This window comes from Vigna angularis, chromosome 6 (genome assembly GCF_016808095.1).
Source record: "Vigna angularis cultivar LongXiaoDou No.4 chromosome 6, ASM1680809v1, whole genome shotgun sequence".
In the NCBI taxonomy this organism is placed as follows: Eukaryota; Viridiplantae; Streptophyta; class Magnoliopsida; order Fabales; family Fabaceae; genus Vigna; species Vigna angularis.
The window spans coordinates 16,732,637-16,793,052 of record NC_068975.1 but is presented as its reverse complement, the minus strand read 5'-3'; the positions used below and the strand labels follow the sequence as shown (position 1 = coordinate 16,793,052).

Sequence of the window (60,416 nt, the reverse complement as noted above, 5' to 3'; positions counted from 1 at the left end):
TAATTGAAAAGTCATTAAGATCCATGACAACTTACCATAAATAAGTAAATTAAGTTAATTATCCAATTTTTGTAATTTAATAACTAAAATTCCATTTTTTTAATTTTTCCTATTTTTCTGTGTACGTTCAAAAGTCTAATCTCATACAGTGTAAGAATTAAGGTTACTTAAGTTCTATTTAGGAATAATATACTGAAATTATGTTCGATAAAGACGTTGTGATATATATATATATATATATAGAATGGATTTCGTTTTCATTTTCTCTTATGATTGGGACATATGCATGCAATTTCAGCACTTTGTTTGGTTCCTTCATGAAGAAAATGAAAGTAGAAGAAGTAGAAGTGTGGAGAAGACAAAGACAACCACTGATTAAACAAAAGTTATTAATATTCGATTTAGGAGTTATTTCAATTTGACAGATAAATGCCCGAAACTAACGACAACAATATTGAACGTAAACATATATTAAAGTTACATTTTATGTTATTAATGCCAAAGATAACAAGACTAGCCATGTATGTGTGCATGCAAACTTTTCAAGGAAATCCACCTCCGCCACCAGCTCCTCCGCCAAATCCACTTCCGGCGCCACCGCCAAGTCCACTCCCAAGTCCACCGCCAGCACCGCCGCCACCTCCAAACCCTCCTCCACCACCTCCTCCGAGGCCGCCACCAGCACCAGCACCACCTCCAAATCCAGACCCTCCTCCAAATCCAGCTCCTCCACCGGCTCCGCCGCCACCGCCAAATCCTCCACCACCACCGCCCCCGAACCCTCCTCCGGCTCCACCACCAGCACCAGCACCACCACCAGCACCAAACCCTCCTCCGGAGCCACCACCTAACCCTCCTCCTCCACCACCACCAAAACCACCTCCACCTCCTCCTCCTAGACCTCCTCCAAAGCCCGGACGGTGAAAGAAGTTCTTCTCATCCCTAAAACCACCCTTCTCACTCCCAAGCTTCCTTGCATCAATGGTGCAAACAAGCGCACCAAGAAGAGCAAAAAGAAGAACCCTAGAAACCATCTTGTGCTGGCCAAACGAAGCAATCACTTGCAAACAAGATGGGTATTGGTGAGGACTACGAGTGAAGGAAGTAGGGTTTATATAGCAATGCCCCTAAGCCAAAGGCTACTTCAAAACAATTTTATCATCCAAATCATCATCATAATCATTATTATTACATACCATTATCATTATCATGCGGAAAACAATAACTTTCTATGTAGTTTAGTTAGTTTTATGAATGTTTTTTCTTTTGATATATTGAAAATGGAGATGAATTATTGCAGAAGATGCTTTAAATTGGATCATCTTCTTAACCATGCAAACGCGTTGTTGTTCATAAATGCTTGCAACTGGCAGTGTTTGAAAAAAGGAGAAAAAAGCTGAACCACTGAGGCATCTCAAGGGACCCACTGGTTTGTGAGAGAAGGACATTCACGTTGCTCAGAGTCTTCTTTTCATCTGTTTCTGCATGGGCCTCCCTGCAACATCCACCTTTTCAATTTCAACATTCATTCTTTATCCATTCAATACAACTCTTTCACCTCAAATTCTATGAATTATATATTATAGCTTTCTAGTATAACTTCGATTATAATATAAATTTTTAGGGTTTCAAAGTCTCAACTAGAAAATGTGGTTGAGATTATATGAGGTCATGGATTGACCTTTTTTACCCCCAAAGAGAGGGTAGAGTGGCTTTTACTTTTTGAGAAACCTTAAAAGGAAATTACAGTTTGAGGAAAAAATATTATTGAGATGACATTTTGGGGAATGTTGGAATGTCTCTTTAGATTTTCAATTTCACTTTTTTCTTGTTTAGATCGTACCTTTGTGAAAAATGGTGATTCAGGATTTATCACAGTTTTGGCTCTTGAGAGAAAAAATGATTGTAAAGTTGAAGAAACTTATGAAAATAATTTGTTGTAAAAAAAAAAAAACTATTGGTGTAACATGTTGTTTTTTTATATGTGAAAAATATTTATGTACACCCAAAAGGTTCATATATCGAGATTTTGAAACTGGATCTTGTAAAATCCTGAAAATGACACCTGGAAGGGAGAGATAGATGTCTCAATCAAAAGAGATTTAACATTTTATAGAATTTTCTAAACCACAGTTCATCTCATTTTTTCATAAATCTACATCTCTCTAAAACTCAAACATCTACCTTTTCTCCTCCTTCTCTCTAGAAATTATTCATCTCCTTTCATCTTTTTCTCAAACAGCCACCATATAAGCAATTTGGGAGTCAAGATCTTTAATCTCCACCGATCAGAGTTTGGTTTAGAGTTGGTAAGTCTTGTTTTCTTAAATTATTGTTAGATTTTGTAACTTTTAAACACATGCAAGCCAAGTTTCTAGTTGCATGTGTTCATCAGTGTTCTTTTCCCAATTCTGATCACATTTTTGGTCTTTTGGGTGGTCTTTTCTCACCAATTGGTGAACTGTAGGCGTTTATAGGAATTTCTGGTGGTGATCGAGTCTGTAGTTGTTGAAGCTGTTCGGTCTGATTAAGAGGTAAGGGAAGCTAGATAATTGATGTATGAAGATGTTGTTTGATAAATATGCATGTGTATGAAATTGATTAGGATAAAGCTGTATGAATGTAAAATTGGATGAATTGGGTGTTCGGTACTGTTGGTGTGGAATAATTGATGTTGTATTTATGATGATTGTGTATCTGTATGATTATGGAACAGTGGTCGAGTGAAATTGGTAGGGTTTGGTGTCGATCTTAATTCTGTAGCTTTTCTGCAAAATTATGTAGTTGCTGAAGGTCTTTAATTGACCGTTCGGCTTTTATCTGGTGTTTGGTCTTAACTGAGTTCTGCTATTGTGGATTCTCAGTTAATGACCGTTCCGTTTAGTATTGATTTTCAATGAATTGTAGCATTTGGTCTAGACATAGCTTTTGTTTATAAACAACGTTCGGTCTGTCATAAGCTATAACTGTTATTGACCGCTCGGTCTTGAACTGTCTTGGTAGTGCTCGGTCAAATGCCAACACTCGGTTTCAGTAGTGCTCGGTGATGCACTAAGCACTCGGTCTCATCATATTACCAAAATTATGTAATTGAAATTGAAACTAAGAGTGTTCGGTCTAAGCTCGTAGTATTCGATTTAAGCTCTTAGATTTTGTTTATAAGCTTTAGTATTTGATTATGTCCAATTATAGATGTTCTATAATATTCAGTCAATTCTTTGGATTCGGTCTAGTAAATACAGTTCGGTTATGGTCTTTGAATAATGAGAAAATGTTTTGTCTCACAATAAGTATTTGGTTCAACTAAAGTATTTAGCCTAGTTATAACGTTCGGCCTAAGCCTATAGTGATTAGTCTAAGATAATAGTGTTCGGTATGGTCTACTAGTGGTCGACATTAATCAATAAGTGTTCGGTCTAATTCAATAGTACTCAGATCAAGCTAATAGTGTTCGGCTCATGCTTGAGTTTCACTCTTTCCATGATCGTTCGGTCATGTTCACCATAGGGAAACAATATCCCGTTCGGTCAGGTTCACCATAGGGAAACCATATCCCGTACGGTCAGGTTTGTAGATAGGAGGTGTTCTACCGTCAGGTTTTGTTCATAATAAGTGTTGATATTTTCCAAGTCAGTTATGCTCCATGGTGATGTTGTTTTAATGTTCGGTTTGAAGTTATTTAAAGGTGTTATGGATGAGGAAAGATGTTGTTAATGATGTATGGTATTTAAAATGTGATATGAATGGAATAGTATGAATATGAAGAAGCATGATGTGATTTGTATTATATGGATATGAACGAGTGTTCCAAGGAGGAATATCTCAGAAATGGTTATGAAATTGTAAAGTATGAATATGGTCAGACTAAGTTGTCGTTCATCCTGACATTCTAATGTTCACCGAGTCTCAAGTAGAGAATGGTGGCGCATGTAGTGAGAATAGCAAGAGGCCTGGTTGCGTATAGCTTGGGGTTCCAACTATCGGACTAAACTCATGTGTAGACTTGAGTTTCCAGCTACAGTGAGGGATGAAGGGCTAACCTTGTGTGGCGGCTTGGGTTTCCAGCTAGGGTAATTCTGATGATTTTCCATATTACCTTTCCACGAGTGCAAGAACGTCGTAGCTACATAGTTCATACAGTCCGGATAGTCAAAGTGAAAGTGGTCGGTTATAATATGTTGGCGTGATTTCTGTAGAAGTATGATTGTTTTATGTGTTTGTATGAAATGAATGTTTACATAGTTAATTAAATTACACTAGCTTACCCTTATTTTCCTGTCTTGTCATGTTGTCCATTCAGTCGTCCTTGTCTTTGCAATAATCACCATGTGGGTGTGAGCAGAAGGTGCATAAGTTTCTCTGGAGCAGGCGCTGGCATAAGATGATTGTCTCCGCTAAGAGTAAAACTGTTCGGTCTTGACTTTGTTTTGGTATTTAGTATAGGACCATTCGGTTAATACATTTCTTGTATAACCGATCGGTCTGCCCTTTTGGGTTCTCTCAGTGTAGGTTTCTGTAAAGTTTTTAATTTATGGTTATTTTAGGATAACTGTAAGTTAAACTTTATTTTCTGTAACTGTTCTATTTTTATTGTAAATGTAAGTACTCTTAAATATAGTTTGCAGCTATATTTTTGGGATGTTACATATCTGAATAAAAGTTTGTGTGAGATCGATCATGACTTTGTGTATATAATATTATTTTTCTCTTATTTGTCTTTTTTCTTTTAAAAAATGAGATTCTATATTAATTGAATAATGATGTATTCCATCTCATACCCACTAGTAAAAAATAGACTTTTTAACTCACCAAATAGGCTTCGGTCAAAGAAAAACCGAAATATATCCGAAAGCGGTGGCAATCTTGTATTTTAGACGAACTTATATGCCCCGGTTTGTGAAGAACCGAAGCATGTAGTGCATATTACCTCGGTTCAAAGCATAACTGATGCCTAATACAATGTAATAAAAGTCACGTGACCCTCTGCAAAACTACGTTTTGGCCTGACACGTGATCTAGTGCTTCGGTTCTAAACAGAACCGATGTTGAAATAGGTTTATGCCTCAGTTAATGCAGAACCGAGGCCTAAGATTCTGTCAAATCCTACCTTTTTTACCTGACCTGCACTGCACCCTACTGCTCATTTCTCATACTGCTCATTTCTTCTATTGCTCAAACCCTACTACTCACTTCTTCACCCAGTTCCTCCCACAACTAAACCACACCACTGCCAACCCCAAATCTGGTGGCGGAACTTGAAGAGGCAGACCGCGCAGTCGGCGGCGACGAAGGAAGAGCGACGTGTAACAGAGGAGAAAGTGAATAGCAACAACGTGTCGATGACTGAGGCAGCGACGACGGCGGTGGACGAGGAGTGGACAATCTCCAGTGAGATGCGGCGGCTGAAGGAGAATATCGGCGTGGCGGAGGCGGATGCGGAGGGCGCAACGGAGGAGGAGAAGCGGCGGAGGAACCAACGATTGAGGTGGCGGAGGCAGCGGCGATTGAGGTGGCGGAGGAGGAAGCGAACGGCGCGGGGACGAATGGCGCGAGGACGAACGACACGGGGGCGAACAGTGCAAGGAGGAACGACGCGGGGACGGGGATCTTGTGGCGGTTTTTTTCTTGTTTCAGAGTTTGGGTTTGTGTTGTTCTTTGAATGAAGAAGGTACTTCACTAGTGGTGGGATTTTTGGGTTTCAGGAATTTGGATGATGCTGAAACGTGAAATGTGGTTTCTGTGTGCAGGTAATGCTCTTTTGAAGTTCAGGGAAAGAATAGTGGGTGACCATTTTGGTGCTTTGTCAAATTGGGTGGATGATGATTCATCTTTTGACCCTTGTAATTGGTTTGGAGTTGAGTGCTCAGATGGGAAAGTTGTGGCCTTGTACGTGCTGATTTTTTTAACCCTTTTTCTCAGAAACTGCTTATTTGTAACCAATGTTGTTTTGAACAATAGTTTCCTCTGTTTTGAAATTTGACTTGAGTGATTTTGTGCTCAGAAATTTGAAGGATCTCTGCTTGCGAAACTTATCCACATAAATTCCAAAGATTCAATATGATTGGCTAAAGAAGAAAAAAAAGTAAAAAAAAGACCCTACTACCTCGGTTCAGGCTTCAACCGAGACAGTAGAGGGGGACAAACGACTCTGGTTCATCAGCAACCGAGGTATAATCTTACAATTTTATGCTTCGGTTCTAAACCGAGACATAAAGTCTACCACTTTTTACCTTGCCTGAATATGCCTTGGTTCAGGAACTGATACCTATTAGCGAAAATAACTGTTGTCGTTTCCCCTTACTACACTAGTGACCATTTATATAATCATTTTACAAATATTTACATAGTAAATATATTGTTATTTTATTAAATAGCAAAGATTCATATATAATTTAATATTTTATTATTAAAAAGAGGCCGCGATTTGCTTGTTTAGAAGAAATGTAAAAAAATAAAAACAAATGGTCGTTTAAATTTTTTGCTTGCACACTTAACTCTTTTTTTTCAAATACATATTTTAGAGCATCTTATTTTAAGAAATTTTTTTCTATTAAATTATAATTTATTTAATTAATTAATTAATTTTTTTTTCATTAAAATATCTCATTACAATTTGATTATTTATAAAATTTTGTATCTATGACACAAATCAGCACCTTAAATTTTAATACGTGTACTTTGAAAATATATAAAAACAGTTAAGTTAATCTAATAAAATTAATCATTCATTATTTTAATTAAATTATATATGTTATCAAATATGATATCACCCAATTGTCAAACTGCTAGTGTGACATGAATCTTTATTAAATTTTGTTTGGGAGTTATTTTAAACAATATTTTATTATTTAATTTAAAATATTTATTTATTCAAAACTCTCTATTTTTATATTTTAAAAGAATGAATACAATACTAGGCTATAAAAGTAAGTCAACTCTAAGAATGTTTTATTTTTCTAATTTGTTTTATAATTAATTTACAATTGAAATGTTTATCTATTTTAATCAAAATTAGTGTAAAAGTACTAGTTGAAATTAGAGTATATAGTTGGACGAATAAATAAATTAATTTTCAAAACTATTCAAACATTATTGAATAACATTTTTAAAAAAACAGTTAAATTATCAATTAAGTAGTAAATAATTAGTATAATTAACCAAACATGTATAATTAACCAAACATTTGTTTAAAAAAAGTTAAATTATTGTTGGTGGATTATTAGTAAACTCACTTTCAATCTAACACTCAAACATGTATAATTAACCAAGTTAGCTCACTGAGTTAAATCCATTTTAATACTTATGACAACAACTAATTAATGAAGACATATGGAAGCTTTTTTAGTATTAACACAATAAAACTAAAATATTTGTCTTCAACTGAAATCATTCTTATAATGTTATAAGTCATTAACAAATATCTTGGAATGATGCTTTCATATTATTTTAATTATGCAAATACTATCAGTATCTTAGATCATAGTTAACAATCAATTTTAAACACATAATATTCTAATTATGCTTAAGAATGTGATTTAGGCAAAGCTCTAATCCTTAAATCTATCGGTTATGGTTTTAAATTTTTTTTAGCTGGTTATTATTTCCCTTCAAATTAATAATACTAAGTAGAGAAATCATGTTAAAAATATGAGACAAAACTGGTTTTCGACTTCAAAAGCCTATTCAAAACTGGGTTGTTCAAAATTCGTTTGGTTTGGAAGCTATACCAGTTTGACTATTCCAATTTTAAATAATTAATTAAAGCAATTCAATGATTTTTAAGTCATAATTTTCATTTTATTTTTCTTACATATTTTAGACTATATTACACAAAAACCATTGAATAACAATCAAATTTAGAGATCAAAATAATTTTTCATTATATTAACTAATCACCTTTTATAAACTAAAATTTATTAATATATAAATAGTCTCTATTATTAATAAAAAAATAGAATAAGTTTCTGAATTAAAGTTTAAATTGATTTCTAATATTATATATCAAGGTTTTAACTATTTATGATTATTTATAAACTTTGATAAATAATATAATTTAGATTGTAATTATCAAATCAATTATAATTTTGTATTTGTAATAAAGATTATTTTAGATATTAATAATTTTTAATTTATAAAATAATGTTTAATTTAATCTATATTTCTTGTAGTGTGAGTGTGTGTGTGTGTGTGAAATTACTTATTTTTATCTTCTCATTTATTTTATTATGTGTTATTTATATTCATAGGATACAAAATTTTAAACTCTTGAAAGGGATGAAGTTAGTTTTAGATTAAGAGAAAAAGAAAAACACAATAGTCAAAGATAACTGCATTTTTATAAACACTGTAATTTTATTATTGTTTTATTTTGTGAGTGAACCTTTGGAATATATTTAGTTTGTTTATGAATTTTAATTTGTAACATTGTAATTCTATTTTGTATTTTGGACCTCGATTGAAGGCCTCTTTAGTGTAGGTCACAACTTCCTACACCTAAAGTAACTTGGCTAACAATACCTTTTTAGTACTTACTGGTTTGAATATATTTTTTTAAGTGCCTGAAAAAATATACTAAATCTATTATCTAATTCATCATAATAAAAAAGATAAACAGTTCAGAAAGACTTTGTCATTTTGACTACTCTTGTTAGAACTTTGTTAAAAATTAATTTACATTTTGTTCTAGTTTTATTTCTTCTGGGTTTTTGTGTTTATATGTTGATCCATGAAAAGTTAATCAAAGCTTAGTGTTGTATTATTGTGTTAAACTTAATCAAAGCTTAGTGTTGTATTATTGTGGATTCTGACTATTCTTTAACACTTTTGTAACCCTTTACCCAGTTTAAAAATTTGTATACAAGCAAATAAGGTTATAGATTCATAATTGTCTATTAGCTTTAGTAATCGTGTAGAAACATAAATTACTACTTTGTTTAACGTTATTAGTAAGATAAAAAAAAATTAATAGGATTGTTTGACATCAAAAAAAGTGATTGGAACTCTTATCTATTAAAAAACATAAAGAAATACTTTATCTGAAAAGGAAAAATGCATCTTTCAACCCAGGATTTAGAAAAAAAAATGTATCTTTTAACTCATAATTTAGAAAAATGTATCTGAGGAATTTATTCTTGTAATCCTAAAAAATCAACTCATTCCCTTTCATTCGGAATCTTCATTCTACGTTCCACATTAACCTTTCATTCCGAAAGAAAGAAAGTCTGAATTAAACTTCATTTTTAGCAGGCTTATATATTAGTATTCCGCAGTTCCTTCCTGCACCTCCATGAATTTTTGTCTTTCATATCAATTTTATATTTTAGAATATATAATGTAAAGTGTATTTTTTATTTTGTATTCTATGATGTATAATTTAAAATACAATTTTTTGAATTCCAGAAAACAGTCCTAAATAATCCAAAATACATTTTTTATTTTGCATCATAAAATGTATAGTTTACAATATAAAAAAAATTATATTTCAAATTGTAGAAATACAATAATTTAAATTTATGGGAGTGAAGGTTGAAATGGCCTTAATAGTTGAGACAAAAACCCAGAACAAAGAGTGTTTTTACTTTGGACAAAAATGAATTGAAGAAATTGAAGATGTTGAAGTAAAATTTCATTGTGTGGCAAAACAATTTATCATCCATCCAATTCAAAGGTAATGGCCATTTAATTTCTAGAATCAACTACAGTTATATTCAGTTCAGCAACTAACACAAACATCATTTGCAAGTGCAACAATGAATAAAACTTTCATTATTTTGACTGATCATCCTTGTACAAGCCCAACCCAACAAGCAAAGCTGAACAAGAAATTGACTGTGGGAATATAATTGGGGCATTTCATAATACATAAAAATTTGCTATTTACTAATCAAGACATGGAAAAAGAATAAATTAATTAATTTACAGTTATCCGGCAGGAGGAAAGGGGAGAGAAAAGAAGAAGAAAAGCTGAACTTGGTCTAAACAACTGTCCAATCACTTTCCAGAGAGAGAGGTTGTTCGACGGGGTATAGATTTCCAGGCTTAGGAGGCTTTTTTGAAAATAAAGATGACTTGCTGTTGTCAAAGAAACTTGAGAAAGAATGTCGAACCAGCTTTTTTTCATCGTTTACCTCTTCTTTCCATACACACTTGCTCAATGGTTTATCTTTGCCACCAAACATATGGCTAAGTTGCTTTAACCGGTGCTTTGGTTCACCAGTAGATATCCGGCGTTTTGGTACACTACCACTCATACCTAATTCTTCCATCACCTTTACTATCTTCAGTGCCTCATCTGGATTCACCATCATTTTCTCCACCATTTCATACATCTACAGAGGAACATAACTATTATTTTTTAGTTTCTTGGACTGAAGTTACTATTAAACAGTTGCCAATGAATATTATCAAAACCCCACTTTCAATATTTATCAGTCTACATTCCAAATAACTACTGTTTAATCCTCGGGTGAACAGGTCCGCGTTGAGTAAGACATTGAACCCAAACACTAAAGAGGCAAATTAAATATTCCCATTAGGTTAAAAGTAAAGGGTGTAAAGTCTTACAGAACTTTATCAGTCCGAAGTTTCACCTTTTTATAGTTAACGACTCCTTCAAATTGATGGGTGTAGCAATATTCGAGTTAACTCACCGGATACATTTTCATAATTCCCTTGTGGGGTAAATTTTCAGTACTCCCTATTGCGTCAGAAATTACCAGTACCACCTACTCTTGCATCTAATTTATCAGTTTAGAAATTTTCTTTATTTTTATTTTAAAATATAACACAGGGAAAAATTAACCATATGAAGTCAGCTGTAGTGGGAGAGAGGAGTATGTACTACAGAAAGACTACAAAAAATTCCCTTTTAAATATTAGAGACTCTCAAGGATATCAGGAGCTACAATGAAGCTTCATAAATTAGTCACTTTAGTGTATGAGTACCAACCTGAATAAGCTCATCGAGTTTCTCATTGAATCTGTTGCTTTGACAAGCGGTAACTATGTAGTCCTTGCAGTCATTTAACGATTTTGAAATATCAACATCACCAGATAGCATATTTTCAGCAATTGAAAATCCTGAACCGAGCTGTAGAGTTAAGACCAGAAAATTATTATCAGAAAGGCATGCCAATGTTGCAATCATTGATTAATAGTTTACTTTTTCACTACCATCTGCCCTTGATATCTAGTCAACGAAACACAAGCTGAACTGTATAATTTTTCTTTTAATCAATTAGCTGATATATACTACATTTTTTTTTAAATAATGTACAAGTTAAGAGCAATTAAATAATTATAACAAAAAGTTACGATAAAGATAAGAGCAAATGGTTTCATCTTTTCATGCACCTCAAATGGGACCATCCAAGTCCATAATAAGAAGCAACTATTTCTTACTTTAATCAGAAAAAAGGTTCTACTAAATGTTGGTCCATTTTTCATCATTTCTACATAACAAAAACAACTCACGTGGGATAAAAAGAAGCGAGAGTGAGAGAGAACTAACAATAGAAACAAACAGTTGTTCAAAAAGCTCCGAAGGCGGGATGTCCTCAAATGCATCTAGAATACCCTCCCTACAAATGAATAAAAATCACAATTGAGTGAGACGGCTTCACAAGGGGGGTATCCAGGTTATAAAAATGGTTTATTTAGACTTACACTGCCAAATCCTCATCGTAGAGAGGTGCCTGTTTAACAGCTGGAACTGGTTTAGACGTTTCCCATAATTCACGCCACAAATTACCTGCCATCAACGTGTAATGGAGAATTCAGCAAAGTTTCTATAGAACATACAAAAAGAAATAAAGAGGCCCAAAAAATGTCCATGTTTCTTACAAAACGGGTCATAATGCAACTGCGTTAACGGTCAGGATTCACTTATCTAGACCATCTTTTATCCAATATATACGATATTCAACATAAGCATTATAAACGCTATAAAGATTGAGAGACAGAAACGTGACAATCCATATAAATGTAATGACGGTATAAAATACTATACATCAAACAACTTTTTAAAATTATAAAACATGGCACAAACACTAACAGTTTTTGAACCTTGTAATCATGATAAGCATGAAGGCAAAAAGAAGTCCAAGAAGAGAAATTAGAAGTGAAGCAAAAAAATAAACAGGATTGCATAGCCTTAGAGAACTACTGATAGGATATAGGGTGATAGAATATAATGAGTTTAGGATAGCAGGAAGAGGAAATGAGAGGGCAGTTAGGAGGGAAGAGTTGTTTGATAGTTAGTTAGTTAGTGGGAAGGAGAAGAGAGACTTTATAAATAGGGTGTGTATTATGTACAAGGGGATTATTCATTTGGGTATAGACTGGAAATTTTTTCCAGTGGAGGGAGAGAGGCTTCCTTGGTGTGATTCTTTGTACATTGTTTCATTCATACATCAATAATATACACATTGTTTTGTGTCTTTTCGTGTGTGCTTGAGAGGAGGAGAGTGTTGATCGGCTTCTTGACTAAAAAAACCTAACAATTTGGTCTGACCTGCCAGATCCTTGGGAGAGGAGCGAGATGGAAGCAAGAATGAAGGCACTGGAAGGAAGGTGTGATACTGTGGAGAGGTGGGCCAGCGAACAGAAAAGGGTGCCAGCAGAATGGAGAAGAAATGTCCAAGAAATAAAAGAAATGCTGCAGAAATCCAAGAATCACATAAATGACTCAGAAATAAGTAAGAAATTTGTCAGGAAAGGAAAGAATGTGGGAGAAACAGGTAGGGATGTTGTGCAAGATAGTTTGCTAGACATCAAGAAAGCTAAGAAACTTTCAGATGAAGGAGAAAATTCAACCGATGGGGAGAAGAAAAGAGAAATGAATAACAGCACAGAAGACGGGGTTGTCCAATACTGTGGGGGGGGGATGTTGTTACCATCACATCAGGGAGTAGAGGGTCAAAAACTGTTGTTTTGAGTGTTGATTTCTTTGCAAGAATTAGATGGCAAGAGAGGAGAGAAGAAAATATATGTGAAGAAGAAGGCAATGACGAAAACTGTGATGGAGACGTTAGTGTGGCAGCAGCTGAGAAAGTTGCAGAAGTTACTGCTGTAAGGGTGGATAACGTGACAAATGTTGGTAGGAAAAATACATCAGGTGAAGACCATGATGGGAAGGTTGTGACTCTTGCTTCCCCAAGTAAAGTTGCAAAAGTTGTTGTTTTTAGTGGAGATAGAGTGGTAGGTTGTGGTGTGAATGTCAAAACAGTAATGAAAGGGGAAGAATTGTTGAGGCCTGGGGTTAAAACAGTGGTGTTAGAGAGCAATCCAGTTGAGTCTGTTTACAGAGCAAGAGAGGAACTTCTGCAAGACATCAAGAAAGGAAAGAAACACTCAGGTGGAGGAGAAAATTCAAGCAATTGGGAGCAAAAAGGAGAAAAAGATGCCATTGACAATAATGGAGCTAGGAAGGGTGAGGAAAAACCAGTTTTTTCGTAGGTGAAAAGAGAAGAGTTGACCACTTATGAAGGGATTGACACCCAAGGTCAAACAACAGGGGCAACAAATGCTTCTGAAGTTCAAAACACCAAAGGATCAACAAAAGCACACCCAAATAGCAAAGAAAATGTAGTCCAGGGGTTCAAGACCTGGCATCAAAAATCCAAGAACCTTTCTTGGAAAAATCTGGCCACAAATCTACTAAAGATAGTTGAATGGAACAGGAGAAGCATTCTATGTGAGAGTTGGGCAGCAGTAACACAGATGGGGAGTGTGGAAATTTTACATGAGAGTTTGCAAGTAGATGGAGCAGCTGCCGAAAGTGTTGTTACTATAAGAGCCGATGAAGTCAGAGATGAGATTTTGAGGATTTCACAAAAATTGGGCTAAAAGAATTCAGGAAGAGTGGAAGTCATTTGAGGAGGATTTGTCACAACCTAAGCCTCCAGACCTTAATTGGAGGGTATTAGCCAATGGGTTCCCTTCATATGATAACACGATGCCGAAGAGGAGCCATGAGATCAAGCTTCCCGGTTTCAACCTTGAGGACAAGGTTGTTCTGCAGCGGGGTGTAATGATAGATATAGGGTGATAGGATATAATGGGTTTAGGATAGAAGGAAGAGGAAATGAGAGGGCAGTTAGGAGGGAAGAGTTGTTTGACAGTTAGTTAGTGGGAAGGGGAAGAGAGACTTTATAAATAGGGTGTGTATTCTGTACAGGGGGATTATTCATTTTTTGTATTCATTTGGGTATAGACTGGAAATTTGTTCCAGTGGAGGGAGAGAGGCTTCCTTGGTATGATTCTTTGTACATTGTTTCATTCATACCTCAATAATATACACACTGTTTTGTGTCTTTTCGTGTGTTCTTGAGAGGAGGAGAGTGTTGATCGGCTTCTTGACTAAAGAAGCCTCTCTTTCATTTTTATGAGGAATAGTTCAACAGTGGCTTAATCAGACCTCAGCCCTATTCATAAATGCTGAACAGTATATTGTGATTACATATAACAATACATATGCTTCACTATAGATCCTGGGGTATGAGAGAGATTATTTTTTTCTTTATAGGATCTTCTAAATCACAAAAATTCCCTCACTAGTCTGTGCTTGAATAATTTCTACTATATACAGTTTGGATTTTATTCATTCCTTCCACACACCTCAGCAAACTACAACCTCAAAAGTGAATAAACATAAATGATTGGCATTTAAAATGTACCAAAAGTTTATCACAACTGGTTATGAGATACAAGGAATCAATTATTTTTGTTCCAAGCCAAATCAGATCCATATGGCCAGATAACATACATACTGACCACAAAAATGAGATGGATTATCAATGACCACGGGTAAGATGTTAGTACACCAACCTTCCTTTTGCATACGTAGACTTAGTTGACCTCTGGTAGACATTGACTCATCGCAATAAGAAGAGTCTCTATCCTCAGTTCCCTCACTTTCAGTCCAGTCAGGGGGAGAGTACCATCTCACAAAATCTTCCAAAATGCAACCAGGATTTGCAGCCTAAAACATTATCACAAACTGAACTGACTTAGAACACCATTACATTAGACGAATTTCAAGAATTAAAAACACCAGTAAGGAAAGTTCTCTTGAAGGGAAAGTCTGACCTTGAATGCCTGCATGTCAGAGAGGAGTTGAGAGCATCCAGCACCAACACTGACCATACAAGGTAAAGAAAATTATCAAGAAACGCCCACCCAATAGTAACTATAATAAGTCTAGAATCTATTAGATCATAGATGCATATATGCAGTAAAATGAAGATGACATTTCCATAATAAGAAGACACAGTCATCAACATATAGCAAAGATAAATTTAGTGAATATTTGTTGATCAACTAGTCCATTAGCTCAAGATCAAGAAAGAGGGGCAGGGGAGGAAGACCACAGTAAACATCTACACCACTAGTACACGTTAGGAAATTATTCATTCTGGGGAAATAAAAGCTCTCAGAAAGCTCACTACAAAAGCAATTATATCCAGATCGTTTACACACCTTCCTGTCCGGAGCACAAACTCCTCTGTCTCTTTGATCAAATCTTCTGTAAGCAAGGGTCCCTCCTAAAAGAAAATTGTCAAAATTATTTATGACACATCAAATACTGAAGCAAATTCAAATATGTAACACTACAGGAGAAATAGCTATCAAACCTGGGTCACAGGAGAGAATGCAGGCTCGCCTGTTTCAAGTAACATCAGATCTCCAGATGGGCAATCAGCCCCAAGTCGAAGAACAAGCTCTCCAGTCCTTAACCTTGCATGTAATAAAGGAATTGCAGGAATATTGTCCGTGTACTTTGCTGGTTCTAATGTATTTAAATTGGCTTCCGCCATCATAGAATTTAGTGATTCAGTAGCAATAATATTGCGCCTTTTCCGAGAAATGCAACAATTAATTACTTGAAATTTTTGATACAGAAGACAATATTTCAGATCTGGAATGTCATCTTGCGGGACTCCAGGTAAATATTTCCCTTTGGACCAATGTTTTCTCATCTGCATAAGTAAAAAATTCAATGCACACTCGTTTAGCTTGATATTAGGAAAGAACATAGCTTGCTGACATTACTCTGGGCACTTCAGTCCTGGTTACAAATTCTTGAATGGAAATTTAAGTAGGATTTCGTTCCATGGACAAGTAGTCGTAACATTATAAACTTAGGTAAATAACATGACGATAATTCATAAGTTTTGAAGGACTCTAAAAGTATCAAACAATAAAGCGTATGAGTAGTTTACAGCTTTTCTATCCTTTTTCTTTTTTAGTTCTTTTAAATTATTTGCAAAGGGAAATCGAGGAAGTATCAGTTGGAAGACGATTCATTAGACCAAACTCTAAAGTCGAAGATCAACAAGGGGAAAAAATCACCGGAAAAGCAAAAGAAAAAGGTGATCAATACAAAGAAAAACTACTTTTCTCTTTCTCAATATGGAATCATGTCAGCTCATGTATTTACTAATAATGGACAAAATCGTATCAAATTGAATAAAAATATTATACTGGTTAAGATAGTTCAATCCTCGACAACATCAGCCATCAAACAAACAGTAATTTGAGCAAATATCTTACAGATTATACAAACTAGAAACAATCTAGAGATTAAATGAAATCTAAGCTTCTAGGTCCTCAATAAAAGAAATTGCATAATATTAAAAATAGAAATTCTTATCGAGTTAGACTTACTTCAGCAACAACCCTGCACCAAAAAAGAGCCATTTCTTGGAGCGTCTTGAAGTTTCCAATTACTTCAGCTAGCTTAGCAACTAAGCTTTCAGGAGGAGCACCATGAATATCTCTTGACAAAGATGATATGGAAGTTTCCTCTGCATCAGAGTTGATCTTCCTTCTAAGGAACCTTCCTTCTGCAACAAAGGATGTGGAAGGTCATCACAGAATAATGCAACCAAAAAATAAAAGTATAGACATAAAAAAGCTTTGTTCGTGAAATTATATCATCACTGAGCAATCTAAATTTCATATACCTGGATCAAACAATGAATTAATCAAATACAGAACTTTTTCATCGCTACTGAACTCAGAGGTAAGTTTGGCCTCCTTTTCACGCAACACTAAAGCCTTCATTGAAGAGAGACTTAAGCCTGCCCTCTCTCTGGCAGGTGATGAACCTCTTGATGAAGCTATAAAATCTTTCATTGAGTTTGTTCTCTTTCCAGCCCTAGTTAAAAGGCCCAAAACTTTAAGAAGCTACTCGAATAGTTATTCATTAAGCTGAAAATCTTTCTGAATAACAAAAACAAGAATCTTAATATTTATGCTACTCTTGCTTTAGCCATTATGAAGAAAATTTTAACAGCCATTATTACTGTTAGGCTTAAAAAAATGCATTAAACAACTGAGAGTAAGAAATAGGGCTTTCAGTTCCAAAATTAGGTTAAAGAATCTAGCCATATTCAAAACAAACCATCTTAAAGCAATCATTGGATTGCCAAGAAAAAGGTGAGCATAACTTACTCAAAAGCTATAGCCAACTGCTTCAGGACAGACGATGGAGGGATGAGGTGTTCAGTCGCAGCAGCTAAGCCTTCAACCTAGGGAATTGATTCAGAAGTCTAAAGTAAGTTTTTTCATCAGACGTCATTAAGAATATGTTCAGTTTACTGGAAACAGTTATCGGGCAGTTAACCATGACATTGTCAAGCATCTAGTAATTTGTCACAACTATATACCATGCATGCATTAAATTTTTTCCTAGCTTATGAGCAATGACAGTGATGCGGTCGAAAATGTTCGTGGCTGACAACTGGTATACATTATCAGATTTTCCTAATATATTGGACAACTGCTTGGAAACTTCAGGTGGAAGATAAAATCATCGAATAACCCAAATCTTCTTACCTTGGCATCAAGATCATTCTGCTCATTCAGAATGTACGAATGTTCATAAAATGGAGCGGAGGCCATGTTTATGTCGCCAACTTTATCTGTTACTTCAACTTCTTTTCTCCCTTTTCGAATGTTGTTTATTCTTTCTTGCCAATCCTGCTTTGTTCCTATATGCGGAGGTCTCCACTTTATATGCTTCAGTTCATTGAGAAACTATATCATTCAATTACAAAAGTATCAGTTATGCAAGTAATTATACAGTCATCCCAGACATAACACCAGCAAACAAGAGATCTTGCGCCGATCATCCCAACGCAAAGAGATACTTAGAACCATAACACCTGTATGGTTTCAGGACAAAACAGATCCTATCTTTCACAAATAATTACAAAAACATCACTTTATGTTTTATTCTATTTCCTATTTTCAAACAGTTATCAAAAAGTAATTAAAATTAAAATGCTTTCACAAATAACTATTGCAAATTTTCATTTGATACATAAAGTGACAAACTTCCACATATCAAACGTAGAACCTAGTATACGTGTACACTTGGACTAACTTATTTTTCAGCCCAAAAATAAATCAGAATTCCAACCAACAAGTACCTCTAAAATAAGCTAATCCAAAGAAACACAGTATCTTAATTTTCATTCCAAACTTTAGCTTCAATTAAAACAAAATAAATCTAATCCCATTTCATAATTACAAAAAAAAAAACATAACAAGTATAGTTCCATTTCATAATTTAAGGAGGAAAAATTAAGCACCCACAGAAGTGGAATAAATCAGTACCACACACATTTCCACAACGTCATCCCGTAAACGCAAATAAACAAATTAGATTAAAAAAATAAAATTAAACTCAAAATCTATGTTTCCAAAAACACTAATTACACACACACAAATACACAATCTACGCATTACAGCAAGGGAACTCATTTCCAAACCTTGGACTCGTGTTCGCTCCGAGCAGATTCATCGCCCTGCCGCCTCCCTAACTCGTCGTGAAACTGCTTATCTGAATCTTCACCGATCAAAATACCGCATCAATGCCAATTCAGCAAATTTCAAACAAAAAAACAGAACAATCGAAAATTCCAAAACAGAAAAAGAAAAAAAAAACGAATCGCATTCCAACGCAATAACGAAAGAGAAAACAACATACCACACGCACTCACCTGGATCGGTTTTGAAGTCCAACAGAACACGCTCCGCCTTCGCAGCAGCGGAATGGATCGCGATGCGCGCCTTGGACACGAAGGAAGTCGTCGTGTGAGGCTCCATTTCCTACACCAGGGGTCCGCACGCTAAGTTACAGCACAACACAACACGGTTTTTTTCTTCTCAGCTAACACATGAAGGAGCATAGATAAATAGTTAAATAGATCGAGAAAGAGAGTGCAAATTGTAGAGTGAATTCTGAAACAAACAGAACAAGTCTAACTCCAATACAAAGATAAAGATAAAGAAGAAGAAGAAGACTAAGTACAAGAATAAGAAGAAAGTGTGGTGATGCTGATGACCAGGTTAATGCATAAGCTTCTTCAAAACTTTCAATTTTTTATTGAGAAACATAAAATGTCATAAAATATTTATTTTATTTTAAAATAATAGTATTTTAAAGTTTTCATACGTTACCTAAGAGATTTGTTAACTATTTTGGTTTATTTATGATGTTAATGTTATGACATTATTAATTAATATTAATCATCATATATAGAAGTATTATTTGAAAAACTCGCTTAATAGAATTATGGTGGCAATATTTTTTATGATATTTTTGTTTTTTTTATATTTGAAAAATATGGATATTGTTTTTACTTATTGATCCTGGATAAAGCAGGTTTGTTGAGGCCCACAGACAAACAAAACGTTAAATGATAAATGATATATATATGGAGAAAAAATAATTATACTATTTTTCTTTTTTGTAATTTGTTACTTGCTAGCTATAAATTATGTTGATTAAGCCGGTGATTAATAAAATGATTAAATTGTGTAACTTATTAACAACGTGGTAAGTGACATTTAAATAACTTCAAATGTGTTGAGAAGAAATTGTATTAGCCTATGGACACAGTCTTTAACTAATGGAATTATTCAATGACTTTTCTTGATTGAACAAGTTTAATTTTAATGCATTATTATTAATATAAAAGTCATTATCTTTTATTTTATTTTATTTTTATTATCATTATTGTAATATAGTGACAATAGTCATTAGGAATAGAGTATGTATTGTAAATTTACATCTTTTTAATATTTAAAAATAATTGTATAAAATTAAATGCTAAATTTAGCGTTATTACTACGAATAAATAATTACTGGATTTATAATATTTATTTTAAAAATTGTTTAATTATTTTGTGATTGATTAATAGTATGAAAATTATTTACAATATTGTGAACTTTTGTGTGCAGACAATAAAATATCAATGGAACTCTATTGTTTTAATAATTATATATACATATATATTGAGTAATATATTTTTTTATATGGTAAATATTATTTTACACATATTGAAATAAAACTGTATACCCTTCATTAGGATGACAAAAATAAAATATTTAATTTTAAAAAAGTCAGTATTTGGTGCCAGTTAATCTTACACACGTTAGTTATTATATTATATAATGAATTTACTTACAATAAAGAATATAGATTGTCGAAGAAGACAATGAGAAGATATATTTTATAGATAAACGTAATTATAACTAAAAAAGTAATTTGCTTAATTTAAGAGAATTAATAATTAAGGAGTTAAATTTTGTGCCAATTGTCTAATCACCAATAATAAGTTACATTTTTTTATTTAGTTTTCCATCATTATTAAAAAAGCTCCTAAGAGATTTTGCTTATATACTCTTACCCAATCAAATTACAGGCGAAGTCAAAATTTAGTGTGGACACGTGTGCATTAATGCTTCCAAAGAAGATATAAGTAAGAGTGATGATATATGAATACTCAAGTTTGTATTCTATACCTACTTAATACTAATAAAATTGTATATTTTTTATTTTTAAATATAAAATAATTTAAAAAGAAATAAATATAAAATAGAAAATAACTTTTTTGTCGGATGTTAAATAAAGGTAAAAACAATTAAGAAGTGTTCATACATTATTTTTATTTTTTATTCATAAAAACAAAAATTCTCCAAATAGATTATTTGGAAGTTTATTTTATTGAATAGCATCAAACTATACTAAGTAAAAATTTGATTTTTGATGATAAAAAGTTGATAGAAAAAACACTTCATAAAAAAAGAACATCATCATTTTTTATTCCAAGAATCAATTTATCAATAGAAAAATAAGATAAAAATAATCATCAGATAAAAATAATCAACCCAAAATTATAACGTTAATACTTTAAAATCGTAGAAAAAAATATGATTATTGTCTAATGATAATCAAATAATAATATATCAGCTTAGACTTTGAAGACACATGGGTCAATACCTCAAGAGAGAAGACACTCAAACACTTATATAAACAACATGATAGATCACAACTAAATAAATATAAGATAATTAAGCATATTAGGAAACCCTAAAACTAAGTAAGCCTATGAAATATAGCCCAACAAACATGGTCATGCAAAAACTATATATAGTCATTATTCATAAGGTGTATCGATAGAATCATTTATTTCAACATTCACTGCTAATAACTTATTTGAGCATCGGAATATCTTTGCAAGTTTTCTTCATTCAACACTTACCAACAGAGAACATATCGACATCAGTGATAGATGACACATTGACCTGAAGAGCAAGAAGTCGAGTAGACACGTGTGCTTCTAGGTACACTCGACCTAGCAAGAACAAATACTACATGAAAAAGTGTACAACATAAACAACTCTTTTATACTTTAAGATCTCAAATACACTTACACTCTCCATAACAAAAAATTAACTTTCACAATATTCTACGGCAAGAGTACGAGAAAATCTAACACAAGCTTGAAGTGTCTTAACCTTATGATGACTAAAACTATGAATTTAAAGTCTATTATATAGTTATTGACACTCACTCCATAACTTATCATTGATTATGTGAGACTTTCCAAAATGTATTATTTCATCAATTCAACGCATAACCAAAATTTAACTCTCACAATATTCTACTAAGAGAGTATAAGAAAATCAAACATAAGCTTGAAGTTCTTAGTCTTGAGATAATTAAAACTATGAATTTAAAGTTCATTATATAGTCACTAATACATATTCAATAACTTATCATTAATGATATTAGACTTTCTAAAATGTATTATTTTCATCCATTCAACAAAAAATTTGTTTATTATATGGGTCAGCAATGAGAAAATTCATTTAGAATTCAAGAAACTAAATTCAAATAAAAATTCAACAATACAAGACGTCGCATAAAAAGTTGGTAGGAAGTTAAAATTACACTTTCCTGAAATATAATTTGGCCATTTATCCATAAAATGTTTCAAACAAATAATATAAATAAAAGAAAATCAAAATCTTTTCGAGTTCTAAGTGATTTTCTTATTGTTAATTGTCATTAAAAAATTAAGATAGAAATTGAATTTTTGGAGATTCGAATTCTCACATGGTTTGGTAAAATATAAACATGTAAATAGTTCATTTGTAAATTATTAATTAAAATAGTATTATTGATAAAAACTTTCTTAGAGATTATGTAACATTCAATTTTAATAGTACAAAAATACTAAATAAAATGTTACAAAGATGATAATTAACAAGAAAACCTAGAGATTTCTTGTGGAAAAGGTTTAAACTTGATTAACAAAAACATAATTGTGTCCCTCCTTCACCCTTACCCTACGTTGGATTAACTGGAAAGGCATCCCCCTAAGCTCACCCAATTTAAAGTGATCATTGTAAAAGAGAAAACAATCACAAACAGACAAAGACAAAAGGGTAAGTTAATATTATAAAAGAATCAAATCATGCAATTATAAAACATCATATAACACAATTTATTTTCAAACCAAATCAAACCTAAGGATACAGATAAATTCTAGACTTGACCAATCCGAATATATATATTGATGTCAGACTATGGCAAGTTATACACTTGTAATGGTGGAAAAATTCCCGCCCTTTAGGCTACGACACAATATTAGTCTGTTAGCGGTCTATGGACAAAGAACTTCAGACCATAAACTAGGACTTCCTGCTACTCCTCACCACATAATCTCCTTCTCTACTTGAGATGGAGTGATTATTGGAGCGTCAAGATAACTTTTAAGATTGAGTCCCTACATCAATACAATACTCTACTTGGAACAACCATCAAGAATTTTACCTTAGAAACTTTTTTCAAACCATACTTCATACATAACCTCATGCATAAACCATCATAGTATTCAATATATATTACCAAACAAACCTTAAAGTATCAATATATCTCATATTCATTAGAAATAAAAGAAAATAAAGTAAAAACCCGAACTACAAACAGGGAGCCCAACACTAGAACCCCGACGCTCAATGCCCAAATGCACCACTCAACGGCCATAAGTTAGAGAGTTCACTAACTACATGACACTCAGCGCCCAGAGTGGCGCTCGGCGTCTTGGAGCCTAGAGGCTCTCGGGTTTGACAACACTGAGTGTCACATAAGACTACTCAACGCCATAGCAGATAACAACAACTTTCTATACTGATTTATATGCACCTTGAACCTATCCAAAGGGCCAAATTGACTTCCTTAACACTAGGATTGATGCAAAAACATGTTTGTGGATGAAATTGAAGACCACTTTGCTCATTTAGTGAAAAACAAGATACATTAGATAAACTCAACCACTAAAAACACCTATAATCAATGTTACACATTATAAACCAGAAATTTGCAAACTAAGGGTCTAAACAAGTTACAATTAACTTTAAAATAGACCATAAACCTTCATTTTTAACTTAAACTTGCTCCTTTAGATTTTCACCTATTAAAACCCCTAAAAATGGACCAAAAGCAACCTAAACTTGGCGTACTAACTACTTATCAACTCAACATCATATTTATGGTTATTTGAAGTTCTAGACAAGTTTAAAATGATTTAGATACAACTCCCTAACATCAATTTTAGTTCCAAGATCACTCTTTAAGAAACTCACCTACCAATACCTCTCTGACAGAAGACAAAACTGCTCTTAGAAAGATTAAAACAACTCCAACGTACATAAATTCTTATATGCTCCTATGAACCTCATAAACACAATCGGAATATACCGTTAGGACCACTGATCAGCAAAGTCTTATAGAAGACTCAAACTTCACATGCAAAATGCAAAGAAAACAAAACCGATTAAAGAAAGAAGTAGAGAATCAACTTACTTTATCTGAGAAACTAATCAGTTAGACTTGAAGATCTCGCCGCGATGATCACTTAGACAATCTCAGATCTTCAAACAAATGAACAAGAGATGATAACTCTTACAAAGAAATCAAAAAACTCTAGAAAAATTTAGTTTTTTAAAATAATAAAACTCGTTCTTATATTGTTATTTTTAAACCAATATATATTTTAAATCTTTACATATTATATTATATATATATATATATATATAATTATAATAATTCACTCGTTCTTAATCAACTTACCCAAATTTATAAACATCAAACCGTTGAAGTCATCTTTTTTAAGAAAATATATATCAAGTTTGTGTATTTTTCTCGTCATTAGCATAATGAGTGAAAAAGGATAATGATGAGCAAATTGGTGACAAAGTGTTGTTGGGTTACCTACCATTCATCATGTGATCATTAGTCAAATTAATTATTCAAGAACGCGTGACATTAAATATAATTAAACATTCAGGTATACTTATATTTTAATAAATATTTAATTTAATTTTTGTTCCTTCAAGTTATTTATTTTATATTTCCCTTTTTTATTTCTCTGCTCGAAACCAAATCTAAAAATTATATGGAAAAATTGAAGATGATAATTATTACATAATAATTTCTTTAGTGGAACATATTATAAAGTGAGTTTATGCCTAACTCATCCCCACAAAACCGGCTTGTAGGGTGAGATTTGCACCTCATTTATATATTATAATTTGGCCTTATCTCTAATCGATGTGGGACTTCCAACAGAACATAAAAATACAAATGTTTATTCAGAGTAGAACCGTACCAAACTCATAAAGATATATTTGATTACGGAATTTTGTGAACTGCTTTATCTTCCATGTTTTTGTAGAATTCTTTTTGAAGACGAATGAAGATTACATGTCAGGAAAAATATGCTTTTACTTCATGATTTTAATTTCTACATTATTTTTTATTTATAGAAGTATTACTTTATTTTGAATTTGTTTCCTGATTTAAAAATTTGTAAAAGAAGCAATAGCTCTTTTTATTTTTGTTCATACGCAAATATTTGAAAGATATAAATTAATTAAAAATAATATGAAAGTTTTATAATTAAAAGTTAAAATAGAAAACAGAAATAAAAATTGAAATAAATGTCTTTTTAATTCGTCTGTAAATACGAAATGTAAAAAACTTCAACTAATTTGATTTTTTTATAAAAGAAAGCTAGATATTTATATTTTAATATATGAATTTAATGTACTTATACCAACATAATTTTTGTTTGAATCACACTATTTGAAAAACGTTTGTACTCCATTGAATTTTCAAAAGAAAAATCTTTATTTCCGATAACCAAGAAAAACTTATGTGAAGACCGAGAAAACATGCAGAGAGTGGAAGTTAGGTGTAAGTAAGAGAATGGCCGAACGGTTTTTGATAGCAGTATTTAAATTGGGCTTTTGAAAAATTTTGTCACTTCCCTGCTGCAACCTTCTTCTCCACCAAGCTTCTGCACATTTTCTCCTCCTTCTCTCTACTTTCTTCCTTATATTTCTTCACCTTCTCTTTAAATTTTCTCCTTCCTTCTTCTTCCGATCAACAATCAGTTGGTGCCTGACCACTCCTGGTGTCAAGGGCTTCACTTTGCACCGATCAAAATCCTCTCTTGAAACTGGTAAGGTTTGAACCTTCTTCCTGTGAATTCTTTGCGTTTTCTGTGCATGCAAGCATTGATCGGCTTGCATGTGTTCTTGCAAGCATTGATCGGCTTGCATGTGTTCTTGCATTTGTTCCTGAGTCTTTTCTCTTTTGGTTTCTTCGGTTGGTTTCGCTGCACCGACCAGAAATTGTAGTTGTTGTAGAAGTTCTCGGGTTGAAACGTGTAAAAGTGGTCTCTTTGATTCGAGGTAAGGGAAGCTAGTAATTTAATTATGTTTTCTGTATTGGAATTGGTTGTTTGAATGTATGCATGTATGATTGAATGATTGTGTTGCTGATTTATGTGTATGACCGAGACCTGTGAAATGTTTGGTTTCTGCTGAAATAGTGTTCGGTTTGTTCTTGGTTGGAGAAAGTGAATGAATGAAATTGAGAAGTTGAGGCTAGAAATGAAATTAGGTAATGAATTGTGTCTGAGCATGTTTAGTTAGACTTGTTAGAGCCTTTAAGTTCTTCTGTAAGGTATGAAAAGTGAGAAATCTAACTTTGGGTCCTTCGGTTCTTATTTTGTGTAAATTAAAGTGAAATCTGTCATGAAACTCTGTAGATTTGTGTTTTTGAAGTTTAAGTATATCTGATTAGGTGTGAATTGATATATGATTCAAGTTTTGAGGATTAGAAGTTAGCCAAAGTGTTTAGAAATGGTCATGTTGGGTGTTGTTCATAATTCTGCAAAAGTTCTGCAGAATTATGCAGAACGCTGAAATGGTTAGTGTTGACCGTTCGGCCTTGTTCTGCTCTCGGTCATAACTAGGTCAATCTCTTTAGAGACTCTCCAGTTCATGACCGTTCGAATTCTTAAAGAGTGTTCGGTCTTAGACTGGCACTCGGTTTCTTAAAGAGTGCTCGGTCTGTACTGACACTCGGTCTCTCGAAGACTGTTCAGTTGGTACTAACACTCGGCTTCTTGAAGAGTGTTCGGTTTGTACTGGCACTCAGACTTTTGAAGAGAACTTAGTCTTGTACGTAGCGTTCGGTATAAATTGTAAGGGTTCAGTTTAAGGCGATAGTGTTCGGTCTTAACCAGTAGCATTCAACTTAAGCCAATAGTGTTCGATGTAAGTTAAAAAGGGTTCAAGGGTTTAACGTTCGGTTATGTTCATAGGTTAAAGCAGTACTTCTGTTCGGTCTCCAACATTCACAGGGTCGTTCGGTCTTATGAGTGAAAATATAATATGTGTATGAAAATGCTTTAAAGTAATGTGGAAGAGAATTCCAAGGCGGAATGTCTCATGAATGGTTTGGAATGGTAAAGTATGAATGTGGTCATGCTAAGTGTCGTTTATCCTGATGTTCTATGATTACTCATTCTTAAGTAGAGAGGAGTAACTCATGTGTGAGAACGGCAGGAGGTCCTAGTCCAAAGGGTGAGATGGGCGACAACATAACGGACTTACCTCGGGTGACAGCTGTTGAGGGCATCCCAGCTACTACACCACTTGGGTGCAAAAACGTCTAGCTACACAATTCATACAATCCGGATGGTAAAGTTTACGTGGTCAGTCTTTGCTTGTTGTGTGCTCGGTTATTGCCTGAAACATGTACATGATGGTTGTATGGTTGATATGTTGTTTTCTTTGTTGGTTTTTTATCTTTGTTAAATAATGTGTTGTATGGATTAATTAAATTACTCTAGCTTACCCTACTTTTCTGTCTTGTCATTCTCTGTCCGTTCGATCGTTCTCTTCACTGCAATGATCATCCTTTGGATGTGAGCAGAAGGCGATGAAGACTCCCTGGAGCAAGTGCTAAGCGAGGAGCCCCCATCTTCTTAATTTAGAACCGTTCGGTTTAGTCTTTCGTTTTGTAAAGTTTAAATTCTATAGTATTTTTGTAAAGTCGTTCGACCATAAACGTATCCTTTTTCTCTGAGAACTGATCTGTAATATTGTTACAACTTATATTTTTGAGATGTTACAAATTACATCTCTCTTAAACTTTTATTTACGTACTAACAACATAATATATTCAACTAAAAAAATTGTAAATATCTAACTAATTTTAGAGTTACTATATTCTTTAAGAAAATAAAATTAATAATAACCGTTAGATAAAAAGTAGTGTGTAATTTATAATGTATTCCGTGGGTAAGAGAGATTTGTAAAGTGTTTTGATGTTGAATTAAACATGTAGTAACTTCTAACATTTTGGATAACTGCTTTTTATATATATATTTTTATTCTATAATTAAAGATAACATAAGAATATAAAATGTGTAAATAAAATGGGACAATCCTTTTTATATATATTCTTATAAATTTTTTCCTTTTTTTAATTTTAAATTATTAGTAAAAGTAAAGTATATACAAATGAGAAAATCTTCTTTATATTGGTTGAAACCGTCAATAAGAACCGATTAATGGGCTCTAATAAACATAAAATGTACCATTAATGTCTTGGTATTAAGCATGTTGAGGATTTTTATTTGGAGTCGAACAACAACCTGAGATTTAGATGACATTGAGTTCAAATAGATTATGTTACGATCTTTATAAGATTTATTAGCAGTCTAACACGAAGAATGACATATAAAATCCATTAATTTTTCTAATTTATTATAAGTTTAGGACAAAACATCAACGATTTGGTGGTATATTCCATCAATTGGATATACATGGATTAACATATAAATGAACTTTGTTATCCATTTGTCACAATGAGAAAATATGAGGTTGTAGGATCATTGTCAATGGCTTAATAAAAATGTCTATTTCTTACCAATCAATTTGAAAAATTATTTTTAGAAAAAGGTGACACAACTCTATATTAGTAACATTGTCAAACTGGAGAAAGTAGCTTTTAAAATAGTATATAAATGAAGATGAAAATAATAACGTGGTACAAACATTTACATGATTTCGGTGACATGGGATCTAAGATCTTTTCTACTCGGAGATGAAAGAAAATATAAGATTCACCAAATTATATGATGATGAAAAAAAGTTTGAAAATGAACTGGTATGATATTGGTTGATTTTGATTAAAAAATATAATGAAAAATGTTACTGGCAGGAATTTTATGATGATGAAATTAAAATATATGTGTTTCACTCTTTAGGGTCGAGAACTATACTTTTATACATTGGCTGATGTGTCAATTTAGTCTTTTTTTTTTCAAAGTGCAATTGGCTCAAATTAGTTTCCTATTACTGATCGGTTAGTTAAGTCTCAAATACTCAATAAATACAATCATCTATCTTTTTATCTTATGTATTTATAAGTTTTGCATTGAGCCTCTAAATAGGGTTCGTTCAATTGCGGCTTAATATCGTTTAAGCATGTTTTATTTTCTTAATCTGTGAATAAGAAGTTTGGGTCGAACGGTTGAGATGGTTATACATATCAATCGTTTGATGTATTAGGTTATGACTCCTTAAATTGTTTTCTTATATGGTTGATCGATCGGTAGGCATGTACCAATCGGTACTATGTATTTTAAAAAAAAATTTAAACTAAACATAAAGTTTTATATAAACTTTTAAAATGAAAATTATTTGTGATGTGCTTTCGCATACAATAAGAAAACAAAATTTAAGATATTTAAACCTTGTATTTAAACGTTGCAACCCTAAATTAGCCAAAACCTAAATAATTCTTAAAGAGTATGAACTTAAAAAAGCTTAATATGACCTCAAAATTTATTTTATGCATATTAAACTGTGGCATTTATCAGGTGCAAAGGGTATCCAACCATCAACAACTCATTTGACATTAATATTATGATGTTATTTAAATTGCTCATTAAATGTTACAATTGATATAAAATTTTGAAAATGTTGAATTTTTAACCTTTATACTATCTGAGATTGTGAAAACTAGGTTGTTTTTGTTGGTTGTGCATAATTTTCTAATGAGTGAGAATTAACCCAAGAAATCTCAATAACCTATGTTTTAACCAACATACTGACTCTATTTTATGATGATAGATTATATAACGTGTGTGTGTATATATATATATATATATATAAACGTATGATTTTTATAATTGTTATAGTTATTTTTGGAGTTAACCAAAAATATATTGTAACTATAAGTGTGTTATTATTAGCCAACATAATGGTGTTTTATCAACCTAAAATCACCTTGCAAAGAAAAAACATTACAGGTCCACCAAGGTTAGACAGCAGAAGTCAAAGAAACGGCGTGCAATTCCAGTGGTTTGCCACGCGGCAAAACCTGATAGGATAAAGCGTCGTGGCTGCACAAGGGGTTTCTGGTACCCATCGGAGATTGCACCAAAACATTTTTGGTGCAAGTCTCAACCTTTTTTTCTGTTCGGAATTTGCATTGAGCAAAGCAAGAAACCAAGAGAAGAATGAAGAAGATGTGGGTTTGGCATCATCCATTGTTTCTTCTGTACATTCTTTGTGGCCTCTGTTTTTCTCTGCAGTTCACAAGGGTATCTTCAATCTCACCTACTTCATACACTAATCATGTAGTTATAAAAAATAAAAGTGATCCTTTTATGTGCTTTTGTCAGTTTTGTCGAATTATTGGAAATACCCACTTTTCTTCTGGGTGGGATTTTGCTGAATTTAATCATTGGCTATTTGGTTTGCGTGAATTTGAATTATTCTAGCACATAATGGAAATCCAAGCGATTGAGGATCCTTGGTTCTTTCTCTGCACAAATCAATATGTTCTTGTATGATTTTTCTACCTTTTCTACTTGAGGAATGGGAATTGAGCATTGCATGCTGTGTTTCTTACTTTCACACCGTGGTTACCTCCTCTTTTTGCTGAAAGTTTCATTTTGTTGCCGTGGACTATTTGGGATCGCTTGAATTTGGATTGCCATAGAATGGAGTTGTGATGTGTAAGGAATTAGTCCAGTTTCTGTTCATGCTGTGTTTTTGTTCTTATTTTCTAGCTACCTTTCTTTGGATGTTAAAATTGATCGGCATATTTTTCGTGTGAATCACCGTAGAAGTAGGAACTTTTTAAATTAGTATTGTGAGCCGTTTTTTGCAATTATCTTCAGCAGCTAAGTTAGGTCCTGGTTTTGTTTTGTTTATTTTTAGTTCCAATTTCCAAACTTGTGCAGTTATTTTTCTAATTTTCATGACAGTATAAACATAAATCTTCAATTGTTTCTTTGTACAGGTCTATGCAGACTCAAGTGCTGGAAGGTGAGCGAGCTTTAAACTGAGTATTTTGAACCAGAAGAACACAATTTTTAGCTTTCATTTTGTAGTTAACTGCCTCACTTCGTGGTTATCCGGTTATTGATAAGGGCAAGGAATTAAATAACTAAAATGGTGTATGATTCGTACTTGATAAACTTTTGTCGTTGTTCGACGTCAGGAATTAGTATAATTTGTTTTATTTGTTTCCTTCTTTTACTTTCTCTTGGTCTATCTCTGTGCCTTTCTTGCTTCTTGTTCCAAGATTCAGGAATTGGTGTGGCTAATATATGATGTAGCTGTTCAGAATTTTGAATCAGGTGGATGGTGATCATCAAATACATTGCTCTAGAGAAAGAAGTAGAACAGCTTGGAAGATCATTCAGGAGGTATTAGAATATATCCAAACAAATAACTCCCATTGATATTAGTGTACATTCTCCTGATATATGATTTTTGCTGCAGTATTTGATGCCCTTTGTGGAGAAAGAAAAATATCATATCCCAAAACGGTGTAGGTTTCACCCTGACAATGACATATACAGAGATCAGGAGCAGCACAAGTTTCATATAGATATAAATGAATGGCAATGTGGGTACTGTAAGAAAAGTTTCTATGAAGAGAAACATCTTGATCAGCATTTTGACAACAGACACTCCAATTTGCTTAATTTGGTAGATAATTCTTCTTCAATACTATTTTTTATTCTTCCGTTAATGGATAAATGTCTAAAATATCTTTGAAAAGGTACAAATTGGGTTGGACTGAATAATCAAAATGTCATCAGTCACTATTTAGTTATGAATATGGTATTTTATGACATTATTATGGTCATCTCATGAGGAACGTGGAGTTGTAATAGGACCAAACTGAGCTCCAGTACTGCTTACCGTTGCTATGAGAAGATACTGCTGGTCAAGCTGTGCATCATGCATGTTTCGGCCTTGTCTAATTTTTAAGCCAAGCCTAACATTTAAGAATGGACTCAATTCATGACCAGGACAAAGTAAAATACTTAGTTTCTTTAAGCTCTCTCTCTGTTTTGAGAGTTATCCCCACTTGACCTAGAAGCACAACAAAATATGTAGTGTTAGGTACCCCCCATTAATAGTTAGTTGGTCATTTGCCAATTATATGTGTGACTGGGATAATTATAGTAATAAAGCATGTTTGCCTATAAATATGAAGAGGGATTGAGAAAAGGAATTAGTTGATCAATTTATATCATGTATAGGGATTGTCTTGGGCTCTCTCAAAAATTCAGGGAATTTACTATTCTCTGTATTGTTTCAATTATGGGTACCCTACCCACGTTTTGGACTGCAAAGTAGGCTTCATCAATAAAGACTCTCATTTTTATTCACAAATCTGATCCAGTTGTATCATTTAGGAAATAAATACTTGTTGGATTGAGTTATATGGTCTTCCCTCATCAAAAGTAAAAGATATTTCACAAAACTTTCATATTTCAGTAATATGTTACTCTATGTTTAGCTTTGAAAATTTTGTAATAGTAACCCAAAAGATGAAAATTTTGGTAGTCTTCTCTGCTCAATCTTGTGATGCAGTTGCATTAATTACTGAAATGAGATAGCTGTGTTGAATCCAGAATGAAAGCCAATGCTTAGCAGATGTATGTGGTGCACTGCACTGTGACCATGAAGTGAATTCTGGTTCAAAAAAATCAAAGTGCAATCCTGCCGCTGCTGCTAGAAATAAACATCTATGTGAGGTGTGCTTTGGTTTATCCATTCATTTACAATAAAATGTAACTAATTTTTTGTGTTTCTAATGTACCTTTTTTTCATAGAGCTTAGCCGACAGTTGTTTTCCAATTAATGAGGGTCCTGTGGCAAGCCGACTTCATGGTATTACAATATTTTCTCCATTCTTGCAAAATATTGGCATATTTATGGTGGTTTATGAAATTGCTTTCTCATGTGAACACTTTGACAGAATTGTTTTTGCACCAATTCTGTGAGGCACACAGCTGCATTGGAAGTAGGCAACCTTTCTCAAGAGGGCGCAGGGTAATTCTGAAATCTATAATTGGTTTTATTTTTTTCAATCACTTCTTACTTTTTGTATACCTATGATACCTGTCCAACTATATACAATTTCTTGTATGAGTCATACACTGATACTCAATTTTCAGAAAACCTTATTTGTATAAGGATTTTAAGAAAACGGGAACAATGTAACTTGAGAAATTGTATAGCTAACTGGAAAGAAAATCATAAAAGATCCCATTTACTTGTTACAAGGGATCTTACTTTGGATATAGATCTCTCAACGAAAAGAAGACAAGGAAAAATATCTGCAGGATGAAAGTAAGAGAAAATTTCATTAACTAATTTTTTGACATGTGCAGAAGAAGACAAATGTGTTCTACATCTTTGTGTCTATTTTGCTTGTGATACTACTGCTACTATACTATCTCTACGTTTACTTATATCAGAGGTATTTACTTCAAAACTTCTCACTCAACCTTAATTTTGGAAAATTTTAATGGCTCCAATTAACGTTGGTCCTTTGTATTACAGAGGAATGAAAAAGGAAACCCAAGTGCTGAAGCGCATCTCACAAACCGGTAGAAAGAAAAAGCCGTCCTAATTGATTGTTTTTTCCACAAAGAAGTTCTCAATCAACATTTTCAAAAAGTGAAGGAGTCACTGATGGATACAGTGTAAAGTGCACTTGGCTCCGACCTACATTTTCAGAGAGCAAAAGTGTAACTGATGGATAAAGTATGAACTGCTCTTGAAATCCAGTTTATACCAATCTGCTATTTGACCTCTGTGTTTTGCTAATCTGTAAGCCAGATTCTTGTACACTTTCTGAACACAAAATGGGGCAGCATGGCTCCGTCTGCCTTGCATGGCTACTTGCATTTGATTGTGCGTTACAACACTAACGAAAGGAATAACATGAACCCAGAATGTATTCTTATTTTGTTTTCTGACTTGATTGGAATTTATAGTGTAAACCTTTATTCATCATCTACAGTGATTTACTTTATATGGCTTTTTTTTTTCAGAGAAATTCGTACTGAAATTATGTCAGTATCGTTATGCTGAGGAAATAAGGTTTCATTTTATCCTTCATGTCAGAAATTAGATGACAAAAACTAATGTAGCGGTGAACAAACTTTATTTTGAGCTTAGATTTAGTGTACATCTATGTTAATTACTTTTGCGGAGGTGTTGGCTTTGGGAATTGTTACATGAAGAATTCCATCTTTGACCTGTGCCTTAATCTTATCAAACTCAATGTTTTCTGGGAGGGCTATTCTATGGTTATATCTACCATAGCTATTGGCAGGCCAATCTTCTTCATATTTTGTATTTATTTCTTCATTACTGTTTGCTTGACCTTCATGGTGCTCTTTGAGTGTCTTCTCGGCCTTCACCACCAGCATGTTCTCTTCTACCCATACCTTGACGTCATCCTTGTTCATTCCTGGCATGTTGAATCTCATTCTGTAATCTGTCTGGCCTTCCTTTATTGCCCAAGGAATCTTTCCCTTACTGTATTCGTCATCTCCTGCAACTATCCAAGGTGAAGTGCTATCATAAACTAAGGGATTCTCCACCATCCTCTCCATTGTGTCCATCATTTGCTGCACAGTCCTTGCTACCGGAAATTGGTTCAACAGCACTGCATAAAGAGTAATCATTTGTCATTTGTCAACATCACTATGTTCAATGTATAATGAAGGAATACAAAGAAATTATGAATTATTACTGTTCAATTACCTTTAGGTGAAGTTTGTGGCACCCTCATCATTGGCTGCTGCTGATGCTTTAACTTCTGCAGACTTGCTTCACCTCCTGCCGTAGCCTTTACATTGTTGCAGAAATTTCTATTCCCTGTATTTGACAATGGTAGCGATTTGACACTGGAAAATTTGTTTATTCTACTAGATGAAGTGTGGGCATAGAAACTCATATTTGGTACTACAGTTGAGGCCATTTTTCTTTTAGGCAAAGATGCGAAGGGGATGTCAATGCTATTGTAAGACAAAGGACATTGAGAAGCTGATGTTTGCATTTAAATTTATAGGATGCATTGGACATTTCTAGACCCAGATGATAAAAAATCTGATCTTTTGTGATGTGACTTCGGTTCACTCTAGAGTTCTCCACACAATTCTTCAGCAGCTATGCCATATTTACATATTCCATATTCCAATTTCTTTGTCCTTATGTAGCTTAAATCTAATTCAGCTTGGAGCAAATTATCGCGAATTCCTAATGTGGCCCACTTTTGTTATCAAGCAACACTGTCTGGACCACAAGAAAAGAAGCTAACACAGACAAATTCTTCACTATTCCAACAGAGAGTAATATTTCTCACTGTCTCTCTGTCTAGCGATTCATTTCTTTATTGCTTTTTCCGTTGTCCTTTCTAATTTATTATGAAAAAGCTATCATTTTTTAAATCTTGTAAATATAGAGAGAGATAAAGCAAAAGTGAAGGTATTCGAAGTTTAATTTTCATCTTCTATGAAACCTTTTAATAATATTTAAATAAATATAAAAATATTATAATGTAATTTTCATAAAATAAATTAAAGACAGTGTAAAGTTCTAATTTAACTACTGAAAGATACAAATTCCCAGATTTTCAAAGATCAAATAAAGTAAATTAATCATCACCTAAAGGGATCAAATTATTCAAATATACAATAGAAGACTTTTTTTTAAATGCTAATTATATCTAGTACTGTTAAAATAACTTATTTTGAAGAAATACTTACCTTTTTCTGTTAGCTTCTTGATAGAAAATAGAACAAATAAACTTTTACTTTTTAGATAACTAAATAAAAAAAAAAAACTGATATAATTTCTCCTCCCAGTTATGCTCATTGGGTCTTGTAAAGTTTACAATATAAGTTTTCACAGTGGAAATATGAGCATTATAAGGGTTTTGGCACATTGAACAAACACCAGGAAAAAAAGGTTTTTTCCATTAAAGCCGACAATATTTTTCAGAGCACTTTGCAGCTAAGTCAAAAGAATTTTAAAGATTACAGATTCTATTACATGAATGTGGGTAAAGAAGAAAAAAAAAACAAGGTACATCAATTAAAAAAGAACAAGATCTAAAATGGAATCAAGAGCTCTCTAGAAAATACAGAACTGCCTTCGCAGACAATTATATTATCCTTTCCTCATAAAAAAAAAATTCGGAAAGGATGCAAAACCTTCCTTTATTCCCCTCTCTTCTCCAATAGTATTGATATCCATAATTTACCATTCATTCAACTCAAACCCTTCAACATTACAGGTTTCACTTTCAACAAATGAAGCTATCAGAGTGCCATGTTGATATTTGACACCAAATCTCAAACTGATATTTGGGTGATTAAACTGAAGTCTGCATCACTTCCTTCCTCTTGGATCCCTACTAAGCCCATGTTTCTTCAAAGTTTTAATGTAATTTCTCATAAGGGTAAACTTGTTACTCCCCAGATGATAAAAGTAGTCCCATGAATAAATACCAGTCTTATGCAAGTCATCAAAATTGAACCTGAACCAGCCAATTCAACAATCATGCATTACTGTCTAGTTCAGATGGGCAATAAAACAAGAACTCTGAAATTTAGATCTAATATGACAAAGCTTGCAGTGATACCTCACCCCATAGTTTCCCACTGGTTCTGCAGACATGATTCCTACGTGGCGCCTCCCAGATATCACCTGGTTCAAAAGGAAGTATAATTAGAAAGGAATCAATAGAATTCAATTCAACACCTCAAAATCGATTCTATTAGAAAGGATATTGTTATTGGGCGCATTTGGGCAAATAACTTAATTTAGTGCTTATAGAACAATAGAAGAAAAAAAGAAAGAAAAACGAACTAACTCAGACTTCAAATGTGTAGAACCTGAAATGCTCATTTAACTTGGGGAAAATGTTTGATCTGAGCCTTTTATTTCATTTCTATACTCGTGCTTATGAAGAAATTGATCCATACAGGACTTTAGTGCTTGTCAAACAAACACTCATGCATAAATTGTTTCAATAATAAAAATGAAAATAGGATTAAACTGCTTTCCTACAAGTTGTAGCTGTTTTCATAAGCTATCCTGTGGAGTTAAATAATCTGAAAACAGCGTAGAGACAAATCATGAGCTACTTTCACAATCTGCCTCAACCACTTCAACAAGTGCTTCTCATTATAAGCCCAAATATGCAAAGAAACTTTTCAAAACATACCCTAATTCAACCATTAAATGATGATAAGCTCCCAAAAGTTGCTAGAAGTAGTACCTTTTCACCTCCAATTGACCTAATCTTCCCATCAACTGCGGGACTATTTATTCTGAGAAATTCAGCAGATAGCTTGAACATTCTACCATCGCCAAATTCCACCTCTACCTGAAACAACAACAAAATTCAAAACAAGAAACCATGATAATTATTACTTATGGAGGACATCACAGTTCCATCAATTCTATTTACCGTAAAAGTTTCAACCTTGCAATAAACCTGAATATTTTCATCAATTGATGTATGCTCAAAAGATATTAACCCTATCTATTGCAACCTAAATATGATTAATTTTAGTAAATTAAATAAATTTAAGGAAAAGTACCAATAGAAGGGTATGGAGACAATAGAGAGAAAAAGTAACTAACGTGTTTTGGAGCATGAAGAGAGAATCTGGTGATGCGCGCAGTTTCTCCTGCCACTGTCGTCATTCTCCGAATCGCTGCCAGCATGGTTCGAAGGTAATTCTCCAAACAAAGGTTTTGTTCAGTTTAGATTAGTAACTAAACTCTTTCTTCGTGTGCACTGGGAATATAGTAAGAATTTAATATTTATGTATTTTCATAAATATTAATATACTATTGTCAATATCCACTTTCAGATAACTAAATAAAAAAATAAAAATAAAAATTAATGGGAAAAATAAAAATTAAAGTAACGGCATACACAAAATAAAGAGGTATAAAGAACATATGTTTATTAATTTGAGGAAGAAAATGTATTCTCTTTTTTATTTTCCTTTTTATTTATTTTATTTTAGGTTTAAATCCTCTATTGTTTTTTATATTTATTCGAAAATCTCATTTCGGTTCTTAGATTTTGAATCGTCTTAATTGATTTTTTTTTCTAAAATATGTAACAAATAGGCATAAATAGTTCATTACCATTACAACCTTATCAACTGTTATATGAGAAATTTAAGTTTTATTGAAAAACATACAACCCTAGTAAAAATATAATGAAAATGTCAGGCAACCAGCTCATCACATTATTTAGTAATGAGAAGTTATGAAATTATCCACTCTTGGCATCATGGTTCAACACATAATAGTCTGCAAAGAGAAACACATTAAAAATTAAATTACATACCATAAAGCAAGCTGGTATGCATCCCCTGCATTGCCTTGCATAAGACAGATAAAAATGAACTCAAAGTGGACTGCGTATCTGCTCTGTTCCATAAACAAAATTCTACATTAAGAACTGAAGACGAAGCAAATCAAGCTTACAATTTGAATGCACAATCGATGTCTCAATTGCAAAATATAATTTATGTATCAAGTAGAATTAAAGTCAGTGGAGAGTTTGATGAGATTGTTTGCAATGGAAATGGTAGAGCTTCCCACTAGCAAGTTTAAACATAACATGGGAGCAAACATATTATCACAACCTGATTGCTATCATACAACTTGCACTGAAAAAAGTTAACAAGTAAATAATTTTAAAATTACTAAGATGGTCAAATCTAAAAACTTAAAAGCCTATTTGGTTTGAGAAAACATTTCTGTTTTCATCATTAATAATGAAAAACTGTCACCTTATTATTCATTCAGTTTCCTGTTTTGAAATATTGTTTTCATAATTTCCTATACTAATCTTTCAAAACAAGAAAAAAAGAGAAAACAAATTGAATTTTTTGCAAATATTAATGAAAATAGGAATGGAAACGTCAAACTTTTCCTCAAGCATGCCTCTACCTAGATAACTTCGAAAATGCAGCTTCAACACTGAACAAAGAAAATTCTAAAAAAAACTGGAATTAAATAATTGAGGACTGAGGCAAGGCTTTGGGAGAAACTAAGTTTAAAAATGATATGTTATGCCATATTATGTGAGGCAAAACTCAGTATGTAGTTAGTAATTAATAGTAGTAAAATTGTAACATTTAGCAAGTCAGGTATTCCTGATTTCTTCATATTAGTCCCAATTCCTCCAAGGAGGAAAAGAAAAGGAAAAAGAAAGTATGATTTGTTGAGTACTTGATGGCTAGCTATAGACTCACAAGTCACTGCCACCAGGAGGAAAAGAAAAGGCTTAATAAATTATAATAATTATTACAGATGAAAACACGCTGCTTTACATTGGTTTAGAAGATTTAAAAATTAAGCCTTCATTTATGTCACAAACTCTAATCTAATTATTTGGCCTTTGGGAGATTTTTGTTGAGCTTAGTTTAAAATGTGAAGCAAAAAGCTGCATGATGGATATCCAAGCCAACTGAATATCAGAATATGTTACAGTTGTCTGACAGCTTTGGAGGAGACAGCAAGAATATAGAAGCAGTAATGAGATATTTGCATGAGCAATGGATTTGAATAACAAGATTCGTACACATGACGATATGACAGAATTTTCTGCCCCTTCACACTGTATTTTTGTTTCACCTTACAGAAAGAAATCCAGATAAATCCTTGTTGGTATCTCTTCCCAGAAATTATCAATCACATTAAAAATTTTATGAGAGAAAAATTCTTCTGAGTATATATAATCTCATGTTTCTTCCTCACTCGTTTTGAGCAGTAACTACAGAGTCTTCCTACCACTTTTCCCCTAATAGGACTACTATTGTATTTCCGCGTTAGTGTTGCTTCTTGTTTCAGTCTATTCTCTAAATTTCAGAACAATTCCTTCTTTCTTTTCATAATCACGTTGATTTCTTCATGCTAAGAATATTATGTGTAAAAACTAAAATAATTCAATATCAAATGACATCATGAAATTAAATTTCAACTAAAATAACTTTTTATAACTTTGATACTATATATTAAGATAATATATTTAAGTTTACTAAGTTCTACAAAATCGAATAACTCTTACCCTTGGTGATATCATACAAAGCACACCCTCTAACCCTTGGTGATATCATCCCCATAGACTTTTCTTCTATCCCGAGTTTAGATGATTCCCACACATGGTCTCAACCCATTAATGATGATGATTTCTCATTGAACGATCCTGCATCATCCTCCATACCCATCATAGACCCGATGGATCCCAAATGCCAAGAAACTCATAGCCCTTGCATGTGAGAACTGGGGTGCCTTCCATTTGAAGAATCATGGCATACCCTTAGATGTTTCTCAAGGGGCTGAACAACAACTCCAACGCCTCTTCTCTCTCCCAACTCAACAAAAGATGAAGGCTCTCAGATCCCCCATTAGTGCCAATGACTGATATTAATTAACCCACCCCAATAACTGATATTAATTAAATTATAACAGGCCAACACAATGGGTCGAATTGAATCCATTTTTCCATTTCTAACTCCAGGACAATATGTTTGTGTCTATCACATATCATAATAATCAACCTTTTTGGCAGGCTGAAGTCCAAAGGAACTTGTCAGTTTCTTTGTTATTTAGAATGGATGCAAGATAAAAACTCAGTTATATTTAATGTATGAATTGGCCTAATAATCTACTTATAATTTGTATAGCAGGTACATGCAAAGATTTGATCCTGGTTTTGGGTTCAATGGAGGATCATATGCTATACAGCTTTCTCTCTTTATCAATCCATCTGAAACTCTGGTTAGAGAATCTACCCTTATACAAAAAAAGCAAATAAAATCAAATCTTCTTAAACAATTAAAGCTACCACAAAATCCAAAAGAAAATCAACTGTTCCTCCATTGGGATCATCCCAGATAAATACACTCTCAAGTACCTATTGCTTTCCAATTTTATTTATCTCTTTTGGAAGTGAAAGGGAAAAAGATTCGTACCTTTGGTTGCAGATATCCCTTTCCTTCTCTTTCCAGATAAAGTAGAAGTATTCTCAGCCCCTCAACGGTTCGGCGACGGCAGAGTGCGGCAAAACCTTCTACGGGGCGAGATTTCGACGGCGGCAAGCCTTCGACCTGCAGCGAGCCTTCAACCGTAACGAGCTTTGAGCTTTGATGAGAAAGGAATGTAGGAGAAAATTGTGACACGATAATGAAAATAGAATAAGTTCATATTAAACAGTGTAATTAGTTTTCAGTGTAACTAGTTTTCAGTAAAAGTACTTTAAGTTTTTTAAGTATAAAATGGTATAGATAAACTATTTAGAGTTTTTAAATTAATTGTGCCCAGCCCTAATCTTAAATACTAATGCTTTTCGAAAGTAAACAGAAGTTAAAAGCATGTTCATGTGAATTAAAAGATAAAAGCTAAAACCTAAAAGACAAAGATGGAACTTAAAGTAACAATATATATTAAAGATGTAATTTAATAGTCACTAGAGGGGTTAGGATTGGCCCGGGACTGAAAATTAAAATGACAGCTAAGACCATTGGAAAAAAGGTTTAATGAGCATGATCCATACACTGTCAAAATGAAATGATGAAAATTAAAAACTAATTTATGTTCCTGGGACAAGATTTTCTCAATGTAGTTTGGTCTAGCCGATTAAATACTGAAGGCTTACCAAATGCTTCTTTATCTTTGGCTTTCATCAATAGTCACAAGAGGATATGCAAAATTGAAAGAACATCAATGAGTGTGTAAATTGTAAACCTAGGAGACACAAAAACATGCCTAATGAATGTCTCAAGGTGAAATGTAAGAGTACATATGCCATGCCATTGATTTCTGGGAGATAAATATCCCTTAGAATGTCACATACCTGTGCCTGATCATTAGAAGTAGATTATTAGAAGTAGATTATTAGAAGTAGATTAGTCCCACACTGAAAAATTGAGGTAATTTAAGGGATAGGAAGAGTTATAAAAGTTAAGCTTTGGGCTCGTTATACTCACTTACCTGGGTGGGGTGTATGGACTATCAATAAGGTCTATCGCCTAGGATTTTGACCTCCATTGCACATAGGAGGGGCATTATCCTAAGGTCTGTTCTATGAACAGAGTCTACATCAAAATTTGTGGTAGTGGGGCTTGCGTGCGCGCCTCTTCTAATTTGAGTACAATATTATTTCTTCTCTTAATTCGCCTTTACTGAAGTGTTTTTTTTGTTCTCTTAACTCTTTTACAGTTGTTTTTTGTTCTCTTAACTCTTCTACTTTTAGTACAGTTGTTTTTTGTTCTCTTGACTCTTCTACTTTTAGTACAGTTGTTTTTTGTTCTCTTGACTCATCTACTTTTAGTACAGTTGTTTTTTGTTCTCTTAACTCTTCTACTTTTAGTACAGTTGTTTTTTGTACAGTATCTTCTACTTCTAGTACAGTGTTTTTTCTTCTCTTAACTCAACGTTACTTTTTCGCTGGTTCAAATTTTTGTCAAGGTCCACATTTTCAGATTTGACATTTTTATTGAATATGGAACTCTACTAATTGTGGTTTGGTAATGGCTCTATTAAGTTAGCACCTAATCTCTTTATATTTGATTTTGTACTTTAAAATGAATGAGAATTTGATTATAGAAATGCTTTTCAGAACTGGAAAAATATGTTGCTTTGCCTAAGACTAGGTTTAGTCTTGAAACTGTTGAGATATAGGTAAAATGAGAGGTACTATTGCAAGTTCAATGCAAAATAGATGTTGCACTAGTTAGCTTTCCAAACTTATGTGGTTTGAGAAAGTGCACAAACACTTGCCACAGATTTATATGCAAGTGTTTCAACTGTGTTTGTGCAACAAAGATTCGCAAAGGAATATTTGTAAGACGGGACTTTGAAGTATCCTATGGTAAAAGAGTCCCACATCAGGAAATGTCAGCCATAATAAATTAGAATATGATTATAAGATTGAAACTAGGTGATATGGAGTAAGACTTACATACCTGGATGGGGTCAATGGACGATCAAGTAGGTCCATGGCCTAGGTCAGTGGTTTTCATTGCACTTGGAACGCCTCTGCTCTAAGGTCTACAAAATTGTAGAACCTACATCGTAATTTGTGAGTGTGGGCCTGCGATTCACGCGGCCCTTATTTGACTGTACTGAAGATTTGAGTGAGTTCAGATGTAGTCTCTTACAAGCTAATTCTAGTTTAAAAAGTCATAGTTGAACTGTAAAATTGAACATATTCTATAATATAAGAAGTATATAAAAAATACAAAAAGATCAAACCAACAAAAGAAAAAATTACACACAATTAACAAAATATCAACTTTTGAGACAAACTATAACCCTGCTTTACTCCATGGACCATTCAAAATTATAGAATTTAGTAAAACATTTTGAGTTATAGTAAATTTTGCTTAATACTTATTTCAATATTCTGAATTCAAAATTATAGAAGTTAGTAAAACATTTTGAGTTATAGTAAATTTTGCTTAATACTTATTTCAATATTCTGAACGTGGGACTCGAAAGCACTCGGATGAGATTAAAGTTTAAATGAACTTCAGCCAACCTTTCCTTTTTCTTTTTTTTTCTTTTCTATTTCAAATTGAGTTTCCAGACAATTCATAGATGATCTTTCATTTCACCTTTTACAAACTTGTTTATTGGCTTAAGATTGGTTTTACACTCAGATTTGCTCCTCCTTGTTTCTTTGCTATTGTGTTTTCTTATTCTGTGACCCCTTACAATAATTTTACCCATGTTCTTGGATGACAAGATTAATTCAATCAAATTAACTAGTTAGTTTTGTGTTGCATTGCCATGTTTGAGATGCAAAAGTTCACAATAACCAGTGAAAGAACAGAATACGAGCTCCCCATTGTACTCAACAAAACAAGTATTCAGTGCAATATGTCAACAAACATGTTAAAGTTTCTAAGAATCTGAACCAATAATACACATAATTAAATGACAATGGTGTGGTCTTTAGTACAAAACCTTTGTAATATTTTTTCATTCAAAATATTTAAACTTGAGACTTTGTTTAAGAACACTAAATTCTGATATTACTGGAACTGATAACATTAAGAAGCAGGGGTTTAGTGCTATTGGTGTGGATTTTTTAAACAATAATCTATTTTTGCTTTTCCTATTCTGTTTTATAATAAGTAACCCTAGAAAAAAAAAAGTGGTAGGTAGATTACAAAGGGTAATCACTGTTTTTCCAATTCAAATAGCCAATAGCTGTTCCATATTAATAGGAGATATGAATTTTGAAGGTCCTTTGAATATTTCATCCACAAATATGCGAGAAGCTGCCTCTGTAGGGTGGAATGCATCCCAGAAAACATGGTCTTGTCTGTTGGAACAAATGCTTGAAATTGGTAGACATGGAATTTGGGCATTCAACTCACCAAGTCCACAACAAGCACCTTTTACATTACCAAATCCTGCAAAGGGGATGCACACTTTGGTAAACATCTCCTCATCTCAATCTAAGAAATTTTCTACAAATCACATACTTTCCAACATGCTAGTTTTTATTACATGTTTTGTAAAGTAATAATAAATATTAGTACACAATTTACTATGATTATGAACTTTTTATTCATCATTTTAAAAGGGTTTACATGAAACAATTTGCCTGAGGAATGGTGGTGTCCTAATATCCAATATCTACACCAATAATAGTGTAAAGGCACAAAGGGTAATATGTTCTTACCATAAGAAGTTGAATTGTAAATGAGGTCTTGGAGGGCAGCATAAGTATCAAAATAGGAATAACTTATGTCTTTTTTCTCTAACTTCCATTCCTTTAACATGGATTGAAGGGCTTCATTGTATTTGGCTGACAAGTCATTTGCTGCAGAAACACATTCTGTTTTGTTCTTGAGCCTGTATGCAGGGCAGCACCCAATTGGACCAACACCAGCAACCTCAAATTTCTTTGCACCATTGTTGTATAATCTCTGCCAAACCAAATTAAAGTATATGTTTATCATAGATGTGTAAGTAAGTTCATTAACATGGTTTTAGACAAATGTTTACATGCTTGATTTCATACTGAAATTGATTTTGAGTTAAAATAGCTTTGGATAGCTTTTGCTTAAGTATAATTTAAATCCCTCCAAAATTAGTTCTAATCTGAACTAATTTCAATCAAAATGAACTTTGCAAGCACAAGTTCAACACATGCCAAGCTGCTGCTTACTGTTTGCAAGCATGGTGTTTACCTGTAGTTGCAGTTTTAATGTGGAAGCCATGGAAACTGCATACTGTTGAGGAGTGTTTTTCTTTTGAAGATCCTTTGAGTCAAAGTAACCAAAGATATCGTTGCCACCAATCACCACAATGAAAATAGACTTTGAGATGTGTTTCTCAAGAGAAGATGCTCCTACTTGCTGTCTAAGTGTTTCATGGACTTGTGAGTAGTAGTCAACTTGTTTCTGCAAAGGAATTGATTGCATCTGCAAAAGATGTCTCATAAGAGATAACTCATTTGAGGAAGATTTTCTAATTATTTTGAGGTGTTGCTTAAGGGTCATTTTGCTTTTCACTTTTGTTCTTTTTATTGGTATAGTAATTTTGTTATACTATAATCTCCTAAATATGATGAATAAAAGTAACAGAAGAGAAAGAATGAGAAAATAAGAATTGTACTTACAAAACCTTTATCTGAGGCATTAAATATTCCAGCACCTCCAGAGGCAAAGTTAACACCACTCACAAAAGACATGTTTTTGTTGGAATTGTGGACTTTAGACAGAAGGGAGAGATAAGGTGGTGAAGTGGGTAGACCCAATTTTTCAGCTGTCACCCAACAATTCATTTCATGACAATATTAGCAAAACACAATTTCTAACTTTGTGCTACTATTATCAATAAGTATGCCAAAACAAATAAAACAATGACATTAACTTTTTGCTCCTTTTTATGTGCAAAATACAAGTTTTCTTTGGTTGTCTCCCATTCAAAAAGAAAATGTCTTTCTTTTATTTCCCACATTGCTATAAAGAAAGTGCCTTTGGTTTCCTACATTCCTTATTTAAACTATAATTTTCTTTTTGAATTCAATACAAAAAATTAATGTACTTCTTTTATTCCCATGTTGATGACCCTCTTAGGACTTTTGGAGTTATCCCATCATCCATGATTTTCTTACAAAAGAAAACTTTGAAAAAAACAAAGAGTAATAGTTAAAGTGTTGCCCTCCAATTCTTGTCCATGCCAGATATTATTTGCATAGCAAAACTTTAGCTAATTGAAGCTTTTTAATTATTGTGAAATGATTTTTTTGACATAGAAGAGCTATTTTACAACCCATTTTAAAGTAAAATAGTCATTAAAAAAGTAAACTTTGGTATTTGTAAAGAAAAAAAGGGAAAATAATGAATGTAAAGTGAGTATAAAAATGTGTTGGGTAACAAAGTAACAAACTTAGTACACATGCAGCAGAAGAGAAACATGCAGAAACTGTACAACTTAATAACAATAAATAAATAAGAGAACAGACAGATTTCAATGATGAAAATTAAAGATTGTTCATCTTCAAATACTCCTACTATGAAAGAGCACTGTATGAAAGTTTTGAGTCACTGACCAATTAAATCTGCAGCATTCTTGCCATTGGTGAATCTGCCAGTGGGTTTCTTAGTTGGAAAATCAATGCCATAGTGAGGAAGAATTGCCTTTTCAATGGATAAAGGCAAGTAATTGTTGTTGCCAACATCAACAAGTGAGTCTCCAAACACATAAACTGCTGGAGGCTTTTGAGCTTCCAAGAGTTCTGAGGTGAAGAAGATGAAGAAACAGAGAAAGAGAACAGAAATTCTGCTTACCATGTTGGGATGATCCTTCTAAGAATTGGTCAGAGATTTAAAGATGAAAAAATGAGAAAGTTGATGAGTGTGAAAAGGAGAAGTTTTTCTAATGTTCAGTGACAGAAATTGTACTCTGAGATATTGAATGTTCATATTGTATCTTTGATTTGTAATAAATTGGTGATGGCAGAACCACACATTCAAATTGTCTTTGTCTCAGAAATATTGAACTCACTAAATTCTGCTCAACCTAACTTTCTCTTCATAGTTAACAGATTCTAAATTTTCATACACAGAATGTCTCTACATATATATAATAATTTATGCTAATATCAGGAAATTAATGTGTACACCAAAAGGTATTATGAAGTATATTTTATCAGTGTACACATTACTTTACTCTTATTAGTACAAATTATTTTAGTACTTATTTTATTTTTAAAATTTTATAATTATTTTTTGCAAATATATTCTTTTATAATTTACTATTTTTATTTTAATAATAATTAGGAGATTAATTTTTTATTTTATTATGGTAAAGTAAAAATAAACCATTTAAAGAAGGATGATGCTGAAGAAAAAAAACATGAATGATGAGGGTTTTATTAACATTAGATTTGAGCAAGACTTTAATGTAAAAGAATTAGTTGATTGAAGTGAGAAAATTTGACTTCTTCCTTTATTATTCATCTTTTCAGATAAAGAAACAAAAATAAAAATTGCCGACAACTCGGTCTCTCTCATTATCTTCACGCGGCATCATTAATGCCATTTCAACCACTTCTTAAATCATACTTTCAAATTTTATATAAAAGAATTCCATACTCCTCTATTTCAAATTATCCCTAATTTAAAATTTTTATATATAGATTAAAAATAATAATAACAATAATAAGAATAATAAAGATATTAATAAATTAATTAATAATATATTGTAATTTAAAAAGTTGAAAATACTAAAACAACACATAATTAAAATTAAAAGACTGTTTTATTTAATCTACATGTTATATCTTATTATTATTATTATTATTAAAAAATAATGTAATATTCTTTTTAAAAAATGATTATTTTTATTCTAAGAGAATTCTTTTTCATATAGCTCGTACTTAATTCGATGAGATTAGTGAACATTTAATGTCATTCTATTAACTTTAACTCGTGGTTAGTTTGATGTTTTTTATATTAAAAGGCATTTAATATTATATTACGTATGACTTGATTTGAATTCTAGTAGGGTTTTAACATGTACCAACCATGTGAAAATTTATATTGCTCTCAAGCAAAACTAAAACAAATATTAATTTCACGTTATTTCCTGAACATTGTAAGAAAAAAAAGTATGAAGTAACTCATTATTTTTAAATATAAAACTTTAAATTTTTATTTAATTATTATTTAACTTTTACAACAATTAGTTCATAATGTGAAACCTAGAAAATAGTTAAGATTAGAAAATAGGTTTTATAAAATGAACATTAAATTTTTACTATTATTAAATGAAGTCATGTATAAATAAAATTATATTATGAACAAGTTTCAGTCTTTATTTCTCTACAAAAATTTATCTAGATCTTCTTTACCTTCTACCAAAATTCAATCTGTTTGTTCATCTACGAAGATAAAGGGTGCATATACTATTTCCAAGCATGTTTATTGAAGTTCCGAACGAGTGATAACAAAAATTAATATAATATATGAATATCCATGTTATGAATTTATGATTATTCTGGTTTGGCAGGAAGATAATTTTATCTATAAATTTCTTCTTCTTTTAAACAATGGAAAATGTAATGAAGCTAAAAGTTGTCACTAATGCATGAAATATCAATTTTCTCCTCCCATATTTTACTCACTTCATTGAATTATGATTTCAACACGTTTGAAGCGCACAAGTAGCTTGTGTTTTGATGAGAAACTCTTTTTACATGCAATTTACAACATGATTTAATTACTGAAAGTTCATTTTAATCTCATTTTTTTTTTATCTCTTTCAAGATCCAAAAATATCTTAGTATTTTTGGAGTCAAAATCAACATATCCAGTTGCTCAATTTATCAAATAGAGTAAATTTAATTTGTCCTATTCTTGAGTCAAGATTTGATCTAGATGCATGTCACTAGTGCAGAATTGGCCTTTAACGTCATCCAGTAGACGTAGGATCACAAAATAACCAACGTAAATTATTGACCGGTGGCATGTTTGGAAATAAGTTGGACACATAAACGTCTGTTAGGAGGGACACCGACGTCTATAATTATAGACGCCGGTACCCCTCCTAACAGACGTCTATGTGTCTGACAGGTAGATGAAAAGTTCTTTTTTTCCGCCATATAGACGTCTGATCCCACCATCCGACGTCTAAATGGCCTGACAGGGTAGGTGAAAAGTTATTTTGGACGTCATATTAGTGAGGGCTCCAACGTCTAGGCGAGAATAGACGTGGGTGCCCTCTGTGTTCGACATCTTGTTTGTTGTTAAATCAGAAATCGAACCCGCGGTTACGCGGACTTCATCGTCTTCCTTCTCACCTTTTCTCTCCGCGACATTGCATTTCTAGGTGCGTTTTTGTCTCTTTTGAACCGTTTAAACTTACTTTTACTCCGATTAAATTAGTCTTTGATGGATTATCTTCCATTTGAACCGATTTAAATGAGTTTTCATTGTGTTTTGATGTAGTTTTTCTCGTGTCTTTGGGTAGCGTAGTAGCACATTCTCCCTTTGCTAGTTTCCTCGTAAGAAAAGCTTGCGTCTTTTGGATGTCTTATAGCGTTTCAACCCAAAACCGAACCTGGGTCCTTGCTTAGTTCTCATATCACCGTATTCGTTTTCATTGTCGGTTGGAATGGAACTAAGCAAGGACCCAGATTCGATTTTCGGTTGAAATGCCATAAGAGGTCCAAAAGATGCAACCTTTTCTATGACGAAACTAGCAAAGGAAGAAGGTGCTACTACGCTACCCAAAGACACGAGCTGCAGTAGACGTTGGTTAATGCCATGTCCGGCGTCTATAGTGCCCTTAGACGTCGGTTAATGCATGTCCGACGTTTATAAAGACGTCAGACCTGTGGAGTCTGACGTCCCATTAACGTCACCCATAAAGATGTCGGATCGGGATCTGACGTTAAAAGCCCAAAATATCAGACGTCTAAAGCCCTTTCTGCACTAGTGTGTGATTTCTTTGGTTTTGCATGAGATCTTAGAAATTTTTTTAGGAATCTCTGTTTTGTTATGATTCTAAGGACGTGCTTGGATAATTAATTTGAGTTATCTTTGTGTTTTTAAATCATTTTGTGAGATATAAAGCTTATGAGAATATGTGCGGAAAAAGGAGTTTTTTACAATGGGTAGGAAAGTTAGCTTTAATTTATAATTATATTGATGATTGATGAAATTTAAATGGTATGATGATGATTGACAAGAAATTATCAATTATGAAATCTGTTTAAAATCGAGAGATTGTATGTATAGAATGATTTGATGAATTGATATTTGTTATGTGATTTCGTTGTCTGCTATGATGTTATCTGTGAATTGATTGAGTGACTTGACTTAACTTGTCAGAGGTCGTTTGATAAACAAGATTAGATATGATTTCATTTGAAAATGGGTAAAAAGCGTAGACAAGTGAATCAAGTGCACTCTATAATAGTAGACCTAACCTACATAATTATGTAAACTCACTGGACGAATAGATCACTAGTGTAGGAAAGGCCTTTAATGTCACCCATTAGACGTCGAACCCCTAAATATCCAACGTAAAAAATGACCGGTGGCATTTATTGTAAATAAAATAACTATGTAGACATCCGTTTTGGGGGCTCTGACGTCTATACTCACGAATACGTCTGATCCCCCAAATGGCTACAAAAAATACGCCAGAAATTAATTTTTGATTGGTTTTAGACGTAAGACTCGCGAGCCCCCGATGTCTAAGGGCTATTTAGACGTCAGATTTCCCCATTGGACGCCAAAATGATTAGCCAGAATCCCAAAAGTAAGTTTTTTAACGCCATTTAGATGTCTGATCCCGCCACCGCAACGTCTAGATAGCCCTTAAATGTCGGGTTCCCCTTACTGGATGCCAAAATGGTCAGCCCAGAATCCCAAAAGTCATTTTTTTTTCGCCATTTAGACGTCTGATCCCGCCACCCCGACGTCTAATTAGTATTTAGACGTCGGCCCCCCCTTTACTGGACGCCTAATGGCCTACAGAGGTAGGTAAAAAGTGACTGTTCCATTGCCCTTAAACGTTGGTTTGTCAGCACCAACGTCTAATTAGTATTTAGAAGTCGACCCCCCGAATGTCAGTCGACAAAAGGCTCCGTCAAAATTAATTTTCTAAATGATTTACACATCGTCTTTGTAGGGGCCCCGACATGTAAATGAATATAGACGTCGGCCACGTAGGGGGCCCAATGTCTAAACTCCTTTTATTACCCAAACCGCGAACTCGGGGGCAATTATGCGCACTGTTCATCATCTTCCTCCTCGCGATTTCTCTCTGCGGCTTTGCATTTTCAAGTGCATTTTCTCTATTTTGGATCGTTTAAACTTAGTTTTACTTTGATTAAATTACTCTTTGATGAATTATCTTCCATTTGAGTCGATTAAAATGTGTTTTCGTTACGTTTTGGTGTAGTTTTGCGCGTGTTGTTGGGCGACGATTTTGACCGGTTTTGGCCTGCGAATTCTTTCCTTTTTGAACGGTGCGTTCCTCTATTTCCCTCCATTGTGTTTTTAATATGCTAAAAAGGTTAGCTTTCTTGTTGAAAACTTTTTGTGTATGCATGTTATTGGCTTTTGGGTATGCATGTTATTGGCTTTTAGGTATCATGTTATTGGCTTTTGAATATACATGTGATAAAGTTTGTTGTGTTATTATGATTGACATGTTAGATTATAAGTATCAAATCATTGAGTGAAACTTAGCTCCCGTTTGAAATTTAACACAAACGATTAATCTTTTAATCGTTTGTATTAAATTTTGAATTGTCCGATTGGACACTGGGAAAACTATTTTTCATAATTTGTTATAACATGTACGTTGGAGTTTATGGATAAGATTGATAAAATTTTGGTTCAGATTATTTGTGTTGTTTTCTCCGGATGCATATTTGATTGTGATCATCCATGACCACTCTCATTTCGTGTATTTCAAAGAACAATGTGAAATGGTGCCGAAGTCTTATCAAATTTATCATGTTAGACTTGTTTGCATATGTCTTAGTAAATTATGAAAAATAATTTTTCTAAATGGATAGGGCCTAACCTTGTGAGAGTTCAAAAACTAAAGCTGAGGAAGTATGTTACGAACATAGTATGGATCGAAAAAGGTGTTTTGGAGTTCTTGCCATATGTTGAACAAGATGCAAAGTCTGTGAACGAGACATATTTTTGTCTGTGTGTTTGTTGTCTTAATCAAATAAACCAATACTTAGGCAATATGCGTGACCACGTCACGAGAAACGAATTATGTGGAAGAATGGTTGAGTGATCATTTAGAGGACATGATATGTGATGTTGGTGAAGATAATTTTGGAAGAGCTAATTTGTATGATTCTCTTATAAATGATTCAAAGCAACCGTTGTACCCAGGATGCTCGAACTTTACATGTTTGTCTGCAACTTTGAAGTTGTTTAGTTTAAAAGCAAGGAATGGATGAACCGACAAAAGTTTCACAGAGTTGTTGGAGTTGTTGAAGGAGATGCTTCCAGAAAATAATACTCTACCTATTCATAATTACGAGACAAAGAAAATTTTATGTCCAATGAGTCTCGAATATCAAAAGATACATGTTTGTCCTAATGATTGTGTTTTGTACATAAAGGAGTTTGCTTCACTAAAGTATTGTCCAACATGTGGTTTATCACAATTTAAAAAGAAAACTGACAAAAGCATTGGTGATGAAGGTAATGATGGTGCACCTACTAAGGTGATGTGGTATTTGACTATAATACCTAGGTTGAAACATATGTTCTCTATTAAAGAAGATGCAAAGAACCTTAAATGACACATTGCGAAAGAAAGTGCGATAATCTTCTTCGACACCCACCTGATTCATCACAATGGAAGAAGATCGATGAAACATTTTCAGAATTTGGTGCAAATCCAAGAAACTTAAGACTTGTACTTGCAAATAATGGTATGAATCCTTATGGGAACTTAAGTAGCAAACACAGTTCATGGCCAGTTATGTTGATGATATACAATCTTTCTCCTTTGTTGTGCATGAAGAGCAAATATGTGATATTGTCCATGATGATATTGGGTCCTAAACAACTTGGAAATGACATTGATGTTTACTTGAAACTTTTAGTTCATGATTTGAAAATGTTGTGGGAAGAAGGGGTCAAAGTGTTCGATTCAGATGTTCAAGAAACTTTCCATTTGCGTGCAATGTTGTTTTGCACTATAAATGATTTCCCAGCATATGGAAACTTGAGTGGTTATAGTGTTAAAAGTCATTTTGCATGTCCCATTTGTGAAGAAAACACTAGTTACCTTCAATTGAAGCATGGTCAAAAGACGGTATCTACAAGACATCGAAAATTCCTTCCTCGTAATCACCCTTACCGTAGATTGAAAAAAGCATTTAATGGAAGTGTTAAGGATGAGGTTGTGTCCAGACCCCGCAATGGTGAAGAAGCGTACAACGAAGTTAAAAACATTTACATTGTCTTCGGGAAACATCAGAAAAAGACCTTTGCGAAAAACATTTGGAAGAAACGATCAATATTTTTGTTCGTTGATGGCAGCTGATGGTCATCATTCCCAGATAATGCAAAATTATATGGTTTTGTTCGCTGCAGAGGAAGATGAAAACTGACTTGAAAAACATGCTTCAAGGGTAAGTGTTTCTCTTTTTATGTTTCAAATTGAAGTTGACATTCAATTTTTATGATAAATATAGTTATATTAATATTACCTTGTGTTTTCAATGTAAATAGAGTTATGGGTAAACCCCGAGGTCAGCTAGTTCAAATCCTGTATCCAAAGGTTGTAAGTCATTTATAGTTCTAATTCATTTTCTATGTTATTAAATCATCTAAAAGCTTGATTATTTAGATTGTCATTTTAGTGTAACAAGAAGCTATATTCATGGGAATGTGACTACTATGTCATGTCTTGAATTAAGACCATTATTCGAGTTGTCATTACAGATGACTAGATTGAGGTAATGATGCTTACCTTCAATACATTACAAATCAAATTCTTCTTTGAACATATGCAAACATAATGAATATTTCTTCATTTTGTAGCGCTTCAAGAGTACATCTCTTATACCAGAGGACGTAATTAAGAAGATAAGACAAGAGTGGGCAGCTTATCTTCTCCAAAGATGGACCTAGGAAGATTTGCTATTGTTGTTGAACATTTACATTTAGTTTCACTTTAACTTTTGATAGTTTAGGTTTTGGATTGTTTTTTAGTGCTTTGTTAAGTTGAAACGCATAACATATATTATATTATGTTGTTCTAGGACAATTTTATGTTTTTCAAGTGTGATTTTATTGTAAAAATAAATTAATTTTAAAAAAAGAACACTAGTAGACTTCTGTTATGGTACTGTCCGACGTCTATTGACGTCTCTCAGTGCACATGCAAACGTCTAATGGTTTACAGTGGCAAAATTCGTTTCAGGGGGATTAGACGTCGGTTGCCCCACAAGCAGACGTTTATAGAGACGTTTGACCTGTACTGTCTGACGTCTGACTGTGGGGTTCGACGTCCCATTGACGTCTCCCAATAAGACGTCGAGGAGTGATCAGACGTTAAAAGCCATAAATAACAGACGTTAAAAGTCTTTTCTGCACTAGTGGATGGTTCGCTGAGTGAGAGTGCAAAATTTGCAAGTCAGAGAGCATCAACATTTTGATTCCTTGAGCGAATAATTTCTCATTGAGTTAGCTTATGAACAGCAGTCCCAGCGGGTATACTCGCTAAGTGAGTCAAAGCTTTGTTGTACGAGTCTAAAATGGTTAAAAACCCAAGAGTAAGGTGTGTACTTACCTCGTTGAGCGAGAGAGTCTTATTGGGAAAATTCTAATTGAATTTAGTTTTAGTAGTTTTTGGCTGGGCAAGACTGTATGTCATTGAACAAGAAGGTTTTAAACAAAGTCAGAGAGCATCAGGGTAGCCTTCTTGTTCGATGAGCATTGTGATCTTCGGACAAGTTCCCTCTCGAGGGATACTCCCTGAGTGAAAAGTACTGATTTGAACTGATATAAATAGTTTAAATCTAGTATTTTTGTTATGATTAAGATGTATATGAATGAAATGATGAAGTAGTTGTTCTTAGAATATGAATGCTACAATGAGTTGATTTTTGTGTGGGATGTATTAAAGACAAGAAATACAATAATTCTAATACATTTGATATACCATGTAGTATTATGTGTGAATAGCTCAATACATAGCATGTAATATTATACACTAATCACTCCTTTTTTTAATCTTTTGAAACACTCTTTACTTTATTTTGCGTTAAAAGGAGGATTGTATATGATATTATGAACTTTATATTAGATTTATACATTGATATGATTATATGATTACCAAATAGTATTTTTGGAATGTTATAATTGGATGTCATATAACTCTAATAATTATAAAAAAATAAGAATAAAGTCTAAATTTATAATGGGAAGAGTGTGTTGTGATCCTTCAAAATTTTAGTTTCTTTAAAATTAATAGATTATAAAATTTATTTATTTTTTCATGAAAAAGGTAAATTTTAGTCCTTTTAGTAAATGTAGGGATAAAAACTTACTAAAGTTTTACAGAGAATAAAATTCAAACTTAGAAGATCTAATCTATTTACCTCTTAATAATTTTTTATATTTAACTGGTGATAAGGTAATAAAAAACATTAAAAAATATTAATATATGCATACTGTAACAAAGTAAATGTACGTGCCTAACATAATTGTTAGATTTTTCTCTCATTTATTCAGAAGTTGAATTTCCGTGATATAAAAGAATTATTTCTATATAAATAGAAGCTAATCAAAGAAATATTTGTGGAGAAGAAATTTCCCAAAGACCCTTCAACCAAACTTGAGTCTATATGTTGAGGAAAATCATATTCCATTCAAACAAGTGTTATCTGTTGAAGTTGAATTGAGGTGGACTTATACCAACATAGTTAGTTATTTCACATTCTTATTCTTATATATATATATATATATATATATATATATATATATATATATATATATATATATATATATATATATATATATATATATATATATATATATATATATATATATAATATACCTTGTGTTATTAGTATTTCAATTTTAAGATTAATTATATTGTTTTGATAATGTTAAAAAAATTAATAATGATCTAATTATAAATTATATAATTAAAAATGATGCATTTTTACAATAGTTATTATTGTTTTATGAAATTAAGTAAAAACTCACTATAAAAAATTTGAAAAAAAAATTATGCTTAGTGAAACATAGATAAATAATTTTGTTTAACTAACTTTCAACCTACATTTATAAACAATTCCCTATTAACAAACTGCTCTCCCTAGTTATATAAAAATATGAATAATTTCTCTTTTTTTCACTGTGTTTTATATAAGATGTTTATCTTTTAAAGATTTTATCATAACTACTCTAATGTTTTCTTTCTTTTTAGTTGATATGAAAGTTATGGAAAAATGATAATAATCACTTATAATGATGATTGAGACATGAAGTTTGGCTTCACCATCTACTGCATCTAGAAAACCTTGTTGACCTACAACAGTGTCTTTAATCGCCCTAATATAAAATCTTTAATTTGAGTGAACTTCTAATTTTTTTGAACTTTATAAAAGACATTAATTTATTATTCAATATATTTATCAGATTTTGAATAAAATTTTTATTACTATATTTTATTTGAAAGATGAAAAGAAAAAGAAATCTTTTAATAAAAAATAGAATTAGTGTAAAATTGTCAGGACCTTAAAACCCCTGTGTTAGTGGAAAGCCAGGTGTAGGTGCAAGGGTTTCTGAAATTCAGAAAGTGGAAGACATGTGTGAACTGCATAGTGGACGATTGGTTTTGACGGTAGTTTATAAGTCAAATTTCAAATTTCGTGTCACTTTTCTGCATGCAGCCTTCATCTTCAACTTTCTAAGTTTTTCATTTTCTCCTCCTTCTCTCTATAAATCTCATTCTTCTCTCTATGAATTCTCATCTTTTTCTTCTTTTGATCAACAATCAGACCACGTCTAAGTTCTCCTGGTGTCAAGAGCTTTCTATTGCACTGATCAAGTTATTGGTTTGAACTGGTAAGTTCATTCTTCTCTTAGCACGGTTGTTTCTGTCACATGGAAACCTAGATTCTGGTTACATGAGTTTATCATCTTCTTCTATGGAATTCTGATAGCAATTCTGGTATGTTATTTGGTCTAGTTTTGTAAACCAGGAAACTTTAAAGTGTATAAGATTAGTAGTGGTGAGCCAGATACTGCAACTGTGAGCGTTCGACTAAGTTTAAGAGGTAAGGGAAGCTTGTAATTTAATTATGATTCTTTGTTTTGAATGTTGGCTTGGGTGTTTGATGTTCTGTATATATATTTAGTTGAGATGAAATTATAAATGTTGTTGTATGATTATCTGTATGTGAGTGATGGTTATACATGGTGAAAAATGGATATGAATAGAGTATGAGTTTCAATCTGCAGTATTCCGTAATTGTTTCCGAAAGTCAATCTTGACCGTTCGGTTTTCCTTTGAGCATTCGGTCTAAACTGGATTCTTCTTTTGTAGAGAATTTCATCTAATGACCGATCGATTTTATATTATTATACTTGTAAATAAGTGTTCGGTCTACGTATAGTTTCCTATTTTTACTTCTTAAATCAGCTTAGTTAAGGTATTCAATAATACTTAAATCTTAAATATTATATTTATCCTTTGTTGAAAATAAGTTATATGTATTTGTATTTAGAATATATTCCTTCATTGTATAAGCTCAGTAGTGCTCGGTCTTGAACCAAGCGGTCGGTCTTGAACCAAGCATTCGGTCTTGAACCAAGCCTTCGGTCTTGTTATAATCCTCAATTATGTACTTATATTTGAAACTAGGAGTGTTAGGTCCAACTCAGTAGTGTTTGGTTAAAAGCTTGTGGTGTTTAGTTTAAGTTCTTAGGTTTCGGTTAAAAGCTTTCATGATTTTAGGTTAAGTCTAATTATATGTATTTCGTACATTCTTAGAGTTTTGTCTAGTAAAGACCGTTCGGTCATAACTGTTGAGTATCGAGTAAACGTTCTGTGTCACCAAAGTCTTATCTAGTATGGACCGTTCGGTCCTGTTCTGTGGATAAGTGAAAGACCGCTCGGTCTTACACCAAGTGTTCGGTTATGTTAGTCTAAAAAGTATTCTCTTGTTCGTTCTTGCTTCTAAGATTTAGGTTATCTATTTCAGTTTTGTTCCAAGATGGGATCTTGTTTTCTGGGTTCCGTTTGACTGTATTGATGATGAAATATGATGATATTTAAAATGTGATATGAATGGAATAGTATGGATATGAAAGAGTATTCGAGGGAGGAATATCTCATGGTTGGTTATTGGAATGGTAGAGTATGAATGTGGTTATGCTTAGCTAGCGTTTATCCTGATATTCTGTGATTACTCATTCTCAAGTAGAGAAGAGTAAGTCATGTGTGAGAATGGCAGGAGGTCCTAGTCCATAAGGTGAACTTGGACGAAACAGACTAACCTCAGGTGGCAGCTGTTGAGGGCATCCCAGCTATTACATCACCCGGGTGCAAAAACGTTGTAGCTACATAGAATTCATACAGTCCGGACAGTAAGAAGTAAAGTGGTCGGTCATTGCATGCATTACTGTATGGTTATGGTTGGAAATGTCTGATTGGTTGATCCATGATTGACCTATTGATTTTATCTTAGATTTGTGTGAATTCTATGTTTTTTGAATTAATTAAATTACACAAGCTTACCATATTCTCCTGTTTTGTCTTGTTGTCCGTCCGGTTATTCTTCCTGTTGCAATGATCATCCTGTGGATGTGAGCAGAAGGGGACGAGTGTTTACTGGAAGAAGCTTTGGAAGAAGTGGAAGTGAAAGCTGAACCATAGGACCGTACGGTCGTTAGAATTGATTCTATTTTGTATAACCGATCGGTGTAAGCTTAGTGTTGGAACCATTCGGTCTAGACTTTTGTTTTGTAAAGTTTAAATTCTGGAGTATTGTTGTAAGATCGTTCGACCATAAACGTATCTCTTCTCTTTCAGAACTGAACTGTAATATTGTTAATTGTAAGTATTTCATAATATGGTTCTACTGTATTTTTAGGATGTTATAAAAATCAATTAAAATGAAATTGTATAAGTTTGTATATTCATTGAAGATATATATATATATATATATATATATATATATATATATATATATATATATATATATATATATATATATATATATTTAATTTAAATATATTTTCAACCAAAAATCAAACACAGGCAACAAGCTAGTTATGATTTTCCTCTCTTGTTATATATTTTGTTTAAAAAGTTATGACAAATTTAGAGAATCCGAAAAGTAGATAATAGACTCCTTTTACATATTTGATTTATGTGCCAACGTTAACAATTCTTTTAACTTGTATAATTATAATGATGATTTATAAAATAATTATTAATACGCGAAATTAAGGTTTCAACTTTTACCCCAGGCTAAAATATACATTTGTTTACATGATAACATTGATTCAATCGAAATTCAGCATAATATTTAATTTAATATAGTAAAAGATGTTAGAACTTGTGGCACCACGTCGTAACAATCGCTATCAATCAGTTGGATACAAGTCACTATTATATCTTAAACAACTTCAACTTATTATTATCATAATTTATGTTGAGATATCTACAAAGAAAGAAAAGGAAATTGTGATATTTGTGACCTTATTGATACACGCACTATTTGGCTCTGTCCCAATCGAAATTTAGGAGTTTAATAATAACACGTCACACTCCATTCTGTTTGAGTCTATGACAAGCATATAAAAAAGCATTTATTGGTTAACAAGGGAAAGAAATAGTGTGAAGTTAACATTTAGTTATGATATTTTCTTGTTTAATCGTTTCAATATATTTATAAGTCTTTCATAATACATAAAATTCAATAATTCTATAGTTTCTGATAGTTCAATTATTTTATGTAACTTTTAGTTCAACACATTGTGTACTGGTTGGTAGTATACAATATCTTAGCTTTGAAATTCCACTGATTCTTTGAGCACTTGTTTTCTTCATTCTAATGAAAATCTATACGTGATGCTATTGTTATTCTTGTTTTGAAGAATAAAATCCAGTTTATAGATAAAACTCTCTTCAAATCTATACATTATCTACCTTTTGGATCATGCAGGGTCCTATTACAGGTTAATCAAGGATTATATCAATCATTTACACAAAGATTACAAAGGGTGGAATCTACTTTTGAGGTCTGGAAGGATCTCAGGGAAGATATTATCAAGGATTGTTGAATTTCATGAAAAGGTTGTTCACTTTCAAACAAGAAAGATGATTAGATTATGATATCGATTTTATGGATTTGAACTCTACCTCA

The 60,416-nt window shown here is 32.8% G+C and overlaps 6 protein-coding genes and 2 non-coding genes across 10 annotated transcripts; 3 read left to right on the top strand and 5 right to left on the bottom strand.

Annotated features, from left to right (window-relative positions):
- Nucleotides 1-375: 375 nt before the first annotated feature.
- On the bottom strand, nucleotides 376-1,131 carry LOC108321939 (glycine-rich cell wall structural protein). Its single transcript, XM_017553858.2, has one exon. It carries the CDS (start codon nucleotides 1,032-1,034, stop codon nucleotides 543-545), a length of 492 nt encoding a protein of 163 aa, XP_017409347.1. The 5' UTR covers nucleotides 1,035-1,131; the 3' UTR covers nucleotides 376-542.
- An 8,603-nt stretch (nucleotides 1,132-9,734) lies between these two features.
- Nucleotides 9,735-19,373, bottom strand: LOC108321946 (uncharacterized). Of its 2 annotated transcripts, XM_017553866.2 has the most exons (15): nucleotides 19,319-19,373; nucleotides 19,008-19,177; nucleotides 18,777-18,853; nucleotides 17,839-18,039; nucleotides 17,455-17,531; nucleotides 16,965-17,158; nucleotides 16,666-16,844; nucleotides 15,633-15,977; nucleotides 15,478-15,542; nucleotides 15,088-15,136; nucleotides 14,827-14,980; nucleotides 11,665-11,749; nucleotides 11,510-11,579; nucleotides 10,949-11,089; nucleotides 9,735-10,328 (listed from the first exon to the last, which is right to left on the bottom strand). In XM_017553866.2, exons 2-15 carry the CDS (start codon nucleotides 19,111-19,113, stop codon nucleotides 9,975-9,977), a joined length of 2,097 nt encoding a protein of 698 aa, XP_017409355.1. In that variant the 5' UTR covers nucleotides 19,114-19,177; nucleotides 19,319-19,373; the 3' UTR covers nucleotides 9,735-9,974. The 2 variants fall into 2 exon arrangements, with proteins under 2 accessions (XP_017409355.1, XP_017409356.1); XM_017553867.2 differs by lacking the exon at nucleotides 19,319-19,373 and having other exon boundaries at nucleotides 18,777-18,847; nucleotides 19,008-19,312.
- A 10,595-nt stretch (nucleotides 19,374-29,968) lies between these two features.
- Nucleotides 29,969-34,010, top strand: LOC108321943 (uncharacterized). Its single transcript, XM_017553863.2, has 9 exons — nucleotides 29,969-30,267; nucleotides 30,972-30,997; nucleotides 31,299-31,380; nucleotides 31,457-31,666; nucleotides 32,602-32,724; nucleotides 32,803-32,860; nucleotides 32,949-33,022; nucleotides 33,364-33,452; nucleotides 33,536-34,010. The coding sequence occupies exons 1-9, from the start codon at nucleotides 30,184-30,186 to the stop codon at nucleotides 33,603-33,605; spliced, it is 816 nt and encodes a 271-aa protein (XP_017409352.1). The 5' UTR covers nucleotides 29,969-30,183; the 3' UTR covers nucleotides 33,606-34,010.
- A 115-nt stretch (nucleotides 34,011-34,125) lies between these two features.
- On the bottom strand, nucleotides 34,126-35,149 carry LOC108321944 (small heat shock protein, chloroplastic). The gene is made up of 2 exons (XM_017553864.2): nucleotides 34,748-35,149; nucleotides 34,126-34,649 (listed from the first exon to the last, which is right to left on the bottom strand). The coding sequence occupies exons 1-2, from the start codon at nucleotides 35,040-35,042 to the stop codon at nucleotides 34,159-34,161; spliced, it is 786 nt and encodes a 261-aa protein (XP_017409353.1). The 5' UTR covers nucleotides 35,043-35,149; the 3' UTR covers nucleotides 34,126-34,158.
- Nucleotides 35,150-36,124: 975 nt separating this feature from the next.
- Nucleotides 36,125-41,230, bottom strand: LOC108321937 (uncharacterized). Of its 2 annotated transcripts, none has more exons than XM_017553855.2 (6): nucleotides 40,993-41,230; nucleotides 38,358-38,440; nucleotides 37,637-37,793; nucleotides 37,269-37,376; nucleotides 36,630-36,694; nucleotides 36,125-36,524 (listed from the first exon to the last, which is right to left on the bottom strand). In XM_017553855.2, the coding sequence occupies exons 3-6, from the start codon at nucleotides 37,718-37,720 to the stop codon at nucleotides 36,377-36,379; spliced, it is 405 nt and encodes a 134-aa protein (XP_017409344.1). In that variant the 5' UTR covers nucleotides 37,721-37,793; nucleotides 38,358-38,440; nucleotides 40,993-41,230; the 3' UTR covers nucleotides 36,125-36,376. The 2 variants fall into 2 exon arrangements, with proteins under 2 accessions (XP_017409344.1, XP_017409345.1); XM_017553856.2 differs by having other exon boundaries at nucleotides 38,358-38,435.
- A 772-nt stretch (nucleotides 41,231-42,002) lies between these two features.
- Nucleotides 42,003-42,162, top strand: LOC128197608 (U1 spliceosomal RNA). The gene has a single exon (XR_008250238.1). It is a non-coding gene; the product is annotated as a U1 spliceosomal RNA (small nuclear RNA).
- Nucleotides 42,163-42,976: 814 nt separating this feature from the next.
- LOC128197609 (U1 spliceosomal RNA) lies at nucleotides 42,977-43,133 on the top strand. Its single transcript, XR_008250239.1, has one exon. It is a non-coding gene; the product is annotated as a U1 spliceosomal RNA (small nuclear RNA).
- An 800-nt stretch (nucleotides 43,134-43,933) lies between these two features.
- On the bottom strand, nucleotides 43,934-47,054 carry LOC108321919 (GDSL esterase/lipase At5g55050). Its single transcript, XM_017553832.2, has 5 exons — nucleotides 46,590-47,054; nucleotides 45,654-45,799; nucleotides 45,223-45,456; nucleotides 44,712-44,958; nucleotides 43,934-44,439 (listed from the first exon to the last, which is right to left on the bottom strand). Exons 1-5 carry the CDS (start codon nucleotides 46,828-46,830, stop codon nucleotides 44,219-44,221), a joined length of 1,089 nt encoding a protein of 362 aa, XP_017409321.1. The 5' UTR covers nucleotides 46,831-47,054; the 3' UTR covers nucleotides 43,934-44,218.
- Between the last annotated feature and the right edge of the window lie 13,362 nt (nucleotides 47,055-60,416).

Excerpts from the sequence above, each read along its gene's own strand:
- LOC108321937 (XM_017553855.2), bottom strand. The coding sequence starts at position 37,720 with ATGCTGGCAGCGATTCGGAGAATGACGACAGTGGCAGGAGAAACTGCG. Across the intron at positions 37,377-37,636 it reads CTCTTCATGCTCCAAAACAC|GTAGAGGTGGAATTTGGCGA; the intron begins GTTAGTTACTTT and ends TTGTTGTTTCAG. Across the intron at positions 36,695-37,268 it reads GGTCAATTGGAGGTGAAAAG|GTGATATCTGGGAGGCGCCA; the intron begins GTACTACTTCTA and ends CTTTTGAACCAG.
- LOC108321943 (XM_017553863.2), top strand. The coding sequence starts at position 30,184 with ATGAAGAAGATGTGGGTTTGGCATCATCCATTGTTTCTTCTGTACATT. Across the intron at positions 30,998-31,298 it reads GCAGACTCAAGTGCTGGAAG|AATTTTGAATCAGGTGGATG; the intron begins GTGAGCGAGCTT and ends GTAGCTGTTCAG. Across the intron at positions 32,725-32,802 it reads GAAATAAACATCTATGTGAG|AGCTTAGCCGACAGTTGTTT; the intron begins GTGTGCTTTGGT and ends TTTTTTTCATAG.
- LOC108321946 (XM_017553866.2), bottom strand. The coding sequence starts at position 19,113 with ATGGAGCCTCACACGACGACTTCCTTCGTGTCCAAGGCGCGCATCGCG. Across the intron at positions 14,981-15,087 it reads CTGACATGCAGGCATTCAAG|GCTGCAAATCCTGGTTGCAT; the intron begins GTCAGACTTTCC and ends ATAATGTTTTAG. Across the intron at positions 11,750-14,826 it reads TCTACGTATGCAAAAGGAAG|GTAATTTGTGGCGTGAATTA; the intron begins GTTGGTGTACTA and ends CGTTGATGGCAG.
- LOC108321944 (XM_017553864.2), bottom strand. The coding sequence starts at position 35,042 with ATGCAAACATCAGCTTCTCAATGTCCTTTGTCTTACAATAGCATTGAC. Across the intron at positions 34,650-34,747 it reads GCCACAAACTTCACCTAAAG|TGCTGTTGAACCAATTTCCG; the intron begins GTAATTGAACAG and ends CTCTTTATGCAG.
- LOC108321939 (XM_017553858.2), bottom strand. The coding sequence starts at position 1,034 with ATGGTTTCTAGGGTTCTTCTTTTTGCTCTTCTTGGTGCGCTTGTTTGC.
- LOC108321919 (XM_017553832.2), bottom strand. The coding sequence starts at position 46,830 with ATGGTAAGCAGAATTTCTGTTCTCTTTCTCTGTTTCTTCATCTTCTTC. Across the intron at positions 45,800-46,589 it reads GAATGCTGCAGATTTAATTG|CTGAAAAATTGGGTCTACCC; the intron begins GTCAGTGACTCA and ends GTTGGGTGACAG. Across the intron at positions 44,440-44,711 it reads TTACAATTCAACTTCTTATG|GATTTGGTAATGTAAAAGGT; the intron begins GTAAGAACATAT and ends TCCCCTTTGCAG.